The 65296-nt window shown below is 45.8% G+C and overlaps 3 protein-coding genes across 4 annotated transcripts; 2 read left to right on the top strand and 1 right to left on the bottom strand.

Annotated features, from left to right (window-relative positions):
• Positions 1–9487: 9487 nt before the first annotated feature.
• On the top strand, positions 9488–12834 carry NDUFA11 (NADH:ubiquinone oxidoreductase subunit A11). Its single transcript, XM_041469416.1, has 4 exons — positions 9488–9618; positions 9709–9801; positions 11643–11765; positions 12628–12834. Exons 1-4 carry the CDS (start codon positions 9537–9539, stop codon positions 12738–12740), a joined length of 411 nt encoding a protein of 136 aa, XP_041325350.1. The 5' UTR covers positions 9488–9536; the 3' UTR covers positions 12741–12834.
• Positions 12835–13363: 529 nt separating this feature from the next.
• KLHL33 (kelch like family member 33) lies at positions 13364–18928 on the top strand. Of its 2 annotated transcripts, none has more exons than XM_041469414.1 (5): positions 13364–13412; positions 15199–15726; positions 15981–16914; positions 17325–17495; positions 18057–18928. In XM_041469414.1, exons 1-5 carry the CDS (start codon positions 13379–13381, stop codon positions 18631–18633), a joined length of 2244 nt encoding a protein of 747 aa, XP_041325348.1. In that variant the 5' UTR covers positions 13364–13378; the 3' UTR covers positions 18634–18928. The 2 variants fall into 2 exon arrangements, with proteins under 2 accessions (XP_041325348.1, XP_041325349.1); XM_041469415.1 differs by lacking the exon at positions 13364–13412 and adding an exon at positions 14379–14418.
• Positions 18929–20908: 1980 nt separating this feature from the next.
• Positions 20909–24025, bottom strand: LRRC53 (leucine rich repeat containing 53). The gene is made up of 2 exons (XM_041469424.1): positions 23967–24025; positions 20909–23416 (listed from the first exon to the last, which is right to left on the bottom strand). The coding sequence occupies exon 2, from the start codon at positions 23411–23413 to the stop codon at positions 21266–21268; it is 2148 nt and encodes a 715-aa protein (XP_041325358.1). The 5' UTR covers positions 23414–23416; positions 23967–24025; the 3' UTR covers positions 20909–21265.
• Between the last annotated feature and the right edge of the window lie 41271 nt (positions 24026–65296).

The following is a 65296-nucleotide window of genomic DNA, read 5'->3' as shown; positions in this document are numbered from 1 at the left end:
AACCCTTCATCTACTATAGCGTTCCCCAACTTAAAAATTTAGAAGGTTTATTAAAACCTTATCAAAAAGTACAACAGAAGACGGAATAGAGAAAACAATACAGCACGCCAGGAGCAAAGGATTCTATCACCATCTGCTCATCCACACAATGGATGTTCTGTCTTTTAACCCTTTAGCCGCATCTGTTAGGTCCTCTCTTACTTTAGTTTGATAGTTTATAACCTCTAGGCAATTATGTATTAGTTCCTCATCTGGTTCTCCATACAAAAAGTGGGCAGGGTTGATTTGGTTACTGACGATTAGCTCTAAATCATTATCTATTAAGATGGCTTCATACTTTAACACTTGGGAGTCGGTGAGCCATTTCTCAGCCTTTTGGCTCAGGATACTCCTAACTCAGTATGGGGTATATGTCTTCAATTTTCTCCCAAAGGTTAATTTTTTGCTTTCTTCTACAAGTAGGGCAGTTGCTGCTGCCTGAATGGCGGTTGGCCACTCCCAGCTGACAGGGTCTAGTAATTTTGATAAATAGGCCTCTGGTCTCCTGCATCCTCCCCAGTCTTGGGCTAGTACTTCATGAGCTACCTTTTCTCTATATCTACAGATAGAAGGGTTTGTCTAAGGCAGGAAGACTCAGTGCCGGTGCACTAATTTTTGCATTAAAGCTTCAAACTTTTGCTCATCTTTTTTCCCACCTAATCTCTTCTTCATTGGAGTGTACACATATTACTGACGGGACTGCCTTGGTCTGTCTGGCCTTGGCTGCTGACTGAATAGCGGCACCTGTGGTCCTTCCTCCCCAGAGATGCTGTTCAGTGCCTGTGTTTGCAGCTGAGCACGTGGGGACAAGTCCGTGCACGCCCCGAGCTCCAGTGCTTGCAGGCTGGAGCTTGCTGTGAGGGGGTCACTCCTCAGGCCTTCCTGAGCTGGAGAAACCTTTAAGATGAGGTGAAGAAAGGAGTGGGTCCTGATGGAGAGTTTTAATCCAGAGTTTTTATTTTGGTGGCACAGCCACTGAATCTTGCAACAACTCCAATGAACTCTCCAACCGAACTCTCCAACAGAACCCCAACTGTGTGGGCTGCTTGCCCTTTTACCTGGGCAGAGGAGCAGGGGAGGGGACCCAGGGAGAACCAACCAGGTACAGGGGGAGGGGGTCTCAGGTGAGAGGGATACCTGGGTGGGCCAATGACCCCCTGAGGGGGTGGAGAGCATCCTTTGAACCTGCCAATCGCTCGGTGCTCCCCTTGGAATTTCTGGGTTGATAGACATTGCCCAGCAGGGGTCAAGGGTGGGGAAAAGGAGAGGTGATTGACACCCCACCTGGGAAGGAAACTTCAGGGAGAAACCAAGGGAAACGAGGCAAGTCATGACATCACACTGCAACATTTCTTCTGTTAACTTTTCATACAAGAATTTGACGGCCTGCGAGTGTCTTTCAGTCCATAGCCTACAATATCCCAACAAGCCTAGAAACCTTCTAACTTCCGTCTTAGTTTTTGGCTGTGGGAGTGAGACTATGCCCATAGTTCTCTCAGGGTTCAGTCGCCGGCTCCCTTGACAAATCACATGTCCTCGGTATTTTACTTCACATTCTACAAATTGGAGTTTCCCTTTTGATACCAGAAGTCCTTGGTCCCCCAGAAAATTTAACACCATGGTGGATGCCCAAACTTCTTTTTCTTCCTGTCCTGAGAGAAACAAATAGTCTACATATTGGATAAGTTTTATCTTAGGTTTGATGGAGAAATGTTGTAGTACTTCTCCTAGTGCTTGACCACTGAACAGGTTTGAGGATTTGGAAAACCCTTGGGGTAACCTAGTCCACCAAAGCTGTTGTTTCCTCCCTGAATCAGGGTCCTTCCATTCAAAGACAAATATGTCTCTACTTTATCCTGCCAGTGGGCAAGCCCAATAAGCATCTGTTAGGTCCAGCACACTAAACCACTGGTGTGATACCAGTAGTGTATAGGGGTTAGACACTACTGGGTATCGATTCACTGCTCTTTTATTCACTTCTCTTAAATCTTGGACAAGCCTGTAAGTCCCATCTGACTTCTTTACTGGTAATATGGGTGTATTATGGGGGGACATACATAGTTCTAAGGTACCCTCCTCAAGTAGGCCCTGGATCACCGGCCTTAGTCCTCGTCTCCCTGTCAGGGAGAGTGGATATTGTCATATCTGAACTGGATAGCTTTCATTAACTATTTTTATTACCATAGGTTTAATGTTTAATTTACCTAGATTTTTCGAGTTTTGCCCATACCATTTTATGAATTTTTTTCTTATCTTCTTCCCTTAATTGGACAAGATTAACTACCATTTTTGCTTCCTCTGGAAGTATTCCAATGTCCAATTGCACCTGTAAATCCCGTCCTAATAAATTGCACCCAGCTTCTGGAAGTAATAGGACATTCCCAATCCCTATTTTATTTGTCCCTTCAAACTTTACTTGCTTTATAAATGAGACTTTGAACCCTTCCCCTTTTGCACCTACTACTTGCATGGTATCTTGACCCTTTTTGCACCCCTTTGGAATTCTACAAACTCAAGTTCTTTCAGCCCCTGTGTCTACTAAGAATTCCAATTCTTCCTCCTGGGGACCTATTTTTAAAGTTATCAAGGGCTGCTGATGGTATTCTGTCCCCAGGAGGTAGAGCCCCTCACACCCCTAGTCTTCTGCTTCTTCTTTTTGCTCAGTCTCATAGACCCTCAGGTCCTTTTCCCTTTGGGGGCCATTCTTTCTGATACGCCCATTCTCTTTACAGTAAAAGCAAACTGGTCCTAGGTTCCCCCATCTCCCAAATCTTTTTGTGTCCAGTCCCAAGAAGCTACATCTCCCCTCCATCTGTCTTCTCACATTTGGGGTCCCCCTCCCTTACCTGGGTTGTTCTTTACGTGCTGGTGTCCTTCCCTGATGGTGGTTACCATTACCTTGGTTTTCATCTTGGCCTTCTCTTTGTCTCTCTTTACATACACCTTCTGTGTCCCTCTTAAAAGATCATCTAATCTCCTTTCTTGCCAACCTTCTAACTTTTCTAACTTCCTCTGTATATCTGGCCAAGTGTGAGTGACAAAATTTATCTTCAGTAAGATCTGTCTGGCCATTGTATCAGGGTCATATTGCTGGCCAGGGGTCTGTGTACAAATGATGAACAGGATGGAACTGCTGAGGATCATGTCTCAAGTTGTTTATTTTCTAGCATCACTCTCATTACATGATTATGACAATGGGAAGATGCCAGCAGCTCACATCCCTGGCAGCAGACAAAGAACTTAATGTTACAACGTACTTCAAAAGTTTTTTGGCCAATCACACAATGCATAAAGCATATTGACACTATAAGCACGCATACCTTTTGTTAAAACAGTTCTTGCTTATTTCAAATACAATGCCTGCTTGTAAGCCTTCAAACACAATGCACAGAGCTCCATTATTAAGCTTAGAACTTCCTAATATCTCTCTAGATAGACTTTTCTGTAGCTTAGGGAGTTATTCTAGCCAAGCATTAATACACAGACCATTGTTCTATTTGTCCTTACTTTTCTACTTCTTACATAATTTTTCTGCTGACAAATCTTATGGCTACTGCTTAGCTCTAATCGCAGTTCTGTTATCTCTGAGGCCTGCCTTTTGCAGCTTTCCCAAAACCCTCTGATTTTAAGGATTCCCACAGGTCAGCCGCTGAATATTGCCTCATATTTTTCCTCAATCTTTCTAGCTACTCTGTTGGGGTTTCTTCCCTCTTTTGCTGCTCATCAAAAGCTTTACAAGCATTTTGATTTCATGGAGCTACTTCTTTGATACCTCTTATAATTAATGTTCTGTATTCCCCCAGTGCTGCTGTGGTCCCAGTTGGGGCACACTACAGGCATTTTAAGGTCCCCAGGAGGTCCTTGCAGGTGCTCCCTTTCCCATATCAGTATCCCAGCTGCCTGGATCATCTGTCTTTCCTCTGATATGAATAACATGGTTATTATTGATAGCATCTCTTCCCACGTATAAATATTGGGCCCCAGAAACTGGCCTAACTGTTCCACTAATCCACTGGGGTCCTCTAGTAATCCTTTTAATTATTTCTTGAACATTCTCACGTCAGAGGAATTGAGAGGTACGGTTACAAATCCAATTCCTCCCTGCACCCCACCCAGTGGTACTTTTCTCAAAGGATATAATACTTCTGCTTGGTTCCCATCCCCTGATCTGCTTTCCTCTCATTGTGCCACTCGGTTCCTAGTGTTTTGGCTAGACCCATCAGGGGGCAAGGGAGTGTAGTTGAGGGTACTGGAGGTGGAGAGGGCAAGTTTTCTAAAGGGTCCCATTCTTTATTTTCTGATACCTTAAACACGCTCACCTTTGAGGTTGAAGTCTCCCCCTCCCAGCAGGCAGCGTAGTCACTCTCTTCCTGACTGAATGGTTTCTTAGCTCTTACATAGATGTTTTATGCCCCACATATCCTGTCGTTTGTCCTGGCTGGATGGTGACAGGGAGGGTGACAGATCCCCCCTCTGAGCCCCACTGAATCCCAGCTACCAGTGACAGCACAGCATGGAGACAAAGAGCAGCACCACGGGTCCTGGGGTAACTTTATTCGATGGTAAAACTTCCCCTCTTCAGTGTCCCAGCCCCCCGACCTGGGGGCAGACAGTGACTTATATATGGGGGCAGGTCTCAGGGGAGGATACAATCTTTAACAAATCAGGAGAATTGGGAGTGAAAAACAAGGCAGGGAATATAATGTATAAACCAATAAAGAATTTCAAGGGAGAAGAACAGTTTCAGTGAACTAATAGAGTTTGGGGAAATACAAAACGGACAGGGAAGTTTCTTGAGGGAAAGCAGGTTCGGGGAGAAACTGGCATTTAATGAAAGGAGGAGTAACTAAAGTTCTGGGGAAAGGGCAGAGACAAAAGACAGCATAAGGAAATTACAGATTTACAAATCAAACAGTAAGCATACTAATAAAAAACACACTACAACAATATCCTTCCTTCATCTGATCCATATCTCGGCCAGTGTGCATGATTGCTCCTAATTTCCCTTTCAGTCCATTCTACCATGCAGTACTGAATCATTTTGAGCTTGTCCTTATCTCTGGTATTTGGGTATATTTCCACCGGGCTAGTTTCCTTCCCAGTGGGCTATCTGAGAGTGTTCCTATTGGTACTCCCTCACTTCTTCCTTCCTCCTTGGGGAATTCCCTGCTTGTTCCCAGTCCCATCTCAACAGGTAACCACAGGCCCTCCCAGCAAGGCCCACCTTCCTAAGAAAGGAAAAGGAAAGGAGGAGGAAAAAAAAAAGTAAACAAGGAAAGGAGGAAAGAGAAGGAAAGGGAAGAGAGAGAAAAAGCTTAACCTCTCTTCCAAAAAGTAAAAGAAACACCTACGATCCAGGGACTTCTGTATCACCGGATTGGTCCCTGCCGTTCCTCTCCTGCTTGGTTCAATGCTCTGGTTCCACAGTCGCACTCTGCTCCCTGTTCGGGCTCAGCTCGGCTGCAGCCTCAGCCCCGGCCTGATCCGGCTTTGGCTGCAGCCCTGCCCCGTCTGGCCCCGCTCGGTTGCAGCCCCGTCCCGACACGAGCACAGTCTTCCCTGATGGGCAACCCCTGCCGCTCCCAAGTCTCCAAAATCCTTCAATCTCATGTGTCCCACCAGCCTCAGGGTCCTTCTCCATGGGCTCCCCCCATGTGTCCTGCTGTTTTTTTCTCCCCCCACGTGGACCGCTGTTTTTCCTTCTGACTGTCCAATATCCTGAAGCTTCAACAGACCAGGAGAGGTCCTGCGTATTACTTGTTTGAAGCTGACTTTTATACATCAGAATTACAGAATTACAATCTGGGCAAAAATAGTTATGAGGATGGTACTCACCTCCCCTTCCCCTTTTTTCTTTATTCAGTCTCCTGGTGTCTTCAGGGTTCCAACCTGCAACCACCGGTAGTCCTGGGAAAGTCTGATAGAATCTGCCAAACTTGTGGGAGGGCGTGCCTCTTTTCAAAAGTCCTAGGGCCACCGGCGCAAGGCGTATATCCCAGACCAGTCCCCATTTGTGAGAAATGATACTCACTTTCAAAAAATTTAGGAGGTTTATTAAAACCTTATTAAAAAATATAGCAGAAGATTTAATAAAATAATACAGCATGCCAGGAGCAAAGGTTTCTATCACCATCTGCTCATCCACACAATGGATGTTCCATCATTTAACCCTTTAGCTGCTCCCAACGTTTTGTCAATTGACTCCTCCTTCACTGTCCAGTGGTGGAGATAATTTTCTTACATCTTGACTGGAGGTCAGGTACTACCATAGCATGAAAAACACCAATCACTTGTTTTAAAATTTTAAAAGTTTAATAGTAATAAAATGGTTATAAAAATGGTTATAAAATAATAATAACAATTAGAGCAATAAGAATTTGGACAATCAGAGTTAGAACAATAAAGGACAATAAAAAAGCAAAGTGTTACAGATGTCTGGATGCTTCCTGGGCATTAAGCCCCCCAAAAGCATAACTGCTAACACAGGATTAACCCTTAAAAGCAATACCTCCTTGCATATTCATATATCTCATACATGATGCAAACATTCCTTGCAAACTAGGGATTTTTCTGTTTATTGACAACTTCCCCCCCTTCATCTTGTAAATCATTGTTTGGCTCCTCAGAGTCTGGAAGGATGTGGAAGGAGTCTGGTTTTTCCCAATAAGGAGGCAATAATTCTTCTCTTGGGATTTTGGTGTCTTGTTGCTGTTATCTTTGTGTGAAGAATTTCTTGATTATCTTTTCCATTCCTTGAGCTAGTTACAAAAAGTATCTTACATATGTAGTTTATATTTTAATATTATGCTATAGCCTAAAACTATATTTACCACACTACTTAAAAGGATTAATACAGTACTACAAAAAAACCAATACAATATAACTTTCCAACATAGCACATATAGTATTCCTTTTAATATTTGCGAAGAGCCAATCCTGTAATATGCATTTTTCACACATAGTAACAAGCTGACCCTCCCAAATGTCCTGACTATCCAGGCCATCCTGTGATAACAATGCAAGGGGGGAGAAACATAACTATATCTCTACAAAACTTCTCTTAACATATGCATCATATTTGCTGTTTAATTGTGAGAGTCAACCATCGCATTACTCATCTATAACACAGTTATCTGCAGCTTGTAGTATGATGGGAAGCCCCTTTCCCTGTTTAAGGGAATGAATATTCTGTATCAGCAAATTTATTTATCAGCAGTAAAACCATTTGGAGCCAAGTTAGTGTTTTAGGAGTAATGTTACATTAATTATGCATTGCTTTCCCTGGAACTTGCCCGTTTATAGTAAGGCAACTGTTCTCTCTTATTGTAGCTCTCTTAACAGCATTGGATGCCTGGGGAGGGTCTGCAGCCCAGGGTCTGTAGGGTCTGTATCTGCTGAATAAACCACTACCAGCAGTGTGCAGCAGGTGAGCTGCAGTCTATCCACGAGGCAAGTGGAAAGCTGTAGACACCAGAGTGCTGAGTCTTGCAGCTACAGGCATTGTACCTGCTGCAAAGCAGGAGATACGTGAATTCTCTGTCCCATCTCCCTTGTCAGTGGAAGATGCATTACGAATATGCAGCATGGGATATGGTCTCAGAAGACCTTTTAACAGCTGCTTGGATGCCAGAAAACTATTTGTTACTTAATGGTGTAGAGTCTTGCCCTGTGCAAGATTCAGTGGCTTCTGTATGGTTTTTATTGGGGAGAAAACATTTGCAGCATGTGCCATCCTGCAGGCAAGCGTTTTCTCTGTCCCGCTGTCTGGAAGGGTCACACAGCTCTTCATCTGGTGCGCTTAGGAAGAGCTTTGGAGGAGGGGTAAAGCTGTTCTAAAAACTGGGTCCTTTTTTAAAGCACCAGTGAGTGCTTGATGGTGGCATTGGTTCTGTGTGTAAGAACAGCCAGCTCTCCGGCACGCAGAGGAAGCAGTGCCCAAGCCGAAGGTCAGTGGAAGGCCCTGTGTTGTGAATGCACTCCACACCCGCTTCTCCTGGCACTGAGACAGCTCTGGAACGGAGGTGGTTTGCCTGCCGCATTGTGAGCGACCCCAGCACATCTCCGGTGTGATACAGCACAGCACAGCTACTGAACCCTGGCCATGCCCCTTCTCCTTTTCCTCCTGCCGGGCTCATGCAGCTCCAGCTTTACTGCTGGCAGGATACAGCACTACAGAAAATTCCTTTGGATAATGGAGCAGTAGCATCCAACTCCAGCTGTTCTGAGCTCCTATCAGAAAGAGATACTGTGGCGGACTCAGCATACTGGAAAATGCAGAAATCAAGTATTTAATGTGCTTTTCACATACACGGAAAAGAGGCAGAGAGGTGAGAAAGCTTGAGCTAACAAGGATACAGTTGTAGACTTTACTCAGATCTTGGAGTTATTTCAAGAGTCGGGAAAACAACTGGAACAGCTTTGCTTGAAGGGATGTCACTGATAGGGGAGATGCATGCTAATGTCTTTACAAACCCATTCTCTGGGTGAGAGTATGGGTGTTAACATCTTTGAAATGGGTCTTAAAAGTCTCTACTAACTTCAAGTAGGCTTGTTACTGAGCCCAGGCAGCCCAGCTCCTGAAACAGACAAGAGGGGAACAAGCCTGAACTTCTGAACTTTGGGGTAAAATGACAGGTTCAAGGGGGAATATGTGGTGAGGCGGTTTGGGAAGGCTCTACCTTCCTAGTACCGCAGCCAATGGGAAAAGGAAGAGGGGAACGTGCGGCCGGGAATTTGGGATAAAAGGAAGCTGTGTCCCCCGAAACCTCGAGAGAAAAAACATGTGTCCCAGTGAACTCTCTCCCTTTATTCAAATAAAATTGCAGGATTCCTCAGTCTCCTTTATAGACATTGGCTTTTCATTGCGTGATTTTCCATACATCACCAAGAAGGCACAGTAGAGAGTTGTCTTGTTATTGGTGTACTATGAACAACTAGAAAAATCAATGTATACAGCATCTCTATAACCTGTCAAAGCATCTTTATTATTTCAGAAGGAAATAGGAACCATACAGCAGTATAGACACAGAGAATTAAATCAGAATCTTTGAAAATTCATTAAAAATATTTCAAGCGCCAAGAAGTAAGAGTTGTAGACCCTACCAAAAACAAAACCAAAAACGAACCACAAAAAAACCCCAACCCCTGTCCCACAAAAATGCAGAACACCCACAACAAAACAAAACAAAACCACACTGATCTCCCCATCCCGCAAGCAGCCAGCAAAGACAAGCGGTAGGGTCACAGTCCCGGGGTTAGGCAAACAGCCTGGGAGCCGCGGGTGGGACACCTGGGAACACGAGGCAGAAATCGCTCAGCCAGTGCCTGTGCGGGCGCGCTCGGGCAGCATGGGGCGCGCAGCGCTCGCTCCCGGCCCGGGCGGCGGGGCCGCGCTCGCCACGCGCGTGCCCGCGGGACGATCCCTGGCCTCGCCCCCTTGCGGGGCGGGGCGGGGCCGCGCCGTCCTCTCGCGATACCTCGGTCGTGCCCTTGTCGCCATGGCGGGCTATTGGGACGGGCCCGAGGGCGAGCAGTGCCCGCAGCGCACCTGGCTCGCCACGCGCGTGGGCGCGGCCGCGGGTGGGCACCGGGGGGGAGGGAGGCACACGGGGGGCGGCCGAGCGGGGCCCGGGCCCGGGCCGTGACGTGACGCCTAGTGCTGTGTTGCAGGCCTGGTCGGGGCGGCGTATCGCATCATCCTGCTGCGGCCCGGCTCGGCTCTGGCCGCACTGCAGACGGCGGCGGCGGACAGTGTCACGATGGGTAAGGGCCGGGCCCCTCGGCAGTGTAACTGTAGGATGGAACTCCGCAGGGACGCCAGCCTCGCCTGTGCCCGCTGTGGCTGCGCCCTCACTTTTGCCCTTGCCTCTGCCCCCGCACGGTTTCGGTGGTTCTCTCTTCCACCGGTCTTGGGTCGTTGTTTAGCCGAGAGACAGAACAGTGAAATGGAAAGACATATCCTTGATTTGCAGGTGAAGTAATATATTTTTTGCAATATAGAGTAAAAGGTACATTGTGGTTTTTTGTATTTCTAGAACACTAAGTTTGTGGGCAACAACATAGTATAAGCAAATTTAGGTTTTTGCTTAATATATTTAGGCATTGTATTTAATAAAGTGCATTTGCTGAAGTACAATGCAGTATTTTTGGTGGCGAAAGAAAAATTAACATAGGGTTTTCCCCTACACAAGGAGAAACTATGCAGTTGTCTTGAATTGTCTTTGAAAGTGGATGCTGAAGAGATCAGCAGGGAGCTGAAGGGGCTGCATGGTTGAAGCTCACTCTGTCGCTTGTCAAGTGCAGTTTTTCTCATAGCAGTCTTTTGCTTTTCAATGATTTGTGCCACCTCTGCCTCTCCCCAAGTGCAGGTGCTCTGAGATGGGGCAGTCAGTCCAGGTTTGCGTTTGTGAGTAGTTTGACTCTAAACCAGGATCTGGCATCTCCTCTAAAGAGCTGAGGTCATTACGAAGGCACTGGATCATGTAATCTACTGTGATTTCAATAAATCCCTTAATCCTAAACAGGCATATTGGGTCCTCTTACCAGTTTCATACCTGAGGAAGGGTTTGTCCTGTCTGCCATTCAGGGCCCACACCTCATGGCCTCAAGCTGTGCATTTTGTCTACAGATGCCTTGGTCCAAAGCAGGGAGAGCAGGAAAGTTGAAATGCAGTCCTAGGTCTGGGGGTTTTGTTTCTGCAGTGCTCTTTTCAGTTGATTTTGGCATCAGCTTAATTAATTTTCTGCATAGGTTGTAACAGGAGCTGCTGGTTTTATATAGGGATTGAAAATTTTTAACCTGGACATTCTTCTTGTTCCCAGGGAAGATGAATTGAAATCTGCAGATGCTGCCTGGTAGATAGGTTCACGTTTCATGATCAAGTGTTTGTATTAGATACAAACCCAGCTTTTCTTGACACAGCTTTTTGCCAAAGCTTGCAATTATATCAGTGTGGGGTCTGATGGGGCGAAGTGTGTAATTCAGTGAACAGGGTGCTTCTACTTTGCAGTTTCTTAGTTCAGTTCAAAATTTTTAATTTCAAAGTCAGTTTACAAACAAGAACAATTTACAAACTCAATTCATTTTCCTACTATCCAGTAATCATTGTGAGCCCTGGGCAGGTAGAGGAGGAAAGTGCCAGGACTAGCAGTGTATAGGGAGAGCAGAGCCCTTGGGGTTGCTCTGCCTGGTGCTGTGAGGTGGCTTCACAGGGACTTGAGGGCTGAGTTACAGTGCAGAGTCCAGGCAAAGCTGGGGAGGTGGCTGCACAGACAGCACTGCTCCCCTCCAGTACCCCCAGCTGTCAGGGGTGCCCCATGCCTTGTCGGGAAGGGCTGTTAGGTGGTACCCTGTCAGCATGCGGTGCTGTTTGGTGGCAGTGGCTGTGGGGTGCTCTGAGGCTCCAGCTCACAGCGGTGCAGGGGGAGAAACCCAGGGAAGCTGGGTGGGACTGAGTGAATGCTGAGTCTCGCTGTAGCAGCTGGGATAGGATGTCCCTAAGAAATGGCAAACAGATCTTCATTTGCCATTGTAGTCACTGTGAATATTGAAGTTGTGCTCATTGTGAATTCCCTGGTCTTTGAGGATTTTGGTTTTCTTTACAGCTACACTGGGAGCTGTGTTTGGCTTAAGTACCTGTCTCAGTGCCCAAGTCCGGGAGGAACCAGAGGATCCTTTGAACTATTTCATAGGCGGCTGTGCAGCAGGAGCTGTCTTGGGAGTGAGAGGTAACTGTGGACAATGCCTGCATTGAAATGTGCCCTTGCTGGTTTTAGAAACTTTTCAATTGGAGAAAAATGTTAAAGAATGTTGATGTTAGGCTTCTTTGGTAATGATTCATCTCAGCCTCTATTCATGCAAGTTTCATTTGCATTGTGTGGGCCTGCTAAAATTAATACGGCTGCAGGAGGGGAGGATACCAAATGGGACATGAAGTGATATACAGAATGAAAAAAGAGCTCACTCAGTACTGCCAGTTAGAGCTACCAATTATACCTTAAAATTGCAGGATAGGAAAAATATAGTTGTGGAAATCCATGTTTTCTTGGCAACAAGTGTGATTTATTTTAGACAGCAAGTACAATCTAGGTATCTGCCTTGTGAATTCATTGTACAGTCTGAGGGACAAGCTGTGTCTTGCTGCTGTTGCTCCTATAGCCCTTTGTAAGCCTTAAGCAGCTCCTGCAGATACTGACACAATCTGTTTTCTGTAGACATTCATCCTCGAACGTAAAGAAGTGAGGGATTTTTTAAAAATTGTAATTGTGGTGAAATATAATTTATCTTTACTTGTCCTAGTTGCTGAGCTGATGAGATTTCAAAGCAGTGGTTGTTATTTTGTCACTCAAATGAGCCATTTAAGATTACCCACCTAAGGGGATGGGGCAGTGGATTACTGAAATTGATATTTCAAATTGCAAGCCATAAGCATGAGAACTCAATTTTATAAAAAGGTCACTTTTCCAATTCCTCTGGCCAGACAATGTTGCTGATGGTCAAAGGACTTATGAAAAATGCCAGTCTATCAAGATCTATTGCAAAGGACTTGCGCCTTAATGGATCTTTTCTGGTTTGATGTGTTTTCTTCAGCTCACAGTTACCTCACTGGCACCACAGCATGTCTGGGGTTCGGAATCACTGCAGCTCTCATGAAGATCGGTAACAAGGAGGGCTGGAGGCTGACTGGACCTCCCAAGCTGTAAATGTCACCTTTCGCTCTGTGAGCTGGCTTCCAAATGCTGTATGTACTTAGGACGTCACATAATAAAGATTTGGTCCAATCAGCAGTTGTCACAACATGGTGGTGTCATGTGGCTGTTTCCTGGCATGTGCGCTGAGGTGCAGAAAGCTGGAGCTGCTGAAGAGGAAGCAGCATGTTCTGGTCTGGCTGCGATTTCTGTGCACAAGTTACTTTGCCTCCATGTCTCAGTATTGTGTGCTCAAGTGTGAGCACTACACTGTAGCTTCAGTGGGGTTCTTGTAGTTGAGTGGGCCCTGTGGGGCTTCTTGACAGTGTGTGGGATTACACTGCACTGAGCCTATCAGTGAGGGGCTGGAGCCAAAGCTTCTGAAGAAGTGCTTGGCTCTGAGCTGAAGATAGGAAAGGTGGGGTAGGGAAGAAGTTGTGGTTTGCTCACAACGTATTTGGGAGCCTGGGGTCTTTCTCTGAAAAGCATTTCAGGCGGTCTAGAGCTGAGTGCTTCAGGGTTGAAAGTGAGGAATATCTGAGGCTGGAAAGGACCCCTGAATGCCAGCTGAGTACTGGAGCAGGTTGCTTATAACTGTGTCTGGTTGACTTTTCTATGAACAAGCAAGTGTGTCCTGCAAACCCACTACAGAGATGGAGAGCATGGAGGCAGAGGATGCACAAAGAGGTGAGAACTGGGTCATTTTGCCTGGAGAAAAGGTCAAGGTTTGATGTGATAGCACTTTTTCACTACTTAGTGGCTACAGAAAGTGGAGGCTCAGGTGTGCAGTGAAGGATGGGAAATAACAAGATAGGGAAATTTTAACTAGATAGAAAAAAATTTCACAAGCAGGATAGGTAAGTGCTGAAAAATGGACTTGTAGAGGATGTGAGAACACTTTTGGGGACACATAATTCAACTGGACATGTGGGAACCGTGTGGTACAGAGATGGGACTTTAGGGGGTGGGTGCATTAGTTAGAGACAGGGAATGTGGGCATGGGGGATGCAGGTGCATGGGAGAGGGGAACATGGGGTCCAAGGGGAGGGGACAAGATGAGGTTGGGACACCAGAGGACAGCAGAGGGAGGGACGGTGATATCGGGACACAGTCACAGCCATGGCAGGCTGTGTTTCTCTGGTATGTGCTCTGTGTGTGCTGCTAGGGTCCTGGGTGTTAGTGGGGTGCTCCTGGGGGCACTTGAGGCTGAGCCAAGGGGCTGGTATCCTCCTGGACCTGAGACCCTCAGCTCTTTGGGAGTCAGTAGCACAGCATAGCTCTCAGGAGCACAGCAGGTGGTGGTGGACCTATCTGCCCCCTAATGGGGGTGAGGGGGTAGGCAATTGTCTGCTTCCTACCCGAGGGCTTGGGATGGGGGGAGCTCTTGCTTCACCCTGTGCTCTGGAGAAGATCAAGGTTTAGAGAGGAGCCTGAGGGGCCAGGGATCCCCAGCAGTACCTGCCCAGGGTAGCATGGGGTTTACAAAGTTCCTGTCAGCTTCAGCTGTCTGTGCTGCCTATCCTCAGAGAATTCAGTGACCACTGTCCCAGCCTGGGGACTCTGGGGCCTTGGACCTCCCTCTGCCTGAGCCTCTCCCAGCTCCCAGCTCAGGGGCCACGTGTTCTGTCTAGTCTATAATTACCCGGGCACATTCCTAGGGGGTCACAGAAGTTCTGCAGAGCAGCAGCAGGCGGTAAGGGGGACAAGTGCACGGCACAGCATAACAGGCCACACAGTAATGCAGGGGCACGGCATACAGCAAGCGCTTCACTGGGCTGCAGTGCATGGCCTGAGCGAGGACAAACAACACGGTGGGGGCAAGGGGTGGCAGTAATATCATGATAGATAGCACACCTTGACAGTATGCAGTGCAGGGAAGCATGACATGTAACATTGCAGACAGCTAGCAGGATAACGCATTACAATGTGTGACAGGCAGTGTGACACACGACAGGCAGTGCACAGCAGGCATTGCCACGCACCGAGCAGGTGTGGCAGGCGCTTCACTGGGGGCCAGTGGCTTGGTTGCTTGTGGGACCATCAGTAGCTTCAGCTATGGGGCAATGGCTGAGGAGGGTGTGGTTGTGTGTGCTATAGGACTGAAGGTCTGAGTGGTGACAGTGGCCTGAGCTATGTGGGGCAGTAGTGTTGGCTGTGGGTCAGTAGCTTCATGCCAAGGGTTCAGAGATGAGGCAGGTGAGATCAGGCTCAGCTATGGGGCAGTGAAATGGGCTGTTGTTCTCACCTATGGAGCTGCAGTTTTGTCAAGAAGCATCAAATTCAGTAATGGAGCAGTAGCAGAGCATGATGGCCCTGGCTGTGGGGTAGAGGCTTTGGTGGTGGATCCAGTGGCTTTGCTATGTGGCAGTGCCAGTAGCAAGACCCTATGTCCCCAGCCAGTACTCCTGCCATGGGCCAGAGGCTCCAGCTGTGGAGACAGCTCCCTGATACCCTGCTCCATGTATTTCCACAGGCAAGATGTGGGTTGCAGAGGGGCCGGCCCCAGAGCAGTGGAGCCTGCAGGATGGGGCTCATGCTGGACACTTCCTGGCTGTGGCTGACCATCTCCGCACTACAGGACAGCTGGTGGATGTGGCTGTGGGCCCAGAGGGTGACATGGCCCATGCTGTGGTCCTGGCCTCCGTCAGCTCCTTCTTCCAGCACTTCCTGGAGGGCAGGACCAGACAACTCTGCCAAGATTCTCTACCCCATGTTCCCCTGCCACCTGGGGCCACACTGTGGGGCTGGCGGGCTGTGCTCACCTTTGCCTATGGGGGAATTGTACCCCATGGCCAGGTGAAAGAGGTGGAGGAGGCTGCCCGGGCCCTGGGTGCCCCCCGGCTGGTGGCTGCCTGTGCCCTGCGTCTGGAGATTGACCACCAGGAAGAAGGTCCTAAGCCCCTGGAGGAGCAGTGGGAGACACTAAGAGCTATGGAGCAGCTCCATGCCAATGGTGTGGGCTGTGACCTCCAGCTCCAGGCAGGGAACGAGGTCATCCCAGGTGGGCAGGAGGTGGGGGTCCCTATGAGGGGTTGAGGAGTAGGAGAGGGTGCTCTGAGACAGCCAAGTCCTCTGGTGGGGATGATAAGACTGCAGGTCCAGGTGGGGATTGGGCTGTAGAGGTGCCTGCCGGGCTGCTCCCTTTGGCAGAGCTGGGACTTTAATGGGCATGGGACCAGGACACCTGAGTTCCAGGGGGTGCACACTGCAGAGGGTCCCCTGCTGCTTCCCACCATTATTCCTCCTTCCTCCTAGTTCAGCGACTGGCCCTGAGCTGCTCCTGTGACTTCTTCCGGGCCCTTTTCACCTGCCCCATGCGAGAAGCCACCCATGACCCTGCCGACCCTCTAGTCACGGGGCTGTCCCCAGCTGAGCTGCATCTCCTCCTCTCCTTTGCCTACACTGGAGCTGTAGCAGGGCCATGGCCCATGGTCTTGGAGGCAGCTGAGACCTCCCTGCGCTATCAGGCCTGGGGGCTCCTCACTCTCTGCCTGGATGTTTTCACCCATGGCCTGACCCCAGAAACTGTCCCTGATGTGCTGGCCTTTGCTGTAGCCTATGGGTTGGATGAGGTGGTCCATGTAGCAGAGAACTACATATTGGCCACCTTTCCCTGTGTGGTGGTTACACCGGCCTTCCTGGATCTTCCTGCACACCTTCTCATCCGCCTCCTCCGCTCTGATGGTCTCAATGTCCTCCATGAACTGGAAGCCTTGGAAGCAGCATCTCGGTGGCTTATGGCCAATGGAGATGGCCAGGAGGATCTAGCCAAAGAGATCCTGTCATCTGTTCGCTTTGCCCTCATGTCCAGCCTGGAGCTGAAGAAGGTCCCATCTGTGACTGCAGGGATAGCTGACCCAAAGGTCCTTCGTGAGCTCATGGTAGCAAGTTTCACTCCCATGGCCCAGCTGCCGTGCCGGGTACGTTCCTTGCAAGAGGTGTTGGTGGTTTGTGGTGGAGACAAAGTAAAGGACAACCTGGCTGCCCGGGAGCCCAGCAGACACCTCTGGTTTGCAGACCGCTATCTCAGTGCTGTGGGGCTGGTGAAGCAGGTTGAGTGGCGGGCACTGGGACACTTTCCTGATGGCCCACGCTTCCGTCATGCTGTAACTGTGGTGGGCAACAACCTCTACGTCCTGGGTGGAAAGCACTACTATGGGGTCCATGACACCTTAGCCAGTGTCTACAGGTGAGAGCTACAGAGGACTGGAGTTGGCACGTGGCACTTGGACATTGTGGGACGTATTGCTAGAGCTAGAGATGCCCCAAGATCCAATTGTGGCATTTCAGCTGGTCAAGTGGCCCCAAGACATTCTGGGAAGGGTTGGGTGTAGGACTCAGAGTTGCCCTCATACTCTGGGGTGTTACATGCTTTTTGAGAGTAGGAGTGGGAGGCTTCTATCTGGCGATGCTCCAGGACATTATGGGTTTGATATTCTCCAGAAGGAGGGGATATTTCCATGCAAGGTGACCATGTGACCCCAAGGCATTATAGGACTGGCACGTTGTAGGTGGGTTGTTGCCCTCAGCAGTGCCAACATCAGCTCATGGCGTTGTAGGTAACGGGTAGTCTCTTGCCCCTTTGCCTTTCAAACCCAGGTACCAGCCTATGGATGATTCCTGGGAGCGTCTGGCCAGTATGACATGTGGACGGAGCTACTTTGCTGCTGTGGCACTTGGTAATTTCATCTATGCCCTGGGGGGCAGCTCAGGGGAACTCTACTGCACAGATACTGTGGAGTGCTACGACCTGGCCAATGACACCTGGAGGTGAGGCTGCTCCAGCTGACACCTAGTTTTCCTTTTCTCTCAGAGCCCCCTGTCTTGGCCATGGTGCCCACTGAGTCACTAAGCCTCCAGTGGAGAATGGACCTGCAGTGGTATTTGAGAGAGGTCTACTGGGTGTTGAACAACCATGTCACTTGGGGACTGGGTGTTGGCCAGTGTTGCCTAGTGGGTGGCAAATGAGTTTTTGGCCAGCAGTGTGTTCATTGCAGGTCTTGTTGGCCATCTACCAATGAGAAAAGTAGTTTGATTCCTCCCATAGGCATAATGTTCATGGTCTGATGGCCAGTGTTTTCCATTAATGGAGCCCACTGTGGTTGACCAATGGTGTGGCGACTACAAAGTGTTAAACAGTGATGGCTCCGTCTGTGGGGCATCCATTCTGTGTTAGCTGATGTTGTCCACTGGGGTTCATTGGGTGTTCGCAAGTGTTGCCTGCTGAGTGGTCAATGAAGCCATGGCTCACCAGGGAACCCCTAGGTAATCAGTCACTGCAGGACAGCCCTGCTTAACCTGTCCTTCACCTCTCCCTCTCTCCCTGCCCAGGAGGTGCCAGCCCCTGCCAATGGCTCTGTGTGGGCATGCGGCGTGTGCCCTGGATGGTGAGCTCTACGTGTCGGGTGGGTGTGATGAAGCATACCAGTGTCAGGCATCCTTGCTCCGCTATGTCCCCGGTGCACCTGTCACACTCCTGGCCCCCATGAATGGCCACCGAGCTGGCCATGTCATGGAGGAGGCAGGTGGGCAGCTCTATGTGGCCGGGGGCCTGTGTCAGCGGGCTGGGCAGACTGGCTACAGGGACCAGCTGACCTTTGAGGTCTACAGCCCCAAGCAGAACATCTGGGTCCTCCTTAGCCCTCTCCCCCGTGCACATGTAGTTGGGGGTGCAGCTGTGCTGGGAGGGGAGCTGCTTGTACTGGGAGGATACAGTCATGAGACCTACCAGGACACACACTTGATCCACGCCTACCAGCCAGGTACCCGGCGCTGGATCACCCGAGGCACTTTGCCCCATGCCTATACTGACCTACAAGCCTGTGTTCTCACTGTACCCCCTGCCTTGCGTGCCCCCAGCTGCCTTAAGGACCCCTTGAGATCAACTGAAACTCCCAATAGTGCTTAGGATGTACTCTCTGCATCCTATGGGATATGAAGGTAACATCCACGGGTACCTCTAAGGGACAAAAGTGTCCAGATCTCTCTCCCAGAGTGGGTGGGTTCCTTCTGTGGTTTCCAGCAACCCTTCACCCTCAGGGTACATGACCTAAACTGTTGTGAACCTGTGGAACATAAAGCTTCCCCACATGTAGCCCTCTGCCTCCAGGAATACTCAATCCCCTTGTCTGAGCCCTTCACTGGGAGCTAGGAATCCCCCAATTTTCCCCCCACACTTGGGTTTAATAAAAGTGCTTACTGAACTGTCTGTCTGGGTCTTGTTTCTGGTGGGGGACCCAGACACCCAGGTGCTTCTCACAAGGAACAGGAGGAGAGCAGGAGACCAGTGACCTGAGTGTCCTGGGTGGGTGATTCTGGCCACTGGGACTCTGTGTGCCTGTGTTCACTGGACACGAGGGTGCATGTGTGTGTGTCTCAGGACTGAGAGGGGTCTTGGGGTGTATAGGGGATCCTGAGGGAATAAAGTCCTGGGGATGTCAGGATTTGTGGGGGTCGATGGTGGGGTAGAATAGGGGTCCTGGGGGCTTTGGGGTTCCTAGGTAGTTTTGAGAGGTCTTGGATTCCTGGAGTGACCTGGAATGTTTGTTGTGTGAGGAGGTGGAAGAATTCCAGGGAGGAGTTGCAAGGAGAGGCAAAGGTAATGGGATTCTGAGATATACTGGGTTACCAGTAGTGCCTGTGGGGAGAGAACTGGGTGGCTTCAGATGTGTAAAAGACAAAAAATTGTAGTCTAAAGAGTTCTGAGGAGAAGGGGATAATCACTTCCCTTGGCCTGCTGGCCCTGTCTCTGTTAACCTAGTTCAAGTTTTGTTGCCCTCCCTTTGCTGCCAGGTGCACCTGTTCACCTTGTTCACTTTTCTGTCCACCAAGATACACAGATTTTTTTCCACAGCTCTGCTCCCCAGATGTCTGTGCCCCACTGTTGGGGCCTTCAGACTGTGCCAGCACTGGAGCTGCTCACCTCATTGTTTTCTCAGGAAACAGGGATAGAGAGGATGGTGTGGTTAGAGGACAGTACCAACAGTTAGACAAGTGCCTCCTTACAAATGTAGTATGTGTATGTCCACGGACACACTTGCACACCAGACCTTCACCAGCAGACATACTCATGCTGGCCAAACACAGGCATGTGTTCCCACCTGTGGACACTCCAGTAGTTAATCCAGCAGAAGGCCACACTGACTCACAGCAGTTTGACAATACATTTGGACAATTAGAACTGGAACTGCATTTCAAGCTGGAAAAATGATTCATAGGATCCAGCTGCTGCATTTATGCATGACTTCCAGAGCAAGCCATTCGACCCCCACCAATGGTGACTATTGCCTCGTTCTCACACCTCCCAAAATATCTGAGTGACATCTAGACAGGTGGTCACAAAGTTTGGCCAGCTCTGGAGTGCTTTGTCCTAGTATAATCCCTTACACGTCATATTTGTTCCCCTTCAAAGCCTCCCACCCTACTCCTCCACATCTGGCCATCCCATAAGGGGTCATGCAGAAGCATCAACACTTGCACTTTCCTTATTTCCTGCCAGTGCAATGCTTTTTCCTCTGTGATTCAGTACCACAGGGAGAATCACACGTTTGGGGCCAAAGGCAAGAGTCTAAGTGTGCAGTTTTGAATGCCAGAATACACAAAGCATCTTAAGCTGTTAAAGGGTATCCAAAGGAGGCCACAGAAACAGGGAAGGGTCTAGAGGGGAAGAGTATGAATAGCAGTTGAGGGCACTTGCATACTCAGTCTGGAGGACATTGAGGGGAGACCTCATCGTGGAGACCTCCCCTGAGGGGAGGCAGAGGCCAGCTTTGATCTCTGCTCTCTAGGACCTGGGGCAGGACCCTCATGTGCCCCCCTCATGGAGGCATCCTAATGGATGGATCAATATTAGGAAAAAGTCCTTCCCCCAGAGGGGGGTCAGGCACTGAACAGTCTCCCCAGGGAATGGTCACAGCTCCAAGGCTGCCAGAGCTCCAGGAGCATTTAGACAATGCTCTCAGGCACAGAGTGGGATTGTTGTGTCTGTGCAGGGCCAGGAATTGGACTTGATCCTCAGGGGTCCCCTGCCAACTCAAGATACTCTAGGATTCTGGGATTCCTTGGACTTTTCTTCCCTGCCTTCATTATTCCAAATACTGAAGACAAATTTCTCATTCACTGTCCTGCCAGGACTTGTGGCAGGTCCAATGAAATCAAACCAGCACCCCTTTTAAATTCAAGCACAGAATATTTATTATGTGATTAAGAACCTGGCACTGAGTGGAAAGTGTATTGCATTTTTGTGTGCATAATTTGAGTAGAAGCAGTTGCGACAGAGCACAACATATGTTCTGCTTGCCCTCACTGACCCCAAAACCAGGCAGCGGCAGCCCCAGACTATCACTGACCAGTTTAGGACGTTATCTTCCTCTGCCAAATACCTGAGCTCTGTAAACCTCAGGCTGTTTGAGAATACTAGAGGAAGGAGCTGGATGGCTTCCTCCTAGGCAAGTAGATCTTTCCCTTTTAAAACAAAGCATATAAAGCAGAGCCATGACTCTCAATCTCTTTCTCTGAGTGTACACGTGTGTGTGACACATTTACATGGTGTTACCTGCATATTTCACTCTGACATCACCGATGGCCTCAACACCCCTATCTAGGCTGTAAGCAGATGGGGTCCTCAGGAAGCTAAGGTCTGTGACCATCATCTTCCTGGAGAAAGGCTTGACTGATGTATGCAGAGGACTGTGGTGAACCCACAACTCCTTTGTGGTGCAGAAGGAGTAACTTGCAGGAGGACTGCACTGTGTCCCCAGATCCTTAATTGTGCAGTAGGTAACCTCAGGGCACAAGTCCACTTCCTTGATTGTACAGAATGTAGGTTTCTGGAGGGGGATTTTGAAGCTGCTGAGATGCATCATAGGGTTTCCTGTTGAGTCCCTCCATTCCAGCAGTGGATACCGCACCTCTAGGGTCTGCAGGGCCTGGTGCCAGGAGGGTTGTCCCACCAGACACATCCATGCCAGCCAACCTGCTAGAGCCAGCATAGTCAGGACCAGCAGAGCCAAGGAAGCCAGGTAGAGCACCCAGTGCAACAGGCAGCAGTGCCTCAGAACCCACTGCCCCCACTGCAGAGCCTCCCCGCCTGCCTGCAAATGCAGCACAGGTACAGCCCGTCCTGGGATGGAGCATGGGCAGAGGGGAGGAGGAGCAGGTAGGGGGGAACATGCAGGTTGCGTGAAGTGTGTGGTGTCCAGGAGAGGTGGTAGTGTTGGTGCATGAGTGAAAAGCTTGGTGTTGGCTGACATCAGAGGAGGACATGGAGATCTGACAATGGAAGAGGCCTCTAGCATGGCAGTGGAAGGCATTGCTGTGGAAGTGGTGGGAAATGTGCCAGTGGACCCCATGAGGCTGCCATAGATACTGCTGGTAGCAAGGGTGGTTGGGGGATGGCCACTGGTGCTAGAAGAGCTGCTGCTCATAGTTGTTGGCAGTGAGGTGACATTGTTAAAGGTGGCAGGTCTGTGCAGGGTGATGGTGGTAGCAGCCGTAAGAATGGTGGCAGTGCTGGGGGTCTGTGTGGGTGTCACGGTGAGACTGGCTGGTACAGGAATGGTGGTGCTGGGAGCTCTGATGCTTGTCAGCACCACAAGCAAAGTGTTTGGGGAAAAGGTGGTGGTACAAGGGGTGCAGAGGGAAGGTCTGGTGAGGGGAGATCTTGTGGTAGTAAGGGTAGAAAGGCAAGATGAGGTAATAGCACAGGGCATGGTAGTGTGCGCTTTGGAGATGAATGTATGTAGGGGGAAGGTGGTCATGGTAGCTTTCTCTATTGTTTCTTCCCCATAATTATATTCATCCCCTCCTTCCTCATCCTCATCCTCCACGATGCTGCAGTTAAGCTTGAAGTGAATGATGGGCTTCTGCCTATGCTCAGCAGGGCTGTGGCACAGTACCTTCTCAGGTGCGACCTCCACCTTTGTTTCCTCCAGACCCCGCTCTGGCTGATAAACAATGTCAGCATTCTTCTGGATCCAGGTCTGGAGGTAGTGCAGGTCACAGTTGCAATGCCAGGGGTTCTCAGTGAGGAAAACATACATGAAGAGGCGCCCCTTTGGGAAAAAGTCAGTTGGCAGGGTCTGCAGCTTGTTCCCTGAGAGCCAGAGGGTCTCCAACTTCTGCAGGTCCTGCAGCAACTCCTTGGGTAGCTCCTTCAGGAGGTTGTCTGAGAGGTCCAATTCCTTGAGTGCCCTCAGCCCTGCAAAGGCCTCCTGGGGCAGCTGCTGCATCTTGTTCCCTCGCAAGTCCAGGTTCTGCAGCTGTGGCACTGTGCGGAAAGCCCCTGGGGCCAATGTCTCCAGGCTGTTGTGAGCCACAGCCAGGTGGGTGAGTGCAGGCAGGCCCTCCAGGACAGGTAGGGCTGCCAATGCATTGTGGGAGAGGGTCAGCTCCTTCAGGGACAGCAGCAGGGCCCCCGTGTGCAGAGCCACCAGCCCATTGTTGGTCAGGTCAATGTCCTGAAGCTGGGCGAGGGACAGAAAGGCAGTGGTGGAGAGGGACTCCAGGCGATTGTCACTCAACAGCAGGATGCCTGTGTCTGCAGGGAGATCTGGGGGCACTGCGATGAGAGCCTGCCCCGTGCAGTTCACCTCCAGGAGGTCCTTGACTTTGTTCATCTCTGAGGAGCAGGGCTCGGCTGGGGGCAGCAGAGCCAGAAGAGTAACCAGGGTCAGGGCAAGGACCTCCATGACCTGGAGGGGGAGAACCGAGGGATGTGGGTGCAAGCAGGCATGCATCTGCACATTGCTTTTCTTCCCACACAAGCACCATTTGCAGCAAAACTGGTATCCCCTGCCAGACTCTCCATCACCCCCTCTGAGCTCTGCAGCTCCTCCCTGGGATGGTGGAAGGGAGAAATGAACCCCACACCTACTGCCATCTTGTGCTCGGCGGCCAGCAGATGACATTTTGGCCCTTTTGGTCTCTCCATTCTCTTCCATAGTGGGAAGAATCTGACTGATGGGCCTCTTCACAGCAATGCCTTCTCCACTGGGGCAGCATTGCTGCCCTCACCACTGTAAAAGCCATGCCTCTGCAGTGTTTGTGCCCAGCACACCCACACCCAGCTCAACCCAGACAAATCATGTGCTGGAAGAATCTCCTTGAATATGCTCTTACCCAACACCAGCTAAGCCCTCTGTTAGATTTGGAGGGTAGGAGCATGAAACAGGAGAAAGGAGCTTCCTGTGTACAGATGTGTCTTCCATGAGCAACCAGGCCCCTGTGAACACTCTGACTCACCTGCAGATCTTCCAGTGTTTGCTCTCCTGCTGCTCTGCTTCCTCCTGCCCACAGACCAGGCAGTGCTCTGGGACAGTGCTAGTGGGGAGCTGCCCAGCCCTCTATCAGCACCCGCAGTTGTGGGAAGGGAGCTGTGGTTTCCTGAGCAGCCAAACCCATCTCCTGTCCTTTCACACAGCCCTTACTTTGGCTGCACTGCCACATCACCATTTCTCTTTGTAAAATGTCGAGGATCAGCAGGCATTGCCCCAGCAGCAAAGGGTCGTGGCCCACTGCAGTCTGCACTGGATCATGCTTGTTCTGCTGCTCAAGCCAGTTTTTCCCTTATGATTTGCAGGAGTGCTTGCAGAAAATAATTCCATTGGCTTCTGGAGAGGAAAGGGGCAGCAACATTGGCCGCAGCTTCTGAGAAGGGGCTGAGGTGATAACAAATTACTCCATGCCCATGATGCTGGAGGAGCCCTTGCATCTGGATGCAGGCAGGCCCATCTGGACCAGGATGCCTTGAGGCTCAGGACATTTCTTGCTGTCTGTGATAGTAGTGGGATGGACTGAAGCTCTCCTCCCTCAGTAGCTGTAGTTTAAAGCCCTCTTCTCCAGCTTGGCAAGGCTGTGAGTGAAGGTGTTCTTTGCCTTTTCTGACAGATGGACTGCATCTGCCCTCAGTAGACCAGGTTGTTCAAAGCAAGTCTGGTGGTCTAAGCAGCCAAACCCCTGGCTGTGGCACCAGTCCTGTAACCATTTGTTGATTCCCCAGATTAGACTGGCTGTTTCAAACACCTTTGCTTTGACTGGGAAAGTTGATGAAAAAACTACCTGTGCTCCAGAATCAGCAGCTACTGCTGCTCCCAGGGATCTGTAATCCTTCTTGGCGCTGCTCACTGGCACCCACATGAAACAGCTGCAGCAGATAATGGTGGACTGTGAGAGGCATAGTAGTCTCTCAGTGACATCTCTCTTACGAGTCCATGGTAGGCAGCATAATCTGGAGAGTGCAGCAGGCCAGTAAATAGTGCCTTCGTGCTTCTCAGAAGATAATCTCTTCCTACTGTTACCCTCTTCTTCTGTGCTGATTGTTATATGGGGAACAAATTATGCTGCCTTACTGGTTGTTATATGGGGAGTAGATGAGGCTGTCTTACTCATCTTCAGTGCCTCTCCTGCTGAGTCTTTTCTATAAATCAGTGAAAGGTTCTGCAAGGGCACCTCTGTCTTCTGGAAAGGTTCTACAAGAGCACCTGTTGGTTTGGGGGAAGACTGTTCTTACTGCAGGTCCTTGCTTTTCTAAGTTTCCATTCTTCCATGCCAGCCCTCTTCCCTTCTGTGTGTTCTCTTGGTCCTCTTCCCTTCTATGTGTGTCTCTGGGGGAATCCCTTGCTGTTAGGCTTTGGGCTGTGGGTCTACTGCAAACTGTGCTTGGAATCAGCAGACTCTCTCCTTCCTGGGAAAGAACTCCTTCTCAGCCTTCCTGATACTATACAGCCCTGTCACTGCCTCTTGTCTTTCTTAACAGGTGGTCCTCCACCTGGACACACCTTTTGCAGCTAGGTTTGCTGCCTGTTCCTGCCTTAGAGAAAGATTCACTTCCTGCAATGAGAGATCTGCACTGCAGCCTCTCCATTTGTCAGCTCTATCTGGATGGAGGAGCTGGCAGCAGCCAGGGTAGATGGTGCAGACCTCTCTGTTGGAGCTGTAGCCTTTGCTCTCAAAGGAGTGTCCACCATTCTGCTTTGGGAGTTAGGTAGGAGGAATGTCTTCAACCTGTGCAGGTGGTCAGACAACATGCCTGGTTGCTGGAAGACAGAGCTTAGATGCAAGTTATGAATGGTATGTGTGATGGTAACTGCATTGTGATATTCATCTGCAGATGCATTTCCCTCTGCCATGGAATCTTAATCTATAATGGTATCTGCAGAAGAAATGGAGTCTGAAATGATACCTACATTTACAACAGTAATTGCAATGGCATCTCTGTCTGCCTACAACACAAGTTACCTATGCTCAGAATATGTTGTTCTTAATAATATTCTTGCCCTCTTTTAATTTTTTTTTTTTAATTCTCTTATTTCTTTCTTTATTCTCCCTTGTCCAAACAAAGAAAATATGGACAGGGTCTTTGAGGATTGAGACAGAAGGTGTCATTTTAACTAGAACCTCTGATTCCCCAGCCTTTTTTCCTTCTTTTTACTTTTCATTTTTACAGTCAGATACACCTGTGTGCTTTTGCTGCTCACTTTCCTCGACCCAAATGTTGGAAATTATATAACTTCTCTAATTTTTAAATTAATGGTTTTAATTATCTTCTAATTATTTTTAAAAATTAATCATAACCAGTGTGTAAGTTACAGGTAGTGTGTTAGTCTTAAATCACTTTTAGCCAGCATTTAGTAAAGATGTCATATGCTCCTTTTATGGGAACACAGCTTTGGAAAATTACTGAAACTTTGCATTTTGCTAAACTAACTCAGATATACTTCAATGAACAAGACTGGGGAGAGGGAGATATATTGTTGAAGCTTGACATCTAGAATGCAGAAGTTATGGACTATAAGGACCTTTTCTCAGAAACCAGAAGATAAAGGGCTAACAAAGACTCAGTATGTGTGTTGGAAAGTCCCTATGGGAGGAAAAAGATACTAAAAAGACTAAAAATAAGGACTAATTAGCATAAGAAGCAAGAATTCAACAGCCAATAGAAGATAGAATACTAATTATGAGAGTTATGCAATTTAGAACCAATTATCATTAATTTCTTTGTTTGCTAACAATGTATAAATAAGTGAAAAAGTTTTGCATCGATGTCTGTATGGAGGCTGGGATTTTGTTAGCCATACACACACCTCTGGACCAAGGATCAAGTAATACCTTACTTGTTAACACTGAAAAGACAAGTGTTAGAGGGTTTTATTTATCCTGACAATGTTGGGGCATTTAGTAACAGAAAGATAGCAGACACATGCTGATAAGTAAGACTGGCTTGCCCCTGTTTTTTCTGTTTTATATATTGCCTGGCTCACATCTGTTTTCCCACTGCTGAAGCAGTGGTGTCACTGCAAAAAGCAAGTGCAGAGTATGTTCTCCAGTGGGGTCTGGAGGTACAAACACTGGCTCCACTGCAGTTGGTGGCTGTCGGCGATGGAGAGAGACGGGGAGGCTGACTCGGTGATCAGAATCCGATTTTATTGTGGAATACAAACACTCATATACTATTTCAGGGAGACTAGAAATGTGTACTACACAATGATTAGGTTAAAATCACATATACAAACCTATGCATATAACAACATTTCTTGCTTGCAGAGTTTAATAGGATTTTCTTTTTCTGGTAAACCTGTCTGATTAAGTCTTCTCGCTAGCTAGATCTAATTTTCAAAGTTCTGTTTGCTTTTGCCAAGGCATTTTGTCTATCAAGTCTCTTATGCTAACCAGGTCCAAAGTCCATCATCTGTCTTGTGTCCCCCAACATTCCAACAGTTGGTGGCTCCTTATCCTCTTCTGCAAGAGAGTAATGTAAGGCTGTAGTCAGGTCCATGTTGAAGCTGCTTGAATGTCAGATGCAATGAATGGGTTTCTCTTGGGCATGTTTAACAAATGCAGTATGGGCTGTGAGTGTCTTCTAGTGACCATTTCAGATGGAGCTGCTGCTAGGCCAGCAGTAGGCTGGAGGGGCATTTCTGGGTATCTCCTCTCCACTGTGATCCATGGTGTCTCCTCCTGCCGCTACCAGAAAAAAAGAGCCTGGCTGAAGCCCCACACAGTCCTGGTGGACTGTAAATCCCTGAAGCCTTCTGCCCAGGGTGAGGTGCTTTGTGCCCTTAGCATCTCCCTGGGCAGTGAATGCTTGTGCATTGTTCCTCTGCAGCAGTGTCTCCTACTGGCTGATGTCCCTCCAGTACTAAAGAGGAGGGGAATATGTGGGTATGGAGGGGGCAAACACCATACATGGTGTGGTATTGTGTATATTTGGTCTGAGCAGTGCTGAGCCCTGGTGTGCTATATGTGTACATATGTAAAAATGTTGCTGTCTCCACAGAATTGTGCAATGCTATCGACACATATGACAGGATCTGCAAGGCATGATATACATAGCACATGTTATGTCCAACAACTGAGTGCAGATAACATTGCACATGCTGGTAGTATTGAAAGTTAAGTTGCCATATGTCATGGTTTGACACTGGCCAAATGCCAGGCGCCCGCAAGAGTCATTCGCTTTCCCTCTCCAGCTACAGCTGGGCAAAGGAGAGGGAAAAAAATGAACAGGCTCATGATTTGAGATAAGGACTTAGAGGAAAAAACCACTTTAAGGGAAAAACAAGTTCAGATTTAAAGTTAAAAATTTATGATTAGCAGACTCAGAGGAGGATAATGAGAAGTAAAATAAGCCTTTAAAACACCTTCCCCCCTCCCCCCAGCCCCTCCCTCCTTCCCACCAACAGCAGAGGGAGACAGGGTGTAGGGGTTTTGGTCAGTTTGCCACTGTCACAATCTGCTAGTACAAGCGGGGGTTGTGATGGTTCGTTTTACTGATCTCAGAGTGCAAAAGACACACAGCATGGGACTTTCAGTATTTATCAAATCAAATGCACTTTTTATTGAGTGCCCACAGCAAATGTGATAGAAAGATAGAGAGAGAGAAAAAAAGGTGGGGGGGGGAAATAGCTACCAACAGAGAGACTAAATCCTCATGCTCCGGCCAATAGATCCGTCTTGTGCCGGGGAGAATCTCAAAGTCTTTGGTTAACTCAGAGGTCTTTTATGGTCTTCTGCCGGGAGGTGGCAACAGGACGGTACATCCAGGGAACAGGTACAGGGCAGTGGAGAATAAGTCCATTGAGAACAAGTACAGACAGTCCAGTTTCGAACAGGACAAACCAGTCCCAGCAGTGAGCAGGACCCATTGTTTCAGGACTGGTTCCCATGGGAAACCAGTCTTGGTCCATTGAACACATCTGCAGGCAACACTTGGCAGATATCCCCCTCCAGTCAGGCCAGCACCCCTCTGTTAGAATTTTAAGGGTCTCAGTCTCAGTCCTTGGTGGGGGGCTTAAATCTCCATCCTTGATGGTGGTTGTGAAGCAGATGAGGGATCTTCCATTGGGACTCACCAAAATTACCTTCTCTAAAGTGAGTGGCATCTGGCCAAGAGGTGGGGAAATTCATGGGCTATTGTGATGAGCAGGGATTGTGAAACAGTTGTAAGCAGTTGTAAGTACAGAGCAAGCCACTCCTTGCCAGACTCTGCTCGAAGCAATGTACCGTGGTGGCATAGCAAGCACACCTGCAAACAATTACTTGGCAAGCATCCACCTCAGCCAGGCCAGAACCCCAGTCAGGGTCTTCAGGGTTTTAGTCTCTGTCCTTGTGACGGTCATGAGGCAAATGAGGGAAACTTCGGACTGTCTCTTACAGTCACTCAAGATTTTCTCTTTGTTCAGGGAGAGGAGTTTTTTTCTGCTATGCCATGGGGTCCCTCCCACAGGAAGTCATCCCAAAACTTTTGTGGCATGGGTCACTCATCCAAGGGGTGCAGTCCCCTAAGGATAGGTTGCTTTAGTTTGGAAGCAAGAGGTCTCTCTCTCTCTGTCTCTGGAAGCTGGGGCCCCTCTCTCTGTTCAGGTCTCCCACTGGATCATGGCTTTCTCTGGCATCCACCCGCTCCGATGTGGGCACTTTTCCCATGGGCTGCAAGTGGCTTTCTTCATCCCCCATGGACATGTCCATTCAAGGGGAGAGTTTGTTTAACTACAGTCCTCACTACAGCTTGCAGAGGAATCTTGGCTCTGATACTTGGAACACTTCTTCCCCCTCTTCCTTTACCACTGATCTTGGTGCTGCCTTGTTGTTTTCCCTCACAAGTCCTCGCTTCCTCCTGTTATCGGACTAGAAGGAGACAATGGTACCTACTGCTTGTAGGTACCATTGTCAACAAGTTTTACTAATTCAAAGATCCCTGCAGGATCCCACAGTGCTGAGAAGCTGATCTTGTCTAGGTTCCACATGGGGAATTACTTGTCCTGCTTCTGCCACCATTGCACGGCAGTGGTGGCTGCTGCGGCGCTGGCACCATGCAATGCCTGTCCCCATGCAGGGCACTGGGAAGGGGAAGCCGCCACCGCCCCTGCCCTTCTGCCCATGGCACAGCTGGCTAGGAGTGGCCAGGCGGGCAAGGCTCTCTGTTGGCCACACTGAGATGGCTGCAGCTGTGGCATATTGCTGTGCACTGCTCCAAGAATGGCCTCCAGTGGTGGCACCTTGCCACCCCTGGAAAAAAAATTGCATGAGCACTGTTTTGATTTTCTTCTCAAATATGTCATCACAGAGGTATTACCAACCTCTCTAATTGGGCCAGCAGCATATCTATCTTCAGAGCCATCAGAGATTGGCTTCGTCAGACATGGTGAAAGCTTCTAGCTGCTTGTCACAGAAGCTACCCCTGTCGTTCCCCCTGCTGTCAAATACCAGGCTGTGCCAAACCAACACACCATAGCAGACTCCACTGCAGATGAGGATACCCACTCACTGTAGAGGTATCATTGCTGATGAAGATATCATTACAGACACCACTGAAAATGCAGATGCTATGTCAGATGCCAGAGTAGATGCATGAAAGTACCTTTTTCCACTAGTGATTTGAATAGTTGGAGAGAAGACCTTAAAAGTTTCAGGGAAGACCCCAGTAAAGTGGCAAAATTATTTGATAGTCAAGAACCAGGACCCAGATTGGGGTGATATTGATTTAATGCTGACAGAATTAACAGAAACTGAAAAACAATTACTGATTAAAACAGCTAAAGCACATGTGCAGAGATGAATTGCTAGTTGTCCTGGTTTAGGGCAAATTTGGAAGAAAACCTTCAAAAGGGGCTCCTCCAAAAAGCAAACCCACATGGTCCCTCCCCCCAACAGGTTCGGGAAGGATTCCTCGGAAAGAAGTGGAAAGAACCTGTTTATTTAACAGGCAAAACACCCCCCAGCACACAAAATGAACAATACTGGATGACAACACTCTTTCACCACTCTGAATAAGATTACAAATTCAGAAAGTGTCTTCTGGGAGTGGTTGTTCTGTTATGGGTCCCTCCAGTGCTGGGGATAACTGCTGCAGGCCACAAGGTACAAACTCTCGGTGTTTCCCAGATCCCAGTCCGGAGTATGTTTGAGTGGTTCCAAAAAAGGGAAAGGAAAAACAGTCCAGGGAAAAAAATTTAGACTGCTTAACTAAACTAACTAACGAGCAGAAGCAAAAAGCAAGAGCAAAGCAGGAGCAAAGCAGAAGCAAGAGCAAAGCAAAAAGCAAAGCAAAAAGCAAAAGCCGCACTATGTACTCTGTGTCTCACCAGCTGTGGGGGAGTAGGCTGATAACAAACCAGAAGAAAACTTTGCTCTTCAGAGCCAGTCTTGAAGGCACAGGATATAATATCCAGCATAAACAGAAGGGAAGACTGGGGATACAAGCATCACAATGTCATTCTTGGACACTAGTGGAGCCCTACAGGGTAATGTGAACATGCTATTCCCTACCACAAATCCTCTGTGGGATCCGAATGATCCAGGTGAATATGCCTCGATAACCAGATACTGGCAGTTAGTAAAATCTGGATTAGAGAATGCCACTCTGAAAGCAGTAAATTGGGCATTCATGTATAATTTTAAACAGAGACAGCATGAATCTCCTACTGACTTTGTAGAGAGGCTCTGAGTGACAATGTGAAAGTTTACAACCCTTGATCTTGCTTCAGAAATGGGGAAGCAGCAGTTAGTCACCTTGATGCTAGGACAGTCCAGCCCAGACATCACAGAGGTTAAAAGAGACAGATGATAGAAATTTAGAAGCAATCACAGAAGAAACATGGAGGATGTATAATAACTGAGACAAGCAAGAGAAGAAAAACTCACAGGAGCTAGTGACAGCTTTAGAGCAACATCAAAGAGGAGAACATGGTCAGGGACAAGGCAGATGTAAAAGTAGAAATAATAGAAGTGGCTCAAATCAATCCCAAGGGAGGTTAGAACCAAATCAGTGTGTTTACTGTAAGGAAGCACTGGCACTGGAAATGTCAGTGCCCAGAGTTACTGAACACTCCACAGGAAGCTGTTGTTGCAGCAATAGATAACAGTGAGTGATAGGGACCCACAGATCTTTCCTTAGTGGACCCACTGGTTAAGATACAGGTAGGGAATTTTAAAGAAGTTGAATTCTTGAAAGGGGTCACATTTTTGGTTTTAAATGAAGCTTTAATGCCTAAAAGTGAAAAACATATCCAAGTAATGGATTCCACAGGCCAACCAGAGAATGCTTTTTTCTTAAAACTGTTAGAATACAAAACTGGGGAAAGGGTGAGAATACATCAATCCCTCTAGCTACCAAATTTGCCAAAATCCCTGTTAGGCAGAGATCACCTTGAAAATTTAGACACAGCAATTGAGTTTAGAGAGGGAAAAAATAAATTTAAAGTAAGGCAAAGGCAAATTGATTTTAGCATTAGGGTTGGCAATCGATAGAGGACCAGTGAACAATAGCAATTATTTGCAGCAAATAATGAATCAGGTATACCCAGGAGTATGGAATACTGATGCTCCTGGGAGATCAAAATTGGCTGACCCTATTAAGACTGAATTATGGACCAGAGCCAGGCCAGTGGTTAGGAGACAATATCCCTTGAGAATAGAGGACAGAAAAAGGATCCATCCAATTATTAGCAAGTTTTTGACACTAGGATTGTTGAAAGAATGCAAAGGCAAATTCAATAGTTTTATACCAGTGAAAAAACCTAATGGAACTTATGGATTAGTGCAATATTTGCGAGCAGTCACTGGGATTGTTAAAGTATCCACCCAGTGCTTGCAAATCCCTACACTTTGCTAACTAAACTCCGCAATGATCTCATTTGGTTCTCGGTGATAGATCTCAAAGGCGCTTTCTTCTGTCTGCCACTTGCAGAAGAAAGTCAAAACATACTTGCTTTTGAATGGGAGAACCCTAGCACAGGCAAGAAAAAACAACTTAGTTGGACAGTGTTACCTCAGGGGTTCAAAAACTGTCCCACAATTTTTGGGAATCAATTGGGCAAAGAACTGGAACAATGGCAGTCTCTGCCTGGGGAGGAAACACTCCTACAATATGTAGATGATCTACTAATTGCTACAAAAACTATCAAAGAGTGTCTTATATAGACAGTAAGTCTGTTGAGTTTTCTTAGTCTAAATGTTGGTCAAGTGTCTCAACAGAAAGCTCAGCTGGTGCAACAACAGGTGACCTATCTTGGATATGAAGTCTTTGGAGGACAACGATCCCTGGGAACTGCACGGAAGGAGGCAATCTGCCAAATACCTAAGCCATAAATCATAAGAGAACTCTGCATTTTTCTTGGAATGACAGGTTGGTGCAGATTGTGGATGTACAACTATGAACTGGTGGCGAACCTTTATATGAGCCAGTGAAAATTTATAAAAATATTGTGGTGTGCACCTCTGAAACAAATCACGCCTTTGAAAAGTTAAAGTGCAAGTTCATGAGGGCCCCAGCCTTGGGACTTCCTGAGGTAAGTAAATGGTTTTGGTTATTCTCATATGAGAGACAAGGATGAGGCTTAGGAGTTGGCACAACACCTGGGTCTTTACCAAAAGGGCAGTAGCCAATTTTTCTAAACAATTTGATACTGCAAGCAAGGGCTGGCCCACCTGCCTTAGGGCAGTACCAGCAATGATCGTGAACATTGAAGAGGAATGGAAGTTTACACTAGGAAAAAAGATGACTTAGTGTCGCACATGGTGTAAGCCATTATAGAAAAAAAGGCCTATCATTGGCTGTCTCCTTCAAGGTTCCTAAAATACCAAGCAGTCCTGGCCAAATCTGATGATACTGAAATTAAAGTGACCAATATTGTTAGCTATTGGGATACACAAGACAGATGATGGACTTTGGACCTGGTTAGCATAAGAGATTTGATAGACAAAATGCCTTGGCAAAAGCAAAGGAACTTTGAAAATTAGACCTAGATTGCAAGAAGATTCAATCAAACGGGTTTACCGGAAAAAGAAAATCTTATTAAACTCTGCAAGCAAGAGATGTTGTTATATGCATACGTTTGTGTATGTGATTTTAACCTAATCATTGTAGTACACATTTCTAGTCTCTCTGAAATAGTATATAAGTGTTTGTATTCCACAATAAAATTGGATTCTGATCACCGAGTCAGCCTCCCGTCTCTCTCTGTCACCAACAGACGGGTTTACCAGAAAAAGAAAATTACATCAGACTTCTGCAAGCAAGAGATGTTAAAAATGTATAAATGTGTTCATGTGATGATTAACCCAATCACTGTAGTAAAACATTACTAGCCTTCCTAAAATACTATATAAGCAATTGTACTTCACAGTGAATTCAGATTCTTTGACCATCACACTGAGTCCCCGTCTGTCTCTTCATCACTGATAATTAACCCTGCCTCTTTTCTGCAAGGAAAATCTGAAGCTGAACTTACAGTACATGACTGACGAGTGACTATCAAAGCTGTGTACTCCAGCCGCCCAGACCTAAAGGAAGAGCAGCCCCCAGGTGCTGTAAACTAGTTTTCTGATGGCAGCAGTTTTATGAGACAGGGAGTGTGAATGGCAGGATACCGTGACCACAGACTTAGAGGTAATTGAATCAAATCCATCACCAGCAGGAACCTCAGCAAAAAAAGGCTGAGCTGACAGCCCTCACTTGAGCATTAGAACTGGCAAAAGGAAAGAAAGTTAGTATTTGGACTGATTCCAAATATGCTTATGAAATTGTTCATGGAACCTTACAGGAAACCATGGAACCTTATAGAGAGAAAGAGGACTCCTGACTGCACAAAAAAAGATTGTCAGACATGCAACTGAATTCTTCAGACCCCTTGAGGCAGTGAAACTTACATTGCAAATGGCAATTTTACATTGCTGAGGGCACTCCAAAGGTAACACTCTTCCAGAAGCAGGTAACAAATTTGCAGATTATGAAGCTATAATCACTGTTGAAAGAAATTAACCAATTGTGGCAGCTGTAATACCTACTGTAGTATCAACTAAGCAGCCTGTAAAATACCAATCCTCTGATTACAAATGGATTAATGAAAATAAAGGAAAACTTTTAGAGAATGGCTGGGGAAAATTAGAAACAGGTCAACTAATAATACCAGGAAAGTAAATGAGACATTATGTGAAATCTGAACACGATAAGACTCACAGGGGAGCAGAACCCTTACACCAATACCTAAGGGAATGAATAGCAGGCCCACACCTGCAAGACATTGTTAAAGAAGTAACATCACTATGTATGACTTGTTTGAAGAATAATTTAAATAAAACAGTTAGGCTAGAACAAGGAGTTATTAACAGAGAAGCTTTTCCTGAAGACTTATGGCTGATAGACTTTTCTGAACTCCCAAGAAAGGAGGGTTTTTGATATTTACTGATACTTACTGATACCTTCTCTGGGTGGCCAGAAGCATTCCCTTGTAGGACAAAAAAAAAAGCTAGAAAAGTAGTAACAGTACTGTTGAATGAGATCATACCTAGATTTGGAGCACATAGGGAAATGTCCTCTGATAGAAGATCATATTTTTGCGCATAAATTGTACAAGCTGTCAGCAATGCCTTGGGAATTGAGTGGCAACTCCATACTCCTTACAGGCCACAAGACAGTGTTCAAGTAGAGAAAATGAACCACATGCCTAAACAACAAATAGCTAAGATCTGTCATGAGACAAATTTGTACTAGTACTAAGCATTACCAATTGCCCTTGTAAGAATCAGGGTAAAGCCAAGGCCAAAAAAAAGATTAGCCCTTTTGACATTTTGTGTGATAGATCTTATGGGTTAAATGCCCCTCATGATGAAAACGTGGCACAGATTGGTAATCAATATATTTATGAATACTTAAAAACCATTAACACTCAGTTGCATTAGAAGTATAATATTGTATTTGACACCAGGTGCCAATCTGAAATTTGGCCACTGATTGGTTTGACCATAACTTCCCAAACCCTTACTTCCGGGTCAAACCATGACACCAACCTAAGCAACCAAATAATAAATTGCACATGATTGATCCTGGTGACTGCGTGTATGTTAAGAATTTTTCAGGTGATCCTCTACAGGAGAAGCAGGACAGACCATTTCAAGTCCTCCTGACAACCTTCACTGCAATTCATGTGCGAGAAAAACCTACCTGGATTCATTACACCCACGTGAAGAAATTTCCTGTTGTACCTTGGACAGTAACAACCATTTATAATGATGGACTGAAGCTGAAACTCAGCCATAAATCATGAATACTTTGTTATGCTTTGTTGCTTTTTGGCAGACTGTAGTAACTTTTGATGTAAATAAGTATGTAGCTTTGCCTGATGCAGTAGCTAATCATACTGGAATAGGAGATTGTTTGCTGTGTGAGGAGGTACAACAATTACACTTACCATTTTTAGGGGTATATTCTAGTAATTGGATAGAATCAGGCCAGTGTACCTTGTATAATATTAGTACACAATGAGAACAAATAGGTTCACCTTTAGGAAAACCCCTTCCTTAGGTATCACTCATAAATCAGTATGTTATTTATGTGGAGTCACACTTTACAGGACCAAGCTTTGGCCAGTTTAATAATACTACCAATTGGACCAGAATTACTGCCATTCTACAAAACATAGCATTGCTCAATGGCATGACTATTTGTTTGTAAGTCACACTAACAATTCCAACACCAGCATCATGACTAGCTATGATTTGCCAGATTACTTTTGGTGGTTGTGTGGAAATGGAATAGCCCTTAAACAACTACATGGAAATTGGACAGGTCAGTGTACTATGGGGTATCTCGTTTCACCTATACAAGTTAGAAATCATATTAGTTTAATTACAGGAATCCTTAGAGGAATTTGGAGAAACCAGTTTAGTCGAAGTATACCTTCTAATCCTCAGACTAGATATAATACAGGCTTTCACAGCTTTGTCAGAGCTTTATTCTCAACTTCAGGAATAGTACACTTAGAAAAAGCAATAGTGAACATCTCAGCAGAGATGGAAATAATTGCAAACTATTTGGAATTATTTGCAAATAAATTATTATACATTTTTGATATGGTATTAGATATGATCACTCAGTACAAATAGGACAAGTTGGTATGTTGATAAATACCAGTTGTTTTACTTATATAGATCAATTAGGGCAAATAACAACAGATATACGTACAATCTGGCAGCATGTAAAAATACTCCATGAAGTAACAAAGGATGATAATCTTGGTCAACTGACTTATGAGAGACATTTACGTCTTAGCTCCCTAATCTAAATAGGTTGAAACAATTATTCACAGGAATCTTGTTGTTAGGAAAGATAATTTTGTGTACACGCATATTTAGCAAGTGCTTTTTGTGGTGCTGTCAGTGAACCACAATGTCTTATGATGATTGGAAGAGATATAAACTGAGAGAGTAAAAAGAGGAACATATTTCCAGAGAATAAACACATGATAATTTGTGAAAGAATTCACAAAACTAAAAAGAAAGGGGGGATTTGAAACCTAAGTGGTGCATAACAAAAGGTTAACCACAAGTAATATTGTAACAAGATGTGCAGGTAAAAGCAAACAAGATAGTGGAGCGAGAGAGATAACATGCGCAAGCAAAAGCAAGCAAGAGAGCAAGTTTTAACGAAACTTGCAAACTGCTAAATTAGCTAAAAACAAGTTAGACTGAAAAACAAAAAACAGAGAGCATGTGTTGAAGACAGAGGTAAAAAAATTCAAATGCGAGGAAAACTACAGAAGTCTTCATCAAAAGATCACCATAAGACTGATGACCACTACAGAAGGAACTGACACGTGCATGAAAGCAACCAACTGTTATAAAACCATAACACAACTTTATGCAAATATGAGTATGTTAATGATATGTTGTAATCATGACATTGCATGGATGGACTTTTAAAATGTAACTGAAGGCTAGAGAAGATTGAGTGAGTCTTGTAGCTGGGGGACCCCCTCACTCCCAGGATTGAATAAACAAATACCTGCTCTGTAGCCGAGTTGACTCTAGAGTTTTATTTTCTTGCCTAGTTTTGGGCATAACCTCACCCAATGTCGGTGATCGACTTCCTTTGGCACTGATCGGTACCAGGTGATTGATTGGGTATCTGAGATCATCCAGGAGACAGATGAGAGGTGGACCAGGGGGGCCCATAGGAAAAGGATCACTGGACATGGATGCCCAGAGGGGGACAGTAAGGGAAAGTCAGGAAGGGTCTCGGCAAATCTCACTGGTGAGTACAACTTCAGGGAGTAAAACATGGCAGGATGCCCAGAGTGGACAACAAAGGAAAGTCGAAAAAGGGTCTTGACTATGGGGCTGATGATCCCAAAATACCTCCAAAGGGTCCTTTGGGAGAATGTTGAGATGGTTTGCGCATTCTCCCAGAAGTAGGGATTGAGGATATGGATGCCCAGAGGGGACAATAAGTGGTGCCAAGAAAGGGTCTAGGCAACTCATGCCCAGAGGGGGCAATACGATGTTAGTTTTAGAAAGGATTGGTTGAAGGGGAATGTGGAGAAATATGGTTAAGGTAAATAGCAGAGGGAGGCTATATGATAAGGAAAGAACAGTGAGGACTGGGATGTTCTCCACATTCTCCTGTCTTCAAAATCTGCAGTGTAATACAGTGCCAGATACAAGTCTTTTTAATTCCCAGCTTCCAGGAGAAGGAAAACAGGCAGGTATTGTTCCTACATCCCCACTCCTCCCTGGGTTATTATGAAGCCAGAATTGAGGATTTGGGTTTGTCTGCTTGCTTCTCAGGACTTGAGATGGTTTCTCTATGGTGAGGAATGCAGAAGCCAGGTGCGGATATTCAGGATTGGCAGCATGGGCTGGGAACCTGTTGGGGTGAGACTCAGCTGAGGCTGTGCCCAACACTGCCACCCCCATGGGCAGGGGCCTCCCCAGCCCCATAAGGCTGGCAGGATGTTCCGTTCACAGGTCCATTCCTGCCGCACTGTCAGCTGTATCCACCCACTGAGCTGTGGTGGCACCTGGTGCTTTACAGTTTGTGGTGCTTGGAGAATGGCCCAGATATGCTTCGGGGGTGCATTTAAACACTGTGGCTTGACAGGCACCAGCTTTGATGTACATTGTAAGATACAGGGAGCAGCTTTGGCGTGCAGTGTAAGGTATCACCAGGGAGGTGAGTGATTTTGCAGAGAGTTTAGCAGCTGTGGGAAGTGTTATAGATGCATAATGTAATGGTTGGCCCTCACAATTAAGGGGTGAATATTATGTATATGTATAGCGATGTTATTGTAATATGTCCTCCCATAGTCCCCTTTCCCCTCCCCCTTGTAATAGCCTTAGTAGTCGGGACATTCGGAGAGGACCAGCTTGTTACCAGGAGGCATGGTGTAACAACACCTGACTTCCAATCAAGATGTAATAAAGTAATCTCCACCAATGGATGATGGAGAATGATTTGACTGACAATACTTTGGGAGGCACTAAGGATATAAAAGGCAGAATATCAATTTTGTAGATGAGCACATGGCTGACAGCTATGGAGACTCCCAGTGGTGAAATTTTTCCTTATTCAGTCATTTGTTGTATATTTTTGTTAAAGTTTAATAAACCTTTTAAAATTTTAAAAGTGAGAGTTGTTTCTTACAGAAAGGTGAGAGCCCACACACAGCAGGAACAGGGGCTAGAGAGGTGGCCAAGTGGGTCCCTGCAGGAATTGGATAGAAAGGAACCTCAGGTATATGAAAGATGCGAAAAAAGGGACGAGGAAAACATTAGATATGGCTTGTTAAAGATGTCAGGATCTGCTGTTGTGCTGGATGCTCACCACACTGGAACCCTTATGGAACTGAGAGGTGTGTTTCCTGGTAGACACAGGAACTTCTCAAAGTAATTTGTATTTTATGCCAAAGGGGGAACAATTGTGGTAATGTTCTTTTTATAAGTAAGAAAGATGAGTGCAATTTGTGTAAAATAACACAGGGATGCCCGTGAGAGTTTGGTGAATGTAAGAGATGGGTTTGAAAAGCATGAGTTTCTGATTATTCCTAATTGTGATTATGGTTTGCTAGGAGGAGATTTGAAGACTGGAGTTGGGAATACAAGGTAGTGTTGTGAGGGATGATGGGGATACTAGTGCTCTTGTGATATAGAAAACTGGATCTGGAGCATCTCCACATTACTCTAAGGCAACCTGGATGACTGGTGTCTAAAAAGCAATAACGTCTTCCAAGGGAAGGAAGGAAGGGGTTGCAGACTGTAGCTAAATCTTGGTTAAAGGCAGATCTTTTGGAGCTGTGTATATCTCCTTATAACACTGCTATCCTGTCAGTTATGGTGCAGGACCTGAGAATAGTAGGTGGGACTGTTGAGCCCAGGCACTCCATGGTCCCAGATCCTTGTACTGCCTTGAGCCAGATTCCCTCCTCACATTGCTAGGAATATCAGGAGAATGGGAAGGGAAGCCACTGTAAAATTGTTCCATTTTCTTTCTGCAGGGGAGGCTTGGAGTGTCTGGAGGTGTGCTGGTTTTGCATTGGAGCCACCATGGAAGTGATTTTTTTTCTTTTTTTTTTCTTTTTTTCTATTTTTTGAGAGGAGCTGCTGGGCGCTTCCTCTGTGCCTCATAAAACCAATCGAAGACTAGTTCTGAATATTGACACTTTGTTAAACCACTAGAAAGCTGAACACACGTCTGTGAACACACATGTTAAAAACAGAGAGACCCCAGGAAAAGCTTTCTTTTCCTTCCAGTCTTGAATAGGTGACAAGGCTGGCCTGGCCTACATCACGGCCAGGCCAGGCCGGGTAGGCCCTGCTGGGGGGCTGGGCCCCTTTCCGGGGAGCCTGCCGGGCTGGGCCGCAGAGTCTGCAGGGCGGGGGGGGAGAGGAGGCCATTGGCTTCTGGGTCCTAGACTGGCCGCTGAGATCCTGGCCCTCCCCCCAGTGCGGCCACCACAGAAGACCCCGGAGGCGGCCCTGCAGCCCATGCAGCGACTGACTCCACAGCTGGAACTGAACACAGCTAAAACAAAAGAACAGCCACGCAGCAGATGCTGACACAGCCCCCAGCGCAGCAGCTGAAGAAACCTCTATTGTAGAACAGCTCTGACCAGCAGGGATCACGTGACTATCTCCAGGTCCTGGGATAGATATTAATTCTTTCAGTGCAGAGATGAGACCTACAGCCATCAATCCTCTCTCAAGCGAAAGAAAAGGACCGAATGAAGACACATAGAGAACAAATATGGAGACACCCAAGTCAGTAAGGAGTCAAATCCCAGATGGAAGGTGAATGAGAAGATGCCTTAATTTTAGGCTGAAAATTCTTTAGTAAGCCATGGTGATGGACTGTGATACACTGAAATATCCCTGTAACTCATTGAAAATATGAGGGGATGAATTGTTCAAACTGTAGATATGAGCAAAAGCATTTGTGCTGAAGCAGACAAATGTTGAAATAGCTGTGATTCAATAAGAAGTTTGAACAGAGAGAGAGAAGAGTGATGAAGACTCTTTGCCCCCAGGGAAGAAGACCTCTGTTCTCAGACATTAACATGATCTCAGGGATAGATGAAGAGAACTTTTGCTTTTGAACAGCTCATCCTTGAAACAGTACCCCATAAGTTGACAAGGTCCATAAAAGCAGCTGTGGGAAGGCTGCCAAAGATGGGAGGGACTTCACAAATGAAGATTCCTGAGTGGCTGTTATTTATGGAAATTAAAACCACAAGAAAATTGTTTCTCATGGAGAAGTCTCCATGGCATATCAAAAGAGACTCTTCTCTCTAGGTGAATTGATAAAAGACTATTCTAGAAGTGGTAAACTGACTGAAAATTTTTGATTTTGTCTCTTTGCATTGTCAGTGGGAAGAAAAGGAGGGTGTTGGTAAGGGTAGGAGAAGTGTTCTGAAGGTTTTATTCTGATTCTTATTATTTTTTTAGTTTCTGTTAATAAAGTTTTCTTTATACCATTTTAAAGGTTGAAGCCTGCTTTGCCTTCCTCCTAATCATATCTCACAGCAGGAAATGAGTAAGTATATTCTAGTAGGTGCACTGGCATTTGGCCAGCACTGAGCCCACCACAGAAGGGAAGGCAGAAGTGATAGAGAGAAACATTGAATATTTTAAGGCATATTTTGACTGAATGCTTGCAGTGTGTTGGCCAGAGAGGGTCCAGGGAACCTTGGAGGTGGTGTTGCCCAGGACTGAAGGGGAGCTGTAACAATTTTTAGAATTAACAAGGTGTTGCAGGACCTGGATTAAGGACTTTTTTTCTGCGGCTTTTTAACCGAAAAAATAGTCCCAATAGATAGTCTCAATGTTGTGTGCAAATTTTTATTATGGATAGTAGTGTACATAAGCATTCAGACTCAATCCTGTTAATTTTTGTTGTCATGGGGTAGATTTTAATGTATCTATCCCAAAGTAAACTGGTAGGAAAATGCACAAATGTCAGAGGTTGATGTTCAAAAATGAGACGAAGGAGTCCTTCAACTTATTTGCGTGAAAAATACATATAATATGTTTGGCTCTTCACAAATATTAAAATGAATACTATATGTGTTATGTTGGAAAGTTATGCTGTATTAATATTTTTAAGTAGTGTGGTAAATATAGTTTTTAGCATATAGCTAATATTAAAATAGAAACTATGTGATGTAAGATAATTTTTGTAACTAGCTCACATAATATGCATTTTTCACAATCCCTTGAAGCATCCCCCTTTAAAAATAGTTCTCCCGTCCATGTCCACTGCCTTCACAATGGCATATTTAGAAATCATTTGGTAATGGATGCAATAATTGCTGAAGTGACTATGTGAAAAATGCGTATTATAGGATTGGCTGTTTGCAAATATTAAAATGAATACTATATGTGTTACGTTGGAAAGTTATATTGTATTTTTTTTTTTTGTGGTGCTGTATTAATTCTTTTAAGTATTGTGGTAAATATAGTTTTAGGCTACAGCATAATATTAAAATAGAAATAATGTAATGTAAGATCTTTTTTGTACCTAGCTCAAGGAATGGATAAGATGATAAAGAAATTCTTCGCATAGAGATAACGGCAAACAGACACCAAGATCTCAAGAGAAGAATTATTGCCTCCTTATCAGGAAAAGCCAGACTTTGTGGGGACCGAGATGATTGATTTACAAGATCAGTGGGGGGAAGCTGACAATAAACAGAAAAATTCCTAGTTTCCAAGGAATGTTTACATCATGTATGAGATATATGAATATGCAACAGGCTATTGCTTTTAAAGGTTAATCCTTTGTTAACAAAATGTGCTCTGTGGCAGAACAAAGCACCCGGACGTCTGTAATTCTTTGGTTTTTATTGTCTTTTATTGTCCTAACTTTGATTGTCCAAATTCTTATTGTCCTAATTTTTATTACTAATTTATTACTATTAAACTTTTAAAATTTTAACACAAGTGATTGGTGTTTTTCACAACTAGAAGCTCCTCTGGCCACCCTGCCAGCCGGCATACTACTACTAGAGGATATTTAAGTCCTCTTGCCCAAGGTATCTCAGCAAAATACACCCAACATCTCTGGAAAGGACATATAGCTCAAGGTAATTTCTCTGCATTGCAATCATCTCCTTTGTAGTCTTCACTCTTAACTTTAGCCAGGCACCCCTCAGTAGCTCATTTTGCTAAAACAAAAAGACCCCAGGCAGTTCATTGTGAAGAATGTCTCTGATAATCCTTGAGAGTAGTCCCAATATTTGCAGAGTCAAAGCTCCTGGCATCTACTGTTTACTGTCCTTTGTAACTCAATTCTTTCCTCTTTTCTCTGTCCCACCAACTTTAATTATCTCCAAACTCCTCTGGTGGAAAAGACAGCAGCACCACCACCACTTCCTCCCTGCCCCTGGCAGCAGCTGAGTCACAAGGGAGCAAAGGGGGATCCCAGTGACCTCTGGCAGAAGTGCTGCATTCTGAACATCTACATTGGCCAGTTGATTACCTATTGTCTCTTCTGAGTGATCTGCCTGATGTCCCCTAATAATGTTTCATTTCTACCTCTTTTGGTAAATTTACCACCTCAAACAGGTGCGTAATTGAGCTCTGATGAACTAATGTCGTTCCTTGCAAGTTAACAAACCTCTTTCCTCCCAGCTTTCCAAATGCATGTACCATCACACATGCATACTTGGAAGCTGTAAATATAGTCACCACCTTTCCTTGATACCCTTTGCAGGCTTTTATTAAGACATACCATTTTGTGCTTTATGCTGCTTATGCACATGGTACCTTCCCCCACTTCTTGCAATTCCCTCCCCTTTAGTATACCAGATAACTGATATACTACTCCTCCTACTATCCTTGAAGATCTGTTAATAAACACCTTTTCCCCATTTGGCAGAGGGGTCCTCTAAATCTTCCCTAGCTTGAGTCTGTAGATCTGTTACCTGGATACAGAAACAAGCCTCCTTTAAGGCTCCTTTCTTGGGACCAGTTAAACAGGAGGTTGGGTTCTCTACTGTATATCCTCCTGTTCCATTTCACACTGAAAGAGCCTAGTGCCAGTCATCCACCCAGAACTTGGTGCCAGACTTTAACAATCCTGTATTCAGTTATCATCAAAGCTGTGGCTGCACAACTCTGCAGACAACAGAGCCTCAGTTATCATTAGAGCAAACAGTGGGGCCAACCCCTTGCTTTGTGTTATAAATGAAAAATGAAAAATAGCCAATTTTAATAAAAAAATTAAAATAAAATTTATTTCGCGACCGTAATACAGTCCCAACAGCCAACAATCAATCGGACAGTGTACCACCCTCGGAAGGTTAGCTGGGTGGATGTGGATTTGGCCTCTATCACACCAAATCCCCCTTGTCCACACCGGCTGTTCCGAGGTCGTGGTTCTTATACGTTTTAATTTGCCCAAGGCAGAGTCCCTTTGTCTCCCTTTAGAAGTCTTCATATTCATGTTCGGTCTTTTCTTTGGTCCAGGCTGCACAAAGCCGATTCCTCTGGGAATTGATCAATATGTTTCCCCGATTCCCGGAATCTGGCATTCAGACGGCAGTTGTTGATGGCTCTGGTTATCTCAGATGTGTATCTCGTCCGGGCCATCATCTCCTGGGTGTCACTGGACATATGCCTTTGTGAATGCCCATCTCCTGTACAGTTGAAGTTCTCTTCGAATGCAAATGTTGTGGTGCCTCCTTGCCCATTTGCTGCAGTTTCGCCATCCAGGGGAAAGATTTCTCCCCCCCGCCTTTCTTTCCAGCAGTTTGTTTCATACCTATATTTTATACATCTTTTATTTCCACGAATTACTAACCATATTTATAACACTTTGCAAATATTTTTGCACTAGAATTTCTTTGGCACAGCCAAGAGGACCACACAACCAGAGGACCACACTGCTTATTATTCTGGCTACCTTTAGCATAACCTAAACTTAGTAGAAATAGCCTATGCATTTTCTCTGCTCAACATATTCCTTCACCATCCCTAAGTCTGGGCATGGGACCTCCAGAAAAGCAGTATTTCCAAAGAGTATTTCCACATTCATTAATAATTCACATAGGAGAAATCAGTCTTTGCAACCAGTACATATAAAATTCCAATTCCTCTTCTGGGAGAGCTAAAGCTGGGGCATTAATCAACCTTTCTTTTAATTTTCTTGCAATATCCTACAATCCTAAAAATTGTCACAGTTCCCCTTCAGTCCTGGGTGTTATAGATGAGTAATGTGATGGTTGACTCTCACAATTAAAGAGCGAATATTAAGTATATGTTAAGAGAAGTTTTGTAGATGTATAGTTATGTTTCCCTTCCCCCTTGCATTGTTATCATGGGATAGCCTTAGTAGTCAGGTCATTTGGAAGGGACAGCTTCTTACTATGGTAGTATCTGACCTCAAATCAAGATGTAAGAAAGTGATCTCCCCCACTGGACAGTAAAGAAGGAGTTGATTGACAAGACTTTGTGATGTGCAGCGGCGGCGGCTGACCTTAAAGGGCGTCCCGGCTAGCTGCGGCCAGCACCGCCGGCAGCAGGGGGGCACTCTCCCGATCTGGGGCTTGGTCAGGGGAGCGCCTAAGGCTTTCGCCTTAAGGGACGAGGATCCACGGCTAAGAGAGAGAGGGCTGCTAACCCACAGGAGGCAAATGAAGAGACGGACTCCAGCGGTAGTGCAGTCTGGGTTTAATGTCCAGGGGAGCTACCAGCTGAAGACACTCAACGGGGCTCTGACCTGGGTTTTTAAAGTGGGGCGATACAGAGAGGCAAGGTGGTCTTCAGCAAATCAGAGAAAAGGTGGGAGTGGTGGTGGGATAACAGACACTCAGGGAAAACCAATGGGGGAAGAGCAGGGGCGGAGTCCTGGCCCCTGATCCAATCACTCGATGCCCAGGATGGAAGATTCTAGACAGAAGGGCTGGGGCACCGAGTGACAGACAGGGAACCAGGGAGGGACTGAGGGAATGGATACATCGGTTGCTAGGGGTAACAGGGAGGAGAGATTTGACGGACGGGGTGATCAAGGAGCGAGATAACCAGGGCAGAACCATTACAACTTAAAGGGGCGCAAGGAACAAACCAAATCGGCATATAACATAACAAACACAATACAACATCTCCCCCTTTTTTGTTTAAAAAGGAAAAAGAAAAATATGCATAACTTAAAAACTGTTTTCAGAGTTCATGTCAACATCTTCAAGCCAAGGGTGGCTGGGAGGAACAGATGTCCATTCATCTTCTTCTTGCAGCTCCTCACTTTCTTGTTGGTACCTATCTTCATTTTCATTTTCCTCAGCCACCACTTGGTTGACGTTGACGGGGGAGATCAACCTAATAAAGAGAACTAAAAGTACAGTTTTAAAAATTCTATAACGAAAAACAAAGGGAAAACATCAGGAGAAATCAAAAGTCAAAGTTCTGCCCTGGGAGGAGGTCCAGATCTCCAGAAAAAGGTTTGCGCCTCCTCCTCCAACAGGCTTCTTCCATCTGTGCCACAGTCTTCGATGATCCGGACTTGCCTGGGGAATAAGGCTTGACCCATTTGGAGGGGACCCACCTCAGGCCTGAAGGAGTGGACATGCAAGCGTATCCCCTCCCCCAGGTAACTAAATCAAAGGGCCCCTCCTTCTTCCAGGTCTCCAGATCCTTTATAAGGACCGGAGGCCTGTCCCTTGGTTGCAGCTTGTCATTGTGCCGGAAGTGACGGATTATGGGTGGATTTAAATTATCAAAAGAGCAGTTCAGGAAGTTGATGGTATAAAGTGCTCTTGCGAGTCGGACCTGGGGAGGCTCCATCTTCATTGCCGAACCTTGATGTTGTAGGACCTTTTTCAGGCTCTGATGGGTCCTCTCCACCACAGCTTGGCCTGTCGGGGAATAGGGGATGCCTGTCTTATGCTCTATTCCCCATTGCTCCTGAATTCCCTGGACTTGTACGCTGGGCCATTGTCTGTTTTGATTATTTTTGGGATGCCCAAAAATAATGGAGAAAAGCTGGGTGTGTAGCTGTAGCCAGAGGCACACTGGCTAACCATAACAACTCTTCTTATATACTCTTTCTATTGCATCAGTCAAATGCATATTCATAAATGATTATACATATTCAAACATTTCTTTGAACTAATTTCCATGTTCCAGGAATTTTTTAGCATGGTCCTTCCTCTGATCCGCCTTTTTAGATCATGTGCAGTAATCTTGGATGTGGTTTTTGAGGGTCATGTGTCACCTCCTCTCAATGGCCCCCTGTTCTGTGGTTTCAGCAGGTGACAGCTATTGATATGCGAAGTGTCAGTAGCAGGGGTCCTCATCATGCCCGTTCCTCAAATGTTATTTGACCATGCAGACAGTTTAGCTATTTCAGTCATTGCAAGTTAACCACAAGTACTCTAAATCAACATCACAAATATAAATCAACTTCACAAATATGTCTGAGTTATTTTAATTATTGTCAGTTAGTTATGAAAGTAAAAGCATTAATTATTATTGTGAAATACAAAGCTGTGTTTCGTGTCAGGTATACATACAGGCAACGTGTGTATTTGTGATTGTGATATGTGTGGAAACTGACCATGGGACAGTTATAAAGACAATTCTAATAAATAACTGAGGAGGTAAAGCATGGAAGAAGGCCTTTGAACCTATTCTTTGTTTGCAATGAACCTTTATAAGTCTTAAGTTGATTTAGGAGCATTTGAATTAAAGCATTAAGGATGTTGCTGTTTGACAAGAACTTTCTGCTTGCCTTAAAGAACTTAAGCTAAGCCTTAAAGACTTTTGCAATAATAACCTTTTGAAGTATAATTTTAGAATATTGCTTGTAGTAAAGATCTTTGAAACTATAGCTTTAGAATATATAAAAAGGAAACATGCTTATCTCAACACCTTAACAAAACAGTGAAAAGCAGCTTGAGAAAGGAAGATGCACATCAACTCAAGGATTGGTAGTTTCGACCAAGGGAAGCTGGACATCACTGTTATGAGATTTATAGTCCTTGCAATTAAAAGGTGGACCCACATCTGGAATCTGGAGCTCACCAGCTGGGAAACTTCTTTCTTCTTTCTGGAAGCTGGACCCCCACCATCTGGGGATACTCCTTTCTGAGATACTTCCTGAGAAAAACTAAATCACAATAGTGTATAGAATTGTGATGCAAAAATTGGGAATAGAAATTGCTGAGTGAGTAAAAATTGGAAATAGAAATTGCTGAGAAAGCTTATGAGTACCCCTATAAATACCTGTAAACCTCAACTATCGGTGTGCAGTTGGAGGGAAAATTTCCCCCACTGTACCCAGCACTGTATTGCCCATACTTTAACATATTAATGAATAAATTGATTGCTGCTTGAATATTGGCCTAGTCAAGCTTCTAATTTATAATATTGTGAGATACTTCCTGAGAAAAACTAAATCACAATAGTGTATAGAATTGTGATGCAAAAATTGGGAATAGAAATTGCTGAGTGAGTAAAAATTGGAAATAGAAATTGCTGAGAAAGCTTATGAGTACCCCTATAAATACCTGTAAACCTCAACTATCGGTGTGCAGTTGGAGGGAAAATTTCCCCCACTGTACCCAGCACTGTATTGCCCATACTTTAACATATTAATGAATAAATTGATTGCTGCTTGAATATTGGCCTAGTCAAGCTTCTAATTTATAATATTGTTTCACAACTATAGCTACTTCTGCAAAAGTTAACATTATATTATAATGCACAGCATATAGCATCCAGTTTAATATTTGCAAAAGCCAAAACTGTAATATATGTTTATCACACTGCAAAATGCTACTTACTGGTGAGATTTGCCAAGACCCTTCTAAACTCTCCTTTATTGCTGCCTCCTGGCATCCATGTCCTTTCCTATGGGCTCTTCATGGACCCTCCCTGGTTAACCTCTCCCTAAAGTCCCCTTCATGGGCCCCTCTGGTCTGTCTCTCATCTGTCTCATGGACAATCTTGGGTACCTAATCTATCGCCCAGTGTTGTGTTGCACTAAATAGTTTATTTAGTTGTTGTTTTGCATTGGGTGATTAGGAGTTTGCACTGAACAGTCTTTATATTGCACTGAATAGTTGATGTTATATCACATGGTTTGTTCTTCCCCCCATCACATGGTCTTTCCCCCACCCACCCCAGTACCCCTTGGTGGTCTCTTCTGGGGTTACCCCTCCCCTCACCACTCCTCACTGGTATCCCATTGGCTGTGGACCTCTTTCTCCGCCCCCCATTCCCCCATGTTAAAAGTCCCCTGCCGCTGGGGAATGGCCTTTTTCTCCAATGTGTTTGTCTACCTGGTGTGTCTCTTGGAATAAAAAGAGAGAATGTTTCCCATGTGGAGAAGAGCACTTCTCAATCTTTTGCTTTCGTCTGTGTAAGATGGTGTGGGCTAGGGTCAGTAGCTAGCTGGAGTGGACCCAAACAGCCCATCCGAGACACGATTTTACAGCCCGGTGCTGGCCAGCTGGTGCCAGCTATCTAGTGCCAAAAGGAGCTGATCACCAAAACTGGGTGAGGCATGCCTCCAGCTCTTCTTGCCAAGTGCTGGACCCAGAGAGTGGACGGATCCTGGACCGAGCCTTCAATTGTCAGGAGAATGCACAAAACACCAGATGTTTATGTTCAGAAGGGAGACAGAGGAGTCCTTCAACATTCTTTGAATAAAGGGAGAGAGGCCACTGGGGCACATACCCACAGATCTTTTCTCTCTCGAGGTTTTGGAGGATGCAGCCTCCCTTTTTTCCTAAACTCCCCGCTGCCTGTTGACCTCTTCCTTTCCCTATTGGCTGAGGTACTAGGAAGGTACAGCCTTCCCAAACTGCCTGCCACATATCTCCTCCTGAACCTGTAATTTTACACCAAAGTTCAGAAGTTCAGACCTTGTCTATTCAGGAGCCAAACTATCAGGACCTGGTAACAAACCTGCTAAAGTCAGTAGAAACATTAGGACCCATCTGAAAGACATTAACACCCATAACCTTCACCCACCAATCTATTTGTAAAGACATTAGCACACATCTTTCCTCTCAAAACTTAAATTTTTAGGAAGTTCAAACTTTAAAAATGGTGACTTTTAAGATGATTCTGAAAGTAATGAATGTGTCTTTAATAAGTCTGTGTAAGCCTGCTTGTTGGTAAAACCAGAGACTGATAGGTAAGAAAGGAATGTTACCAGTTTACGAAGAAATATTGCTCAACCAAGGCCATATTAAATTGCTGAATTTAAAGATGATGAACAAAAGAAATGGGTGTGGGGTGGATAGTGTAATATGTTAAGGGGGTCCTGTAGTAAGCAATTCAAGAAATCCATACTCCTCGAGTACCACAGCCAGTGTGGAAAGAGAGAGGGTGATACGGCCAGGAAAATAGGATTAAAAGGAGGCTTCATCCTCCAGTAATTTGAGAGACCCCAGGAAAATCCCCCATGGCCTCTCCCTTTATTCAAATAAAGTTACAGGAATCCTCTGTCTCCTTTTTGGACATTAAAAAAAAAAAAATTGTGAATTTTTCCACACAATTCTATTGGGTTTGGTCTTGGGGTTGATTTTTCTAAGACCCAAGTTGGAGATCCTGTTTCCTTTATGTCTTGGTTTAATACAATTTAAGAGGAGGATGGCCTCAAATGTCTTCTTCCCCTTACGGTTTTCATCAATCCCTTTCCACCAATAAGCAGAAATGAATACAAGTAGGTACACAAAGTGAAAAAATAACAGTCTACTGAAATAAATGAATGGGGCAGGAGATCTTTCTCCTTTTTGATGCCTTTATTAAAAAGAATCAGCTCAGGTGGGGAGAAATTGATGGGTTGCGCCCATGCCACCGCTGCTCCCAGGAGTGGCACGAAGGAGGAGGGTGATGATGCAGCTGCGTCCGCTGGTCTGCAGGCAGAGCTGGGGCTTCTGTCCTCACGGGAGATTAGGAGATTCCGCTTTTTCGGTTTAACATTTCAGGTCCTTTCTCTAGTTAAGATCTTTTTAGGTTAGAGTGAGAAGTAAAAAGGATCTTAGCAGGTACTGGATTAAGTTCCTCGTCCTTAGACATCACTTTGGTCTCTTAATTCTATGTTGGCTCGTTGTTTTTAGGGGTTTTCCTGGAAAACTGCAAAATTTGATGAAATGTATTCTCATCTGCATACTAGCTCTGATGCCACTCCCCTGCCCTGCTACCTGCGGGGTCTGGTGTCACTCCCTGGCAAGCATCAGCGGGACAATGGCTAATTACCAACCATTAACAGGTAATTGAAGAAGAACTCTAAACAATAGGTGGCTGCAACATGAAGCTAACTTAACAGCAACTGGTTCAACTTGTTTTAACTCTGCAACCTTAAAAAAAATAGATAACTTTTTATTCATAACATCTACTGCCAGCAGCAACTAAACTAAACAGCAACGGGCAAAAATTAACAGTAATAGTCACTAGTTAAAAACATGCTGAAGTCTCAGGGACTCCCAGGAACAAAGAAACTCAAAATGGCAGAGTGATCCCTTGCCCCAGATGGTGGTCTCCACAGCTGACTCTGTGTGTGAAGACAAAGGAAAAATGGTGGCAGCCATCCCCCTTATCTCTCCAGCAGTGGCAGCCCCATTGGTGAAGGTGGCCGACACCTTCTGGTGGCTGATACTCAAGGACTAGAACTTGTGGAGGGATTTCTCCTCTTGGCAGAAGACGGTAAGGCAAGGCAAGGCAGCTGGGCTGGTGCTTCTCTATGTCTGTTCGCGTCGGCTGGGCACTGCTGGAGGCTGCAGTGGACCGGACAGAGCGGGGCCACTCCACTCCTCTGAGCACGGGCTGCGACTGCAGGCAAGTGTTGCAAATTTACTTTGAAACACTTTTTGATTGGGAAACAGAGCTTCTTGAGTTGCTACTGTCGCGAGTACTGACAAGCAGCAAGAAAAAACCAAGCAGCAAACCACGAGGCCAGAGACAGAGCTCCTCCTGTGCATTCTGACTAAATTATCCAGGCGCTGCCCAGCCCCAGCCCCTGTTCCAACCTGCAGGCTCTTAAAGAAGCAGTAGTGATTTTTTGACACGGATCAATACAGATGACAATAACATTTTGGGTTACCCAAGACACTCTACACGAAGACATTGCTTATTGTTTGTGTTTGCTTTTACTCCATTTATGGTAACTACAGGTACACAGTGTAGTAAGTTTTTATTATTAAAAATAAGGCTATAATTTGTTCCTATCTCAGAAGAGTTGGATTGTCAGTGTTCTAGCATTTCGTACATTTTGGGGAGGTAGGGGAGTGGAGTATGTGGCATGTATTCTTAAACCCCATACCTGGGGCTTTTGCATACTAGCTACAGAGGAAGGAGCAAGGGTTTTCAGCTATGGCAACCTATGTGAACAAGATCCATCCCTAAGTGCGTCCTGTTAGTTCCCTAAAGGGGCCTAAGGGATTATGGGGAACAGTAGTACTATGTCTGTGGTTTGAAAAGACAAGTGTCTGCTAAGGAAGGTAGGAGCCTCCCTTGAAATGGAAAATGTAAACCCCCTTCCTCTGAATTGTTATAATTTTGAAATTAAAAGGCTCTCAGGCAAAGATATGGGAATGGTAATAACTGTTCTTTACTAGGAAAAAAAAAATAGTTAAGCGATACATGGAATAAATAGACTCCACAACCTGATGTAGTTATGAAGCGGGTATGTATGTCAGTGCCTGGCACAAGCAAGATAGCTCTCGTGAAAACTTGTGCCCCAAGCCTCAGTCTGACCCACATCTTTATTCACAAAAGTGTTCCATATGCAATACATTGCACAATCTTCCATTCATATTCAACCCCTGGGCCTGCCTGTCCTCAACTTGCATGCTAAATAGGTCCACGCCCTTCTGGGCATACGTGGTTTGCTGCGGTGGTCGCATGGGGGTCTTTCAGTGGTCTCTGAGGCTGAAGATTGTGAGGCTGATGATTGAACTTTTGAACTTTTCTCCTTTATGCGTGCACTTTTGGTCCTTTGGTGCTTATCTGAGTATGTCTGTCAGTCTTGATAAGCTTGGAGACAGAGGAGCTGTCTTTATCTGGGTTCTTTGCATCCCTTGGTCTCCGCTGGTATTGTTCTTTGTGCAGGAAGCTTCAGAAATTTGCATTTTCCTATGCCCTTTGTAGCATGGCAGAGGTTTTTAAAGTAAGAGGTTAAAATTCAACACATAATTCTACAAGCGAAAGTTTAAATGTTTAATTAATTTTGTTAACTCAAGTGTATTCCAAAAAATTTCTATTTCAATAGTACAAGCAAAAAAAAAAAAGAAAAAACCACTGACAAGAGTCAGAATATGACCTGACACCCTGTGGGTCAGGGTGCTGGTAACAGTCTTATTATATGGTGGCTACAGTCCTTCTGGAGAGGCAGATGTGGTTCTCTTGAAGAGTGATCCTATAGAAGGCTGTTGTTTTCTTCTGAAGGTTTAGTAGTGGTTTAGACGGGCCTGGTCTTCCTCTGGGAATTCAGTAGAGAAGAAAGCTGCTCTTTTGGGAATCTAGTGGGAAAAGGCTGCTTGTGGTCTTCCAAATCTCTGATTATATCTAGGTAGGAATGGTTGGCTCCTCTCTCTGGGTGGAGCTTCTCACAATGGGATGATGTAATTTTATCAGTCATGCAGTGAGACTCAATAGACTAATAACAGCTATCTCCCCAGAGGGAGGATTAGTTGTAGAAGAGATAATGAAAACTGCCCAATTAACAGAACTATATTAATTAATTAACAGAAATTAACAGAAAACTACCCCACCCCTAACAGATAGGAATAGAATACACACCCTTATTTCTAACCTAAGACATACTAGTTTGGCCTGTAATTAAGTTAAATTTCTTCATAATACCTTTTATGGGGCCTATGTTTTGGATTTATGCCAAAAATAGGGTTTATAGCACAGGCATATTTTAGTTACAGCCCCCTCATTATTAGGGTCAGAATCTTAATCTGAATCCCAAGGACAAACAAAAAAAAAATTTAAAAAATTAGATCCCACACCACATTTTCAAGGTCCAAATGATTATTTTTCAGACTTAACTCTGAGTTTTTCAGACACAAACACTACTTTTATGACATAATCCACACAGAGGGAGAACTGCATACATTTTAAATCATCAGAACCTGGTTTTGGGAGAACAAATAGTCATTTTAAAGTCTAAACCCACATTTTTAGACTGTAAGATTGCTAAAATTTGCTAAATTTCTAAAAGGCAATTAATAACTGCCAAAGTCTATGCTTTTAGAGTTCAAAGACATATTTAGAGGGTCCAAAGCATTATTTTTAAGGCTGAAGGTCCAAAGCCTCATTTCTGAGTCCAAAGGCTCATTTTTGCTCCCAAACCTTCCTTTTTAGTTTTCCAAAGCCTCAATGTTAGGGACCAAAGCCCCTCTTTAAAATTCAGTCTGCAATTTGGCTATCTCCAGTCCTTCTTTTAAGATTTCAAAGACCCATTTCCTCATGCATTTATGAGTAAATTAGGTCCCAAGGCACTATGGGGCAGGGGAGGGCAGGGAGGGGGTGAGAGTGCTCATCCTTCCTTCTCTGTGATGCTGTGGGTGTTCCCTGAGTCACACTGATAGTATAGGGATCAAATGTTTCTAAAATCATGGGATATTCAGGGGGGATTGGAAAGAAAGGTTGGGCATGGTAGGCCTTGGGAAAGTGTTAGGGTAGGCCCTGGGAAAATGTTAGGCTTTACTGGATCATGCAAAACTGCCCCTGTGTAATCATTTAATGACTATGATAAATGATATGATTATTAAATGTGATGATTGTTTGGTAATTGGATATAATTATTGTTTAATCGTAACAAGAATAATGAGAAACGATGTTTGGGGGGATTTGATGGAAATTAAAAAATCCATGCTTGGATGAAATCAACGTATATAATAGAACAATACAAGTTTAATAATTAATATGTAGTTATATAATGATAAGGGTATAAAAACGTGTTCATCCCGAACCCAGGTCAGAGTCTGATTTGGGTCTGTACCCTTGACACCCAGAGCTCTTCAATAAAAGCACCTGCATATAATCACTCTGTGATTATGTGTTTCTGAATGCTAACAACACTGGGATGCATGTCAGCTATAACTGTCTGTCCATGGGTGGCTCATCTTCAATAGCTTTTTGGGCAAGCTGAAAAATTTCTTCGTACCAGCTGTGACACTTGAGACAGGGAGCTGCAGATTTTAGAGGTTGTCAGGACTTTCTCCACTGAGAATCAACTCACTAGCATTTGGCAGACCTAGATGGGCTTCTGGGAGAGGCTGGAGCCCACCTTCATTATGCCCAGTGCCGCTTCTCCCGGCTAGCTGATGATGGGGCGGGGGGTGGTAGATCGCCCCTTGAGCCCCGTTGAATCCCAGCTACCAGTGACGGTGCAGCGTAAAACACAGAGCAGCACACTGGTCCCAGGGTAATTTTATTTGATGGTAAAACTTCCCCTCTTCTGCATGCCGGGACTCTGAACAGGGGGCAGACAGGAGCTTATATGTGGGGGAAGGTCTCAGGGGAGCGTACAATTTTTAACAAATCAGGAGAACTGGGAGTAAAAAACCAGGCGGGGTATGTATATGTGTATAAACCAATACAAATTTTCAAGGGAGGAGAACATTTTCAGTAAACTAATAGAGTTTGGAGAAATAGAAACTAGCATCGAATAACAGGAAAAGTGACGAAAGTTCTGGGAAAAGGCAGGAACAAAAAGGAAAACAGCATACAGAAACTGCCAAATTACAAATCAAACAATAAACCTACTAATAAAACAAAAACCACACCACAAAAGCCCAGCACCCTTGAGGTGCAGACATCTGCAGACACCACAGCACTGTCGCCAGGGCCCATGCAGCATTATGGGACACAGCAGATGTCTTGTGAGTGTCTCCGTCCAAGGCTGCAGACAGCAGGGGCACATATGCCAATGCCCCACAGCCCAGGGGTTCTGGGAGAGTTGAGAGCCAGCAGATGCAGAGCACAGTCTGGCTTTCCAGAGTGAATGGCTGGCTGGGACACAGTGTCTGGCTACATCCAACAACAGCTCTTGCTGTACAAGGTAGGACAACACCCATATCCTCATCATCTGCACAGAGAGGTGGGGAATCCCATAGCCCTGGAGCATAGACTGCAGTTCCTCTTGCCCTCCTCAGAGAGGAGAGCAAGAGGAACTGCAGGCTATGCTCTCCTGAGAGAGCAAGAGACCCACCCTAAAAGGCCCTGGTCCACTTTTAGGAGAGCACATCCAAAACTGAATGTGTTCAGGGATTGCTTCCACACAAAAGGTAACAGGACAGAAAGCTATTGCTGGCGTTTAGCTCCCCATGACAGCCTATGGCTTCACTTCTTGGCGGTGGAGAAGAATAACTAGGTTCTAAAGGGTCTTCAGTACCATCTTACCTATTAATTTTTTTCATGCTTAAAGCCTCCATTTTAGGGCCACAACCATAATTTCTGAGCTTCCAACCTGTTTTATATTACCTTTTATTGCCTGTGGGACCTGATTTGGAAGGTCCAAATTTTCATTTGTAGGGTGAAGGCTCATCTGTAGTTCAAAGACTTCTTTAGAAAGTCCAAAAGGTCTTTCTGGAGTCCAAACCCTCTTTTTAGCTTCCATGGGTCTCCTCTCTGGCACTAAAACAAATGAGTCCCTGGACCCTCCAGATGAAGCTTTGGACCTTCCAAAAATGACTTGGAACCTTCAAAATGATGCTCTGAGCTCTTCAGATGAGTCATGGGGTTTGTGCCTAAACAAGGTCAGTTTGGACATAAACTAGAATCTTTTGGATCCTGAAAATGAAATTGTAGTTCCTAAAAACAAGACTAAAATATATAGATACTAAAGGAATAACCTTAAAAATGGGGTTTTACTCCCTAGAAATAATTAGGTTTAGTTTCCAAATGAGACTTTTGGCATGAAGAACATAAGGCTTTGACCCTTCAGTGAGCCTAAAATGAGGCTTTGGATTCTAACGCACTCTCCTGAGAGGTGTATTCCAAAGAATTCTGGTGCTAAAAAGCCAGCAAGGATGAGCGAGCCAGGGTGACAGAGAAGCTGGGTGGGTGCCTGGCAGCCCATCGAAGGTCCACCCAAGCACAGTTTCTGAAGATTTTTATTTGGTATTTCTAGTTCAGGGTCAGCTTGAGGCTGACCTTAAGGGCAGGGAAAATTAATTGGAAATGAATCCTAAGAATCTAGGTGATTTGCTACACAGGTCACATGGACACATTGTAGTACCTGGGAAGAATGGAAAAGAAACTCCCATCACTGTGAGTATGCCAGCCAAAGCAGTGACCGGGCTCATAGCTCTCAGCATCCTTTAATTCCTCCAGCTGCTGCAGCTCCAGGAAGATTCAGGAGCTTGGCTGGTGAGTGAACTCTTTGCCAGGGGAAGTCCAGTGACTTCCATTTGTGAGAGGGGCCTGGGTTGTGGTAGCCACAGGGTTCTGTGGGCACAACAGGAGAAGCCCTCATGCAGCCTTGTGTCACAAAGGGGAAGATATGTGGCACCTGTCCAGGTCCAGCCATTGTGACCTCACCTGCCCAATACTGGGTATCCGCAGGAGCAGACCAGCAAAGATTGAGCTGGTCTCCAGGATAACTCAGCTCCTTTCTTTGCTACTTGCATGTCTGCATTTTTTTCAAGCATTCTCTCTCTTTGGCATTGTCTACAAGCACCAACAACATGATCCTGACAGTTGAAGCTGTTCTGTGGGTCACATTTTGGTTTTTTTAATTTTCAAGCTACATTTATTTTCTTTCTCAGCAGGAGACGGGTTTAGATCTGATCTGATCTTTCTGGAGGAGGTCTGGATCCTTTGTCAGCCACAACTTTTCCATCTGTTCCTGAGAGGAGTAACGGCTTCAACAGGAAATGATTTCTGTAACAGTTTTGCCAGCAGCCTTGAACTTTGTGAATGCCCACAGGCAATGTGGCTGGTGCTTCATTCCTGAGTGTCAGTGCACTAACAGACTAGAGTGAAACTAGTGTTTCCTGAGAACAGCCAGACTGACCCAGGTGATTTTGGTTAGACACAGGAAAATGCATTTGGTCACTCTGTCACTAGTGCACAAGACTTTGAAAGAGGACATTGCTCATAGAAAGACCTGACACCCATAGGTACTTGTTCTTTTCACATTACAATGAGAAAAAAGGAATTGATAATCCAAGGGTCTAGAGGGGAAGAAAGGTAGCCTGAGGTCCAGAAATCAGAGTGGGAGTTTGTTGGACTTTAGTCAGACTAAACAGGGGGACAGACTGTTTTCCAAAACTGTTTCTATTCCTGTAGATGTCAATGGGCTGTTAGGCTTTCCCTAGTGTTTCTGTGATGGCGGTTAGAGCTGTTGTCCTTGGTGCTCCTGAAGAGAACTCAACATTTGAATGTGCTTTCAAGCAACAATATTGTCATATCTCATCAAATATAATTTCCCTGCAGTGACAGGCATTGCTGAGGGAATGGCTCAGCCACAAAGGATCCTCTTTCCCCCAGAGGAGATTTGCATGGACTGGCAGCAAAGACAGAGACCTGGAGCAGGACTCTGCAACCTGGGCAGTACTTGCTACATCAATGTCATCCTGCAGTGCCTGACATACACACCCCCTCTGGCTAACTACTTGCTCTCTCGTGACCATAGCCAGTTGTGTGAGTACTTTCAGGAATATTTCCTTGTAAATCTCTTGAGCACATCCTAAGGATTATAGAACCTGGAACTGTATTTAGGAGAAGCCCTTCTTTGTCAGCCCCATGAGCTTGTGTTCAAAGAAGAGGAAGCCATTGTTCAGTTGTGTGTGTCCACAGGTGACACAAGATCATTGTGTGTGTCCATCTTCAGGAAGGCACTTCAGGAAGGAAGCCTGGTATCTCTGTCCCTGCAAGTTAAACCCTCTTAGCTTATTGCACCAAAAACTTGTGACAATTTCTGAAGAATGTTTTCCCAACCCTGAAATATCCTGGGATAGTTAGAAACAGTTGGAACGGTTGGATAGATGGGCAGAGTTCAATAAGATGAAGTTTAATAAATCCAAGTGCCGTCCTGCATTTTGGCCACAATAACCCCCTGCAATGTTATAGGCTGGGGATGGTGTGGCTGTACAGTGCCCAGGCAGAAAGGGACCTGGGGGTACTGGTCGACAGCCGACTGAACATGAGCCAGCAGTGTGCCAAGAACACCAGTGGCATCCTGGCCTGTATCAGTAATAGTATGGCCAGCAGAACCAGGGAGGTCATTCTTCCCCTGCACTTGGCACTGGTGAGGCCAAACCTTGAGTGCTGTGTGCAGTACTGGGCCCCTCAGTTTAGGAAGGACGTGGAGACTCTTGAGCACATCCAGAGAAGGACAACAAAGCTGGTGAGGGGCTTGGAGCACAAGCCTTATGAGGAATGACTGAGGGAGCTGGGGTTGTTTAGCCTGGAGAAAAGGAGACTCAGAGGTGATCTTATCACTCTCTACAACTTCCTGAAAGGTGGTTGTAGTAGTGTAGAAGACAGAACAACTCTGCCTGCCTTTGAAGAATTCAGATGGGATTAGGGCTTCAGCAAGAGTAAAACTGGCCTTTGGTTTGGTGGAGAAATGCTAGACAACACAGATTATATCTTTCTTGTTCTATAGCTACTAATGTAAATGCTGTATGCTTCAGTTTCTGCCTCCCTTAGCATGACTTACCAAAATTAAGCTGGTATAAAGAAATAAAAAATATGGAAAAAAATGTTGCAGAGTGTGGTGTAACATTTTAGTTAAATGGTATGCTCTGTCTCACCCCTCGAAAATGTACGGTTTATTCCATGCCTGTGATCCTCCCGTGAAGTGTCATGTATCTGTAATCCCATTGGCCCAAGTCTTATTCTGTGCCCACTTTGAATCTCCCTGTTAAGCTGTGCGAGGGAGACTAAGCATGCTCTTGGCCCTTTTCTCCCTAGGCTCTCCCTCCCTCCCTCCCTCCCTCCCTCCCTCTTCAGGTCATCAGCAAGGCTTCTGCATGATGTGCATCATGGAAGCACACGTTAGGAAAGTCCTGCGCTCATCAGCCAATGTCATCTGGCCTAGGGCTGTTGTCAGAGACCTCAAATGTAAGTCATTTCAGATGCTTTGATAAGTTCTCTCCCTTTCTCGTAGGTGAGAACTGCTAACTTCTTTCTTAGTCATAGGAGAAGAATTTGAGCCTGACATGGCCGGAGATGCTTATGAGTTCTTACGCTGTGCTCTTGAGGCCATGCAGAGAGCTTGTCTGAATGGAAGCAGCGAGTAAGCATAAGTAAATTATCTTTCCCATGTTCCCAAGCCACTGGACTTCTTGGATGTGCTCCCATTAAGGAAAACCTATGCCCAGGGCTTTCCAAGCTAAACTCTTGGAGGAGGGGATAACTCTCCCTTGCCATTTATTTCTAGAGTGGACATCTCTTCTCAAACAACTACTATCATCCATCAAATATTTGGGGGCTTTCTGAAATCCAGAGGTAATGTTTCCACATCTGTTGATCTCCTTGGCATTGTTTTCACCCTTCTGTCTGTCTGTGAAAAATGGCTGGTCCTGTAACTGGCATAATTGGTACCATGAGCATAAGCTGTCACCATAATTTAACTTCTTCACTCAGCATTTTGATTTTCCTTGCAGTCACATGCTTGAGGTGCCAAGCAGTTTCTGATTCCTACAAGGCTTTCCTGCATGTCCTTTTGGATATCAAAGTAAGAGGGCTTGCAGCTGTGCTTCAAGACATCCCAAGGCCACTTTCCTGATCCTAAGCATTTGTCTTAACAATGGATCCTATGAGCACAAGAGAGCTTGGTGGTGGGTGGTTAGGAGAATGTACCTCCTTCTGCAGAGACCATGGCACTCATCTCCCCATTCTACAGAGGAAGCTCTGGGATGGCCCCAGCAACTCCTGGGACAAAACAAAAGTTCAGCCTTCCTTCCTTCCTTCCTTCCTTCCTTCCTTCCTTCCTTCCTTCCTTCCTTCCTTCCTTCCTTCCTTCCTTCCTTCCTTCCTTCCTTCCCCCCTACCCTCCATTCTCTTCCTCCTTTCTTCCCTCCACAGCCTCCAGGGTCATGTTGTGTCTACTCAGCATCAGCTGCTCTTCTTGTTGACTCCTTGGAAATGGTCAGGCATGGGCATTTACCACAGCTCAGTGGCTCCTTTCTCACTTCTCCAGGCACCCTCATCCCTCACCAAAGCTCTGGAGAACTTTGTGACACCCAAGAATCTGGATGGAAAATACTGTCTCAAATGTAGCAGGTAAGATGATTTCTAACAGCTTATTAACACTTGATTCTGTGTGGAAAAGCTGTGTGTCATTGAGCAGAATCATCTTCTCATGGAGGTTTAAAGCATGATAATGAGACATGGGTTTTTTTTATGTGACCTTATGGCATGGAATAGCTTTAAAATACTGTAAGGATATGTGAGACACAAAAGCTTGTCTGGTCTTGTTGGGTGAAGATAGGGTGCATTTCAACACTTGGCTCTGTTTTGTTTCAAGGTGTGAGAAGAAGGTAACCGCTTCTAAGAAGGTTACAGTCTATCGTGTGCCCAAGGTATTCACAGTGTGCCTGGAAAGGGCTGCTGATCACACAGGCAGAAAGATCAGCAAGGTGTGTATGCAACTGCAGTGCAACTTTCCCTTTGAAGCAGGAGATTTTCCAAAGCAGTACACTCTTTCAGAAGCTGCTCATGTTGGGGCTTTTGTGTTCTGTTAACGGTAAAGGGGAATTCCTATAGAGAGAAGACCTGGACTCTGCTCCAACAGAGCTGCTTTGGCTGAGAACAGTTTCCTGCTGCCCAAACCATTATGTGCTGAAGGGCTGTTCCATGGGGTAGTTCAGGATAATTTCTGAGCCCACTTGGTCTTTCTGTAGATTGTTGAATATCCTGAGTACTTGGATCTTCGGCCATACATGTCTGACACAGCTGGAGAACCCCTCCTCTACTCCTTATATGCTCTTGTGGTGCACAGTGGTGACACCTGTCTTGATGGACACTTCTTCTGCTATACAAAGGTAAAAAGTAACTTCCATCTTGATAAAGCAACATGTGGTGGGAAAACAACTTCCTTGTCAGTGTTACAGGTATTCAAGGCTTTTGGGAGAGAAGGTCTATTTTAAGGCTGATTTGGATTTGTTTTGGTGTACTCTTTGTTCAGCTGGTCTCTCTCTTTGGTGTTGTGGAGAAAATCTGCAGTTCCTTTCCAGAAATGGATGACTTTCTTTGCAGGCCAGCAATGGACAATGGTACAAGATGGATGATGAGTCTGTGGATAATTGTGGCATCCATGCAGTTCTCAGGCAGCAAGCCTATTTGCTATTCTATGCCAGGTAATAACCAGGGTCATGTGTTCAGAACATGTTTCCTTTTCCTGGCTTTGCTCTTTTTCTTCTCATCCTTGTGGGTGTTTCTGTCATAGGAGACAATTCTTCCCTGCTTACTTCAGTGCTGCCAATTCTGAACTACGTCATACCAGTCCTTCTTTTGCTGGGCTTTAGGGTGCTGACCTGTGTAAGCTGCGCCTTGTGTCCTTGTATGCTCTCTGAAACTAGGTCATGTTGAGAGGACTTAAAGGGGACTCCAGGAAAGATGGAGAGGGATTCTTTGTCAAGGAATGCAGTGATAGGACAAGAGGTAAACATTTCAAAGTGAAAGAGAGATTTAGATTAGTTATTACAAAGAAATTCTTGCATGTAAGGATAGTGAGGCACTGGCAGAAGTTGTCTACGAGCTTCTCTAAGGTGTGGCTGCCCCATTCCTGGAAGTGTTCAAGGTCTGGCTGGATGGAGGCTGGAGCAACCTGTAGGCATCCCTGGTCATGGTAGGGGGAAGTGGAACTAGATGGTAGTTTGGTTTGGTAGTCCAGCCCAAACCTTTCTAGGATTCTGTGAAATGAAGGCTGTAGGGAGAATAGAGATGATGACTTGTTCTGACTGGGGCAGACTTAGTGGGAAGACCCCTATCAAGTTTTCCATTGGTGACCTTGGTAAAACCTTCTCTCTGCTGTAGAAACCACTCCTAGAAAATGACTGAATCCCAGAGGAGCCTGCAAGGAATTTCTTAAATAGAGATCACTTTTCTTCCCCTCCAGATGCTCTGATTTGAAAATGGAAGGATTGGTGGCTTCCTCTCTAACACCATCCTATGCCCATTCCTTCCTCAGTCAGTGGGGGGCCAGCAATGACCAGGCGGGTTCTGCAGGGACATATGGTCAACCTGGTAGGACTACGTCAATGCACTGCCAGAGGACAAGTGTCAGGGAGAGGATCCAGAGTAGATTCCTGCAGTGGAGCAATGATCACTGCAGCTGGTTCATGAACAGCACTGACTTCAACTCAGCAGGGAGGAAAAGAAAGACAAGTACTCCTCCAGGTCGTGACCATGTTGTCAAGGATGGCACAGCTTCAAGGCCCTTGAATAGAAGCTGTCAGTGGGCTCCTGTACCCAGTGCTGCTTGGGTGCAACATCTGCCAAGACAAAGAGAGCAGGGCAGATCACCACAGCGGGGCTATAATCTCCGCAGACGGTTTGTGGAGATCACAGACTACCACCAGTCAGCAAAGAGGAGGAGAAAACACTCGTTTGGAACAAACAGACAGAAAAGACAAAGCCAGAATTAAAACCCCTTGTTGGTCTTGTGTGTATAATTTACAAGGTGTTTCCTTCTCTGTAGGTTTTGGGGCAATTAGTGGAAATGCCCCCTGTGGGATGTTTGTATAATGGTATTTTGAAAGCTGCATGCTTGCCCAACTGGCAATCTCTTATTTTTAAATATGGAGTTCAAGTCACTCGAAAGGACATGAACTGGACAAGCCAACAGTGATAGGGACTGAAAAAGGCTAGATGGCTGGGCCCAAAGGGTGCTGCTCAGTGCCACCAAGTCCATTGTGGTGCCAGGAACAAACACTGTCTCCCAGGAATCAGCACTGGGACTGATCCTGGTTAACATCTTCTTCAACTAATGGTCTGTCTTCTGGGGCAGAGGACATACTCAGCAAATTGACACATGACAGCAAACTGGAAGAGTAGCACTTTGGCCAGGGGTTGTGCTGCTGTCCCTGAGTGACCTAGGCAGGCTGGAGAGATAGGCTGACAAGGATCCCTTGCAGTTGAAAAAGGGAAGTGTAAAGGGTGCTGAGCACCAGCAGAGGCTACTGAGTGAGCCCATGGAGGCTCCATCCTTGGACATATTCCATAGCCCTCTGTGCATGATCATGGAGAAGTGGCTGCAGGTGCCCTTGCTTGAGAAGGGGGGTGGGAAAGTCCTGATTCACCCTCCAGATGACCTTCCTCCCCATCCTGCCACAGTGTCCAAACACGGCCCCCTTGCAGCTGGCCCTGGATCAGCTAGCAAATTTTGAGGATAAATGCCTTCTGCTGCTACTTGCCTTAACCATGTTCCTACACATTCTACTTCAACCAATCCTTTCCCAACACACAAGGACCATCTGACCCCTGTTGCAGAGACCCCTTCTTTACTCCCCTTATTGCCTTCCTGGGCATGGGTTGTCTTTAATTACCTCTGCGATAATGTACAAACTTCTTCAATATTCTCCCAAACAATTATTTGGAGATATTTTGGGAACAACATACCTTTAGCCAGGACCGGGCTTTACCTGTGCTACCCCCATGGGTGCTCTCTCAGTTTTACTTCCTGAAAATTCCATTGACTGGTGAGATTTTCAGTGGTTCTTCCCTGTGAACTCTTCATGGAGCCCCTGGTCCATCAATTGTCTGTCTCAAGTGGACACTATCAGGTACCCAATCAATTGCCCAGTGCTGGCCTCCACCAAAAAGAACAGATCACCAAAACTGAGTGAGGGGCACCTTCAGCTCCCCTTGCTGCCCCTGGATGGTGAAAAGGA

Source organism: Pyrgilauda ruficollis, unplaced genomic scaffold (genome assembly GCF_017590135.1).
Source record: "Pyrgilauda ruficollis isolate IOZ18807 unplaced genomic scaffold, ASM1759013v1 scaffold232, whole genome shotgun sequence".
Lineage (NCBI taxonomy): Eukaryota > Metazoa > Chordata > Aves > Passeriformes > Passeridae > Pyrgilauda > Pyrgilauda ruficollis.
Note: the sequence above shows the minus strand (reverse complement) of the source record. Positions and strands in the feature narration are given on the sequence as shown.

Excerpts from the sequence above, each read along its gene's own strand:
- KLHL33 (XM_041469414.1), top strand. The coding sequence starts at position 13,379 with ATGGAGAGCATGGAGGCAGAGGATGCACAAAGAG. Across the intron at positions 16,915-17,324 it reads ACCTTAGCCAGTGTCTACAG|GTACCAGCCTATGGATGATT; the intron begins GTGAGAGCTACA and ends TTTCAAACCCAG. Across the intron at positions 17,496-18,056 it reads CTGGCCAATGACACCTGGAG|GAGGTGCCAGCCCCTGCCAA; the intron begins GTGAGGCTGCTC and ends CTCCCTGCCCAG.
- NDUFA11 (XM_041469416.1), top strand. The coding sequence starts at position 9,537 with ATGGCGGGCTATTGGGACGGGCCCGAGGGCGAGCAGTGCCCGCAGCGC. Across the intron at positions 9,802-11,642 it reads GGCGGACAGTGTCACGATGG|CTACACTGGGAGCTGTGTTT; the intron begins GTAAGGGCCGGG and ends TTTTCTTTACAG. Across the intron at positions 11,766-12,627 it reads AGCTGTCTTGGGAGTGAGAG|CTCACAGTTACCTCACTGGC; the intron begins GTAACTGTGGAC and ends TGTTTTCTTCAG.
- LRRC53 (XM_041469424.1), bottom strand. The coding sequence starts at position 23,413 with ATGGAGGTCCTTGCCCTGACCCTGGTTACTCTTCTGGCTCTGCTGCCC.